The 72,089-nt window shown below is 46.0% G+C and overlaps 2 protein-coding genes across 8 annotated transcripts; both read right to left on the reverse strand.

Annotated features, from left to right (window-relative positions):
• Window positions 1-4,548: 4,548 nt before the first annotated feature.
• On the reverse strand, window positions 4,549-29,027 carry LOC144503453 (C-X-C chemokine receptor type 2-like). 6 transcript variants are annotated; one of them, XR_013499481.1, is made up of 3 exons: window positions 28,839-28,899; window positions 12,403-13,653; window positions 4,549-4,560 (listed from the first exon to the last, which is right to left on the reverse strand). XR_013499481.1 is itself a non-coding variant. In XM_078227782.1 (2 exons), the coding sequence occupies exon 2, from the start codon at window positions 13,649-13,651 to the stop codon at window positions 12,584-12,586; it is 1,068 nt and encodes a 355-aa protein (XP_078083908.1). In that variant the 5' UTR covers window positions 13,652-13,653; window positions 28,877-29,027; the 3' UTR covers window positions 10,968-12,583. The 6 variants fall into 6 exon arrangements, 5 of the variants coding, with proteins under 5 accessions (XP_078083908.1, XP_078083907.1, XP_078083906.1 ...); XM_078227782.1 differs by lacking the exon at window positions 4,549-4,560 and having other exon boundaries at window positions 10,968-13,653; window positions 28,877-29,027; XM_078227781.1 differs by lacking the exon at window positions 4,549-4,560 and having other exon boundaries at window positions 10,968-13,653; window positions 28,835-28,933.
• Window positions 28,839-57,183, reverse strand: LOC144503452 (C-X-C chemokine receptor type 2-like). 2 transcript variants are annotated; one of them, XM_078227778.1, is made up of 3 exons: window positions 57,035-57,183; window positions 42,471-42,839; window positions 28,839-32,140 (listed from the first exon to the last, which is right to left on the reverse strand). In XM_078227778.1, the coding sequence occupies exon 3, from the start codon at window positions 32,136-32,138 to the stop codon at window positions 31,035-31,037; it is 1,104 nt and encodes a 367-aa protein (XP_078083904.1). In that variant the 5' UTR covers window positions 32,139-32,140; window positions 42,471-42,839; window positions 57,035-57,183; the 3' UTR covers window positions 28,839-31,034. The 2 variants fall into 2 exon arrangements, with proteins under 2 accessions (XP_078083904.1, XP_078083905.1); XM_078227779.1 differs by lacking the exon at window positions 42,471-42,839 and having other exon boundaries at window positions 29,375-32,140; window positions 57,035-57,092.
• Window positions 57,184-72,089: the final 14,906 nt, after the last annotated feature.

A 72,089-nucleotide genomic window follows, 5' to 3' on the forward strand; every position in this document is an offset into this window, starting at 1 on the left:
AACATCTACTTCCTCCAGCCTATTAGCCTGTAACCCCTTCTCTTCCTCAAAAACATGGCCCCTCTCCTTGGTAAACACTGAAGAAAGGTATTCATTCATCACCTCGCCTATCTCTACTGACTCCATACACAAGTTCCCACTACTGTCCTTGACCGGCCCTAACCTCACCCTGATCATTCTTTTATTCCTCGCATAAGAGTAAAAAGCCTTGGGGTTTTCCTTGATCCGACCCGCCAAGGCTTGTCATGCCCCCTCCTAGCTCTCCTAAGCCCCTTTTTCAGCTCATTCCTTGCTAACTTGTAATCCTCAATCGAGCCATCTGAACCTTGTTTCCTCATCCCTACATAAGCTTCCCTCTTCCTTTTTACAAGACATTCCACCTCTTTTGTGAACCATGGTTCCCTCACTCGGCTATTTCCTCCCTGCCTGACAGGGACATACCTATCGAGGACAGACAGTATTTGTTCCTTGAAAAAGTTCCACTTTTCATTAGTGCCTTTCCCTGACAGTTTCTGTTCCCATCTTATGCCCCATAATTCTTGCCTAATCGCATCATAATTAACTCTCCCCCAATTATAAACCTTGCCCTGCCGTACGGCCCTATCCCTCTCCATTGCAATAACAAAAGACACCGAATTGTGGTCACTACCTCCAAAGTGCTCTTCTACAACCAAATCTAACACTTGGCTCGGTTCATTTCCCAGGAGCAAATCCAATGTGGCCCCACCTCTTGTCGGCCTATCCACATATTGTGTCAGGAAACCCTCCTGCACACACTGCACAAAAACTGCCCCATCCGAACTATTCGACCTACAAAGGTTCCAATCAATATTTGGAAAGTTCAAGTCCCCCATGACAACTACCCTGTGACCCCCACACCTGTCCATAATCTGCTCAGCAATTTCTTCCTCCACATCTCTATTACTATTTGGGGGCCTATAGTAAACTCCTAACAACGTGACCGCTCCTTTCCTATTTCTAACTTCAGCCCATATTACCTCAGTGTGCAGATCCCCCCCGAAGTGCCTTTCTGCAGCCGTTAAACTATACTCGATTAACAATGCTACTCCTCCACCTCTTTTACCAGCTTCCCTACACTTACTGAAACATCTATACCCCGGAACGTCCAACAACCATTCCTGTCCTTGTTCTACCCATGTCTCCGTAATGGCCACAACATCATAGTCCCAAGTACCATTCCACGCCCCAAGTTCATCTATCTTGTTCTGGACGCTCCTTGCATTGAAGTAGACACACTTCAACCGACCTTCCTGTCTACTGGTACCCACCCTTGACCTTGATACCTTCCCCAATACCTCACTACCCTCAACACTGACTTCCGGACTACAATTCCTTTTCCCACCCCCCTGACAAATTAGTTTAAACCCCCTGAAGAGCCGTAGCAAATTTCCCTCCCAGGATATTGGTGCCCGTTTGGTTCAGGTGCACCCCATCCTGTTTGTACAGGTCCCACCTTCCCCAGAATGTGTTCCAATTATCCACGTAGCTGAAACCCTCCCTCCTACACCATCCCTGCAACCACATGTTTAACTGCACTCTTTCCCTGTTCCTCAACTCGCTATCACGTGGCACCGGCAACGTACCAGAGATCACCACATGTTTTGTCTTGGCTCTCAGAATCTTAGAATCTTAGAAATCCTACAGCACAGAAAGAGGTCATTCAGTCCATCGAGTCTGCACCAACCACAATCCCACCCAGGCCCTACCCCCATGTCCCTACATATTTTACCCACTAATCCCTTTAACCTACGCATCCCAGGACACTAAGGGCAATTTTAGCATGGCCAATCAACCTAACCCGCACAACTTTGGACTGTGGGAGGAAACCGGAGCACCCGGAGGAAACCCACGCAGACACGAGGAGAATGTGCAAACTCCACACAGGCAGTGACCCAAGCCAGGAATCGAACCCAGGTCCCTGGAGCTGTGAAGCAGCAGTGCTAACCACTGTGCTACTGTGCCGCCCTCAGCTTCCAGCCCAGCTCCCTAAATTCCTGTTTTAAATCCCCGTCCCTTTTCCTACCTATGTCGTTGGTACCAATGTGTACCACGACTTGTGACTGTTCCCCCTCCCCCTTAAGAATCCGGAAAACACGGTCCGAGACGTCACGGACCCTGGCATCCAGTGGGCAACATACCATCCGTGAGTCTCTTTTGCTGCCACAGAACCTCCTATCTATCCCTCTAACTAACGAGTCCCCAATAACTATTGCCCTCCCGCTTTCCCTCTTACCCTTCAGAGCCACAGAGATGGACTCAGTGCTGGAGATCCTCTCACTGCAGCTCACCACTGGTATGTCGTCCCCCTCAACTGCATCCAAAGCGGAATACTTGTTGCTAAGGGGAACGACCACAGGGGATCCCTGCACTCTCTGCTTCCTCCCAGCCCCTCTCACTGTCACCCATCTATTTTCCTTTCCTGGAGTAACTATATCCATGAAGCTTCTGTCTGTGGCCACCTCTGCCTCCCGAATGATCCTAAGTTCATCCAACTCCAGCTTCAGTTCCCGAACACGGTTTTGGAGGAGCTGCAGATGGGTGCACTTCCCACAGGTGTAATCAGCAGGGACACTGACGGCGTCCCTCACCTCAAACATACTGCAAGAGGAACATTGCACTGCCTTCATACCCATCCCCCCGAGATACCTTGCCAATACTACTAGCAGATAGAGTTCCTCCAATGGAACAATGAACTATTTTCCCCCCCTTTTCCTCGGAATCCACTCGGGCTGAAGTTAAGATTTGCAATTGAAGAGACAACAAAACAAATTAAACTTACCCCGCCTCACCTTTTCTGCCTAAGCCCTTAGAGACAAACCCCTTACAACTCTCACTCTGCTCTCTGCTTACTCCACTGCCCGCTCAAAAGTGCGGCCTGCTTTTAAACCCACCAAAACCTTCCAGGCCTCTCCTGGGCCTACTTCCGGTTTCGGAAAAAACCTCCGAATTTAAACACAAAAATCACTGAAAAATAAATAAATAAATCAAGTGTAGAAACAAACTCTCTTACCCTCAGCCTGCTCCTGTGGAACAATCATTATTCTACCTCCATAACTCCTTCCTCCCCTGCTATATAAAGATAGAAAATAGGAGCAGGAGGAGACTACTCCATCCTTCGGGCGTATTCTGCCATTGATTATGATCATGGCTGATCATCCAACTCAGAGCCTGATCCCACCTTGCCCCCATATCCTTTGGTCTCCTTTTCCCAAAGTGCTATATCTGACGAAGGGTCATCTAGACTCGAAACATTGGCTATATTCTCTCTCCACAGATGCCGTCAGATCTGCTGAGATTTTCCAGCAGTTTTGTGTTGTTGTTGTGCTATATCTAACTGCTTCTTGAAAACATACAGGGTGTGACTTTCCTGCTCTGCTATGCTGGTCAAATAGCAGAGCAGGATGGGCGGGAGGCCAACAACGGGAATCATGTCCAGTGTCCCATCGGTCACAATCTTCCCGGGTCACTTTGATCAATGTCATTAGCCTCGCACCAGGGAACAGAGCAAGGCTGATTTTAATATTCATTCATTCATTTAAATCCATTTAGCGAGCCCGGGATGGTATTGTCCAGGTCCACTTAGCTTTCTGACCTTGCCACTGGAGATCCACACCAGCAGGGATCATAGCTGATCCCCCGCAATGGGGGCCCACTGTGATGGCCTCACTGGTGGGACCGGAGGCCATTGAGGTACCCTGGGAGGTCAGGGGCGTGAGGGGTGAGTGGGGGAACAGTGCCAGCTTGCCAGGCGCACTGGCACTGCCCACTGGCAATGACAAGGGGTGGTCTCACAGGACAGGGCCAGAAGGGGGCAGAGCCGGGGAGAGGTAAGAGGGGATAGAAGAGGGAAATTCTGCTTCGGGGGTGGGGGCTATCCTCTCCAGCGGGTTTAGGCTCTGCCCCAGCCCCCCTCCCCCCACTGGCGTGAATTGCCTAATGTCCGCTGTCTTTCACAGAGTGTTGTAAATTCATGAGCATCAGCTGTCTCAGCTACTTTCTGTGGGAGTGAATTCCACCATCTGACCATTCTCTCTGTCCTAAACAGTCTACCCTGTATCCTCAGACTGTGACCCCTAGTTCTGGACACCTCCACCAACAGGAACATCTAGTCCTGTTAGAATTTTATATGTTTCTATGAGACAGCACCCCCCTCCCCCCCCCCCCCCCCCGCCACCCCCCACGCACCCCCCCCAACCCCCATTCTTCTGAACTCCAGTGAATACAATCCTAACTGCCTCAATCTCTCCTCTTACGTCTGTGCTGCCATTCCTGAGGAATCAGTCTGCTAAACCTTCTCTGCGCTCCCTCTAGAGCAAGAACATCCTTCCTCATATAAGGAGACCAAAACTGCACACAATATTCCAGGTGTGGCTTCAGCAAAACCCTGTATAATTGCAGCACGACTTCCATACTCCTCTACTCGAACCCTCTCGCTATGATGGCCAAAATACCATTTGTCTTTTTTACTGCCTGCTGCACCTGCATGCTTACCTTCAGTGATTGGTGTATGAGGGCACCCAGGTCTTGTTACCCATTCCCCTCTCCTAATTTATGGGCATTCAGATAGTAATCTGCCTTCCTGTTTTTGCTACCAAAGTGGATAACCTCACATTTATCCACATTATACTGCATCTGCCATGCATTTGCCCACTCACTCAACTTGTCCAAATCACACTAAAGGATCTCTGTATACTCCTCACAGCTCACCGTCCTACCCAGCTTTGTGTCACGTGCAAATTTAGAGATATTACATTTAGTTCCCTCATCTAAATCATTAATATATACTGTGAATAGCTGGGATCCCAGCCCTGATCCCTGCGGCTACTGCCTACCATTTTGAAAAAGACCTGTTTATTCCTACTTTTTGTTACCGGTCTTCCAACCAGTTTTCTATCCATCTCAATACACTACCCTCAATCCCATGCACATTAATTTTATACACATTTTAATCTCTTAGTGGGACTTTGTCAAAAGCCTCTGAAAGTCCAAAGAAACCACATCCACTCGCTCCCCCTCATCAACTCTACTAGTTACATCTTTGAAGAATTCCAGTAGTTTATCAAGTATGATTTCCCTTTTTTAGATCCATGCTGACCATGTCTGATTCTGCACTGTTTTCCAAGTGCTCTGTTCTAACATCCTTGTTAATGGATTCTATAATATTCCCCACTATCGACGTCAGGCTGACTGGTCTATAATTCCGTGTTTTCTCTCTGCCTCCCTTTTTAAATGGTGGGGTTACATTAGACACCTTCCAATCCATAGGAACTGTTCCAGAGTCTATTGAATCTTGGGAGATGACCACCAATGCACCCACTACTTCACAGGACACTTCCTTAAGTACTCTGGGATGTAGATTATCAGGCCCTGGGGATTTACTGGCCTTCAATCCCTTCAATTTCCGCAGCACCATTTTTTCTACTAATACTGATTTCCTTCAGTTCCTCCCTCTCACTAAATCCTGTATTCCCTAACATTTCTGGTACCTTATTTATGTCCTCTTTTATGAGGACAGAACCAAAGTATGCATTCAGTTGGTCAGTTATTTCTTTGTTCTCCATTATAAATTCCCCTGTTTCTGACTGTAAGGGACCTACATTTGTCTTCACCAGTCGTTTACTCCTCACATACCTAGAGAAACTTTTACAGTCAGTTTTTATGTTGCCCTCAAGCTCACTCTCATACTCTATTTCCCCTTTCTTAATCAATCCCTTGGTACTCCTTTGCTGAATTCTAAACTTCTTCCAATCCTCAGGTTTGTTGTTTTCTTGGCCAGTTTGTGTGCCTTTCCCTTGGATGTAATACTGTCTTTAATTTCCCTTGTAAGTCATTGTTTAATCACCATTCCAGTTTTACTTAAAGTTAAAGTCACTAGTAAGGCTTACATTAACACTGCAATGAGGTTACTGTGAAATTCCTTTTGCGCCAGACAAGAATAAACAATTATTGCAGTTCACCCATAAGCATCTTGAATGTTTGCTGTTGTCTATCCACAGTCATCCCTTTAAGTTTGCCAATCCATCATAGCCAACTTGCGCCTCATATCATTGTAGTTTCCTTTATTAAAATTCAGGACCCTCGTCTCAGAATCAACTATGTCACTCTCCAGCTTGATGATAATTTCTATCATGTTATGATCACTCATCCCCAAGGGGCCTTGTACAGCTAGATTGTCAACGATTTCCTTCTCATTACACAGTACTCGGTCCAGAATGGCCTGCTCTCTGGTTGTTTCCTCAACGTAATGGTCCACAAAACCAAGCCAGACACACTCCAGGAATTCCTCCTGTATGGTATTGTGACTAATTTGATTTGCCCAATCTATGTGCAGATTAAAATCACCCATAATTACAGATGTTCCTTCATTGCATGCATCTCTAATTTCCTGTTTAATGTGATTGCCAACATCACCACTACAGTTTGGGGGTAGTAGTACAACCTCTAATATTTTGGCCCTTGGTGTTTCTTAGCTCTACCCATATAGATTCCACATTGTCAGAGCTAATATCCTTCCTCGGTATGGTATTAGTTTCTTCTTTAACCAGCAATGTAACTCCACCATCTTTACATTTTTGTCTGTCCTTCCTAAATGCTCAATACCCATGGATGTTCAGTTCCCATCCCTGGCCACTGTGCAGCCATGTCTCCATAATGCGAACCATATCATGCCCATTTACATCTATTTGCGTGATTAATTTATCCACTTTATTGCGAATGCTCTGCAAATTAAGGCACAAAGCCTGAAGGCTTGTCTTTTTAACATCCCCACTATTTTTCACTAAGGCACTGTTTGAATCTGGCCTTTGGTTTCTCTGCTAATTACTTTTCTTATTCTTCTTTTTGTCTTTGGTTTGATCCTTGATGCCCCCTCATCTTACTCCTTGAAAAGGTTCCCTCCCCCTGACATTTTAGTTTAAACCCTCCTCAACCACATTAGAAAATACTCCCCCCAGGACATCAGTCCCGGTCCTGCCCAAGTGTAACCTGTTTAGTTTGGACAGGTCCCACCTCCCCCAGAATCGGTCCCAATACCCCAGGAATCTGAAACCCTCCCCTCACACCATCGCTTCAACCACATATTCATCATATATATCCTGCTATTTCTACTCTGACTAGCACGTGGCACCGGTAGTAATCCTGAAATTACTACCTTTGAGGTCCAACTTCTCAACTTTCTTCCAAACTCCTGATATTCTGCTTTGAGAACCTCATCCCTTTTTTACCTGTCATTGGTACCGACGTATACCGTGACCACTGGCTCTTCACTCTCCCCCTTCCCTTCCAGAGTGTCCTGTCTCAACCCATCTGATGCTAAAACACTCATTTTTGCATTTGTTACCTTCAAATTTAAAAATCCAATGCCCTATTGGCTGATCTCGTGTCATTCATACATTGCAAACATAACGTAATTCAAATCTTTGCTAGCTGTGTACTGTATCCCACACCAATTCACATTCACTAATCAGCCCTGTTCTCATTAACCTTCACTGGCTATTCAAGGCCTCAAATTTAAAAATTTATCCTTGATATTAGATCCCTCTATGGTTTCATCCTTCCTTTTTCTGTAATGTTCTCCAGCCAAAGAGCCCTCCAAAGATTCAGTGCTTTTCCAGTTCTGGCCTCCTGTGCATTCCCCTTCCCTTCAAACCACAATTTATGGCCGTGCCATAAACAGCTGAGGCCATAAACCCGGGAATTTCCTGCTGAAACATTAGTCACCCGCTCTCCCATACCGCCTGCTCTCCCACCCCGCCCGCTCTCCCACCCCGCCCGCTCTCCCACCCCGCCCGCTCTCCCATCCCGCCTGCTCTCCCACCCCGCCCGCTCTCCCACCCCGCCCGCTCTCCCACCCCGCCCGCTCTCCCACCCCGCCCGCTCTCCCACCCCGCCCGCTCTCCCACCCCGCCCGCTCTCCCACCCCACCCACTCTCCCACCCCGCCCGCTCTCCCACCCCGCCCGCTCTCCCACCCCGCCCGCTCCCCCACCCCGCCCGCTCTCCCACCCCGCCCGCTCTCCCATCCCGCCCGCTCTCCCACCCCGCCCGCTCTCCCATCCCGCCCGCTCTCCCACCCCGCCCGCTCTCCCACCCCGCCCGCTCTCCCACCCCGCTCGCTCTCCCACCCCGCCCGCTCCCCCACCTCGCCCGCTCCCCCACCCCGCCCGCTCCCCCACCTCGCCCGCTCCCCCACCCCGTCCGCTCCCCCACCCCGCCCGCTCTCCCACCCCGCCCACTCTCCCACCCCGCCCGCTCCCCCACCCCACCCGTTCTCCCACCCCGCCCGCTCCCCCACCCCGCCCGCTCTCCCACCCCGCCCGCTCTCCCACCCCGCCCGCTCCCCCACCCCGCCCGCTCCCCCACCCCGCCCGCTCTCCCACCCCGCCCGCTCTCCCACCCCGCCTGCTCCCCACCCCGCCCGCTCTCCCACCCCGCCCGCTCTCCCACCCCGCCCACTCTCCCACCCCGCCCGCTTTCTCACCCCACCCGCTCTCCCACCCCGCCTGCTCTCCCACCCCGCCCGCTCTCTCACCCCATCCGCTCTCCCACCCCGCCCGCTCTCCCATCTTGCCCGCTCTCCCACCCCGCCCGCTCTCCCATCTTGCCCGCTCTCCCACCCCGCCCGCTCTCCCACCCCACTTGGTCTCCATCTCCACCTTTAAGACCATCCTTACAATATACTTTGTACGTTCTTTATTCATCGCCTCCTCACATGTCCTTCTCTGACTCTGAATCCATTTTTCTGATTATATTTCCATGAATCCCGATCAAACTTTTTTTATATTAAAGATGCTACCTAAATGCAAGGGAAGTCTTGTGGCTCAGTGGGTAGCAACGCTGCGTCTTGTTAGGGAACAGATCAAAACACCACGGTATATTATAAAGTTAACCCAATCTCCAACTATTTTTGATTTTGTGAGTATTACTGTGAGCTACTGTTTTGCTCCAGGTGTGATTCTACTGGCCCATGAAGAAGTTTTTATTCACACAAGCTTTATTTAGCAAATACAGTTTAATTATAATAAACAAAATTAGCATACCTTTTACTAATTGAAATACATGACAAGGTATAATTCTGAACTGCCAGCTATCTCTATTAGTTCTAATTAAGCAACATCCCCATAGACATAAACTCTCGTTCAGATTCAGTTAGCAAAACATACAGGTTTATGTGAGTTGCCAGTCCACCAGCCTTTTAACCCCTCTGGACAGAGGAAGAGAGAGAGAGAGACCTGTCTTCTGATTCTCAGATAGCAGCCTTCAGAGAAAGATCTGTCCTCAAACGGCAGAACTCCAGCGAGTAACCCGTCCTCAAATAGGAGAATTCCAAAGAGGGAGAGAGAAAAAACACCTCTTGCCTTTTGCAGACCTCTGGAGAGAGATTGCAATGTTCTATCATGTCCCAGACTTCAATTTCCAGAGAGAGGGAGAGAGAAAGAGCTGTTCCTTTCAAATTCAAATAGCAACTGCCTGCTTTCCTCTCAGTAAACCTAGTTCTACCCGTTCACATGACTTACTTCTTGTCAGTTGATCTAATTAAACAGTACTCTGAAACCCCAGGGGAAAATCCGAAAAATAACAAAAATGCATTTGCTCAGATTAAAACAAATACCCCATTAGCTCGGAGCAATTATTCTTCTGCATTTTCAGCATGTGGGCTGCTGTTTGGAGACAATCAGCACCAGAATCAGAGCTGACGTATAAAGTTTAAAAGTTTATTTATTAGTGTCACAAGTAAGGCTTACATTAGCACTGCAGTGAAGTTACTGTGAAAATCCCCTAGTCACTACACTTCGGCACCAGTTCGAGTAAACAGAGGGAGAATTTAGCACGGCCAATGCACCTAACCAGCAGGTCTTTCAGACTGTGGGAGGAAACCGGAGCACCCAGAAGAAACCCACGCAGACACGGGGAGAACGTGCAAACTCTGCACAGACAGTGACCCAAGCTGGGAATTGAACCTGTGCCCCTAGTGCTGTGAGGCAGCAATGCTAACCACTGTGCCACCATGCCACCCTTCACAAGAACCATGACACAAATACATTTTTTAAAGGCACATATTTTCACAGTTTGAACCGGAGGCCCTGAGTTCAAGAGCTTGATGGCCTCAGAAGCTGCATTCCTGACCAAACCATTTTATTACCAATTTGTAAATCCTTCCCATACAGCTATGGCAGGTGGTAAGAGTGGGAGTGGTTCCTGGTTGGCCATGCATGATGTAGAGTGCCAACTGTAGCTATAGCTTCTGGTAGCAGGCAAGCAACCTGTCCCAGGAGAAACTAACTATGAAAACATATATAGGCACATGCTTTGTCTGCCTCATGTATCACTACACAAGGAAAAGTGTCTAAGAACATAAGAAATAGGAGCAGGAGTAGGCCATCTAGCCCCTCAAGCCTGCTCCGCCATTCAATAAGATCATGGCTGATCTGATAGTGGGTTCAGTTCCACTTACCCGCCCGCTCCCCATAACCCTTAATTCCCTTAATGGTTAAAAATCTATCTGTGACTTAAACACATTTAATGAGGTAGTCTCTGCTGCTTCATTGGGCAGAGAATTCCAAAACTTCACTACCATCTGGGAGAAGAAGTTCCTCCTCAACTCTGTTCTAAATTGACTCCCCTGTATTTTGAGGCAATGCCCCCTAGTTCTTGTTTCCATTGTAAGTGAAAATAACCTCGCTGCCTCTACCCTGTCTAGCCCCTTCATTATCTTATATGTCTCTATAAGATATCCCCTCAACCTTCTAAACTCCAATGAGTACAGGCCCAGTCTACTCAATCTCTCCTCATAAGCTAACCCTCATAAGCTAAGCTATCTAGATACAAGCTATTGTTGTTGTATTTAACCATCTGGGTCTTAATCCAAAGATTCCTTAACCCCTAACTTAGAACTTATAACAGCAGTCCCAAAGTGTATACCGATGATAAAGGCAAGCTGAGAGAACACAGTTTTCATAAAATTTATTTGATTTGATAGACAATCCATTAGGTACAAATATGTCTCATAAAATTACTTACAGTTGATCAGTTTTTAAAAACTTATCAGCACATTATGAATAGCTGGTAGTATTTGGACAAAAATTAAATCTTCCACATTTAGAATGTGTTTGCCATGGAACTGACTCTGGTGCTTGTCCTATGAGTGTTCTTCCTTTACTCCTGCCAATTTCCTCAAGGGGTGAATCGCCATGGGGTAACATTACACCCATTGTCATACTCTGAATAATTCAAAGTGTAAATGTTGATGGACGTTTGATTGGCCATCATAAACAGGACAAATCAAAAGCCCAAAGTAATTCTCATCTGTCATCCATATGAGCGTCATGATGTGGAGATGCCGGCGTTGGACTGGAGTAAACACACCAGGTTAAAGTCCAACAGGTTTATTTGGTAGCAAAAGCCACTAGCTTTTGGAGCGCTGCTCCTTTGTCAGGTAAGTCACTGACTTACCTGACGTTGTGAGACTGGTGGTGTGAGACTTCTCACTGTGTTTATCCATATGAGCACCAGGCAAGAGTGTTCTCTTCCTGTCGCGAAACACTTCAGCGGTCACGGGCATTCAGCCTCTGATCTTCGGGTAAGCGTTCTCCAAGGCGGCCTTCACGACACAGGACAGCGCAGAGTCGCTGAGCAGAGACTGATAGCCAAGTTCCGCACACATGAGGACGGCCTCAACCGGGATCTTGGGTTCATGTCACACTATCTGTAACCCCCACAACTTGCCTGGACTTGCAAAATCTCACTAACTGTCCTGTCTGGAGACAATACACATCTCTTTAACCTGTGCTTAATACTCTCTCCACTCACATTGTCTGTACCTTTAAGACTTGATTACCTGTAAAGACTCGCATTCCAATCATTATTTTGTAAATTGTGTTTGTGTCTTTATATGCCCTGTTTGTGAACAGAACTCCCACTCACCTGACGAAGGGGCAGCGCTCCAAAAGCTAGTGGCTTTTGCTACCAAATAAACCTGTTGGACTTCAACCTGGTGTTGTGAGACTTCTTACTGTGTTTACCCCAGTCCAACGCCGGCATCGCCACATCATACCCCACTAGTTACAGCCTGCCAATGTAAGAATGAGCCATTTATTCCTACTCTCTGTTTTCTGCTTACTAACCAATTCTTAATCCATGCCAGTGTATTATGACATCCCATGTTCTTTAATTTTGCTAGCCAACCATCTGTCGGGGATTTTTTCAAAAGCCTTCTGAAAATCCACATCCCTTTATCAATTATTTGGCATCTTATAGAGTCATAGAGGTTTACAGCATAGAAAAAGACCCTTCGGCCCAACTTGTCCATGCCTCCCTTTTCTCTTATCCACTAAGCTAGTCCCAATTGCCCGCATTTGGCCTATATCCCTCTATACCCATTTACCCATGTAACTGTCTAAATGCTTTTTAAAAGACAAAATTGTACCCGCCTCTACTACTATCTCTGGCAGCTCGTTCCAGACACTCACCACCCTCTGTGTGAAAACATTGTCCCTCTGGACCCTTTTGTATCTCTCCCCTCTCACCTTAAACCTCTGCCTTTTAGTTTTAGACTATTGATTGGTTTAAGTGAGTCCAGGGTCAGAGGAGGATATAACAGACCTCCTCAACTTGGACTCTTTACTTTGTTTAATAATTCCTTTTGTAGCCAAGAGATTAATCACATTCCTCCTGAAATTTACCCCGATGAATGCATATAGGATTGGGTTAATGCAGCTGTGCAAAAATCCCAAGGTTTGAGTTGCAGACAGAGCTCTGTCAATATGATTCTGCCTGTCACAAGTTTCGTCAATGAGTTTGCTCCTCATTAGCATGTCGATGAGCACAGTAATATTGTATGGCAGCCAACAGATGAGAAAAGCCAGCACCACTGCTATGATGACTTTCATGGCTTCCTGTTTCCGGAATCCCTTTGTCTGACACAGTTTCCAGATCATCATACTGTAGCAGAAGATCATGACAGCCAGTGGGATGAGGAATCCAATTAACTTCCACCAAAACTTGGTGATTGCTTTCCATGTTTCAACTGATTCACCACTGAATATTTCCATACAGATTGTTATGCTGGACCTAGGTGGAGTATATATGCCTTTGTACATATTTGGTAAAGACAGAAGAATGGCCATGAACCAGACAGCAATACAGGCCAGCTTAGTTAAAAATAATTTCTTCCACATGTATGTCTGTGTAGAGTGGACAATGGACAGATAGCGATCGACACTGATGCAAGCCAGTAGCAGTATCCCACTGTAAAAGTTAACTTCCTGTAACAAGCTGATGATCTTACACATGGCATCACCAAACACCCAGCCAGATATGGCATCCACTGCCCAAAAAGGCAAAGTCACGGCAAAAAGCAGATCGGCCACTGCCAGATGAAGCAGGTAGATATCTGTGGATGATATCGTGCGTCGATTGTAAAGCATGACAATGATTACAACCATGTTCCCTGCTGTAGCAAAGAAACAAACCAGGCAATAGACAACAGCAATTGCTGTGTTGATCCAATTGTCAAGGATCACAGTGATACAGGGTTTTACGTTGGAATCAGCCAAATAGTAGTCTTCGTCAGTGTAATTTTCAAACAAATTGTCAAAGTCTATCTCATCGTTGATGCTGGCTTGGGTGGACATTTCTGAAAGATACAAAAATAAATCTGGAATTGAGATAAGCCAACATATAAATGAATTGCTGTCATCATGGCCTTATATCCTCGCTCGTTATAATAAAAATCAGGGGAATAGCAGAAGCTCTGACCACGATTATTTAATCCTTAACTATGCAATATATATCTATATATATATGTTTTGGGATTGGAGAATACAAAGTATAACACCTTTCTTCAATAACAGAGAAAGGAATTAACTTCATAGAATCCCACCTGATCTATACATCTTTGGATACTAAGGGGCAATTTAGCACAGCCAATCCACCGAACCTGCACATCTTTGCAGTGTGGGAGGAAACTGGAGCACCCGGAGGAAACCTGCACAGCTACCCAAGGCTGGAATCGAACTTGGGTCCCTGGTGCTGTGAACAGCAGTGTTAACCACGAAACAAGTTAGTCTTAGGGTGGCACAGTGGCACAGTGGTTAGCGCTGCTGCCTCACAGCGCCAAGGACCTGGGTTCAATTCTGGCCTCGGGTGACTGCGTGGAGGTTGCACATTCTCCCTGTGTCTGCGTGGGTTTCCTCCGGGTGCTCTGGTTTCCTCCCACACTCCAAAGATGTCCGGGTTAGTTTGATTGATCATGCTAAATTGGCCCTTAGTGGCAGGAGGATAAGCAAAGGTAAATATGTGGGGTTACGGGAATAGGGCCTGGGTGGGATTGTGGTCAGTGCAGACTTAATGGGCCGAATGGCCTCCTTCTGCACTGTAGGGATTCTATGTCTGATGGAAAACACTTTGAATATATAATTTGAAGTACTTTGAAGATTTTGAAAGACGTGTTGTTCATAAATAGCCAATGTGGACTTGTCCTATATCGGAGGATTTATGATATAGTAATTAACTGATTGGATAGATGAAGGAAGTGTACTATATGGATCTGAATTTAACCCTCCTTCCCTCCTCCTGGTGGCTTTTGAAGCAGGGGAAGCGTGAAATTGTATGGATAGGATTCCCTCCTACATGCCATTTGCTCTGACCCACTCATGATTTTATGGTAGGGCAGAACATAATAAGAACATAAGAAATAGGAGCAGGAGTAGGCCATCTAACCCCTCGAGCCTGCCCCGCCATTCAATAAGATCATGGCTGATTTGATAGTCGTTTAGCTCCACTTACCCACCCGCCCCCCATAACCCTTAATTCCCTTATTGATCAGAAATCTATCTACCTGTGACTTGAACATATTTAACGAGGTAGCCTCCACTGTTTCAATGGGCAGAGAATTCCAGAGATTCACTACCCTCTGAGAGAAAAAGTTCCTCCTCAACTCTGTCCTAAACTGACTCCCCCTTATTTTGAGGCAGTGTCCTCTCGTTCTTGTTTCCTTTCTAAGTGGAAAGAATCTCTCTGCCTCTACCCTGTCTCGCCCCTTCATTATCTTGTATGTCTCTATAAGATCTCCCCTCAGCCTTCTAAACTCCAATGAGTACAGGCCCAATCTACTCAATCTCTCCTCATAAGCTAACCCCCTCATCTCCGGTATCAACCTGGTGAACCTTCTCTGTACTCCCTCCAAGGCCAATACATCCTTCCGCAAATAAGGGGACCAAAATTGCACACAGTACTCCAGTTGCGGCCTCACCAGTACCCTGTACAGTTGCAGCAAGACCTCCCTGCTTTTATACTCCATCCCCTTCGCGATAAAGGCCAACATTCCATTTGCCTTCTTGATCACCTGCTGCACCTGCAAACTGAGTTTTTGCGATTCATGCACAAGGACCTCCAGGTCCCTCTGCACAGTAGCATGTTGTAATTTTTCAACATTTAAATAATAGTCCATTTTACTCTTATTCCTTCCAAAGTGGATAACCTCACACTTGTCAATGTTATACTCCATCTGCCAGATCCTTGCCCACTCACTTAACCTATCCAAATCTCTCTGCAGACTTTCCACATCCTCCACGCAATTCGCTTTCCCACTCATCTGTGTATCATCCGCAAACTTTGTTACCCTACACTCGGTCCCCTCCTCCAGATCGTCTATGTATATGGTAAACAGTTGAGGCCCCAGCACCGATCCTTGTGGCACGCCACGAGTCACCAACTGCCAACCAGAAAAGCACCCATTTATTCCAACTCTCTGCTTCCTGTTAGATAACCAATCCTCAATCCACCTAACACTTTACCCCCAACTCCGTGTACCCTAATCTACTGCAGCAACCTTTTGTGAGGCACCTTATCGAACGCCTTCTGGAAATCCAAAAACACCACATCCACCTGTTCCCCTCTGTCAACTGCACTCGTTACATGTTCATAGAAATCCAGTAAGTTCGTCAAACACGACTTTCCCTTCATGAATCCATGCTGCGTCTGCTTGATCGAACCATTTTTTTCCAGGTGTCCTGCTATTTCTTCTTTAATGATGGATTCCAGCAATTTCCCAACTACGGACGTTAAGCTAACCGGCCTGTAGTTACCTGCCTTTTGTCTACCTCCTTTGTTAAACAGTGGCGTCACATTAGCTGTTTTCCAATCAGCCGGCACTTCCCCAGAGTCCAGTGAATTTTGATAAATTACAACCAACGCATCCGCTATTACTTCTGCCATTTCTTTCAGTTCCCTGGGATGCATTCCATCCGGGCCCGGGGACATGACTACCTTTAGTCCCATTAGCCGACCAAGCACTACCTCTTTAGTAATAGTAATTGTTTTAAGGACCTCACCCCCTACAGTCCCACGACCATCAATTTTCGATAAGCTATTTGTGTCCTCTACCATGAAGACCGACACAAAAAACTTGTTTCAGGCCTCGGCCATTTCCTCATTTCCCATTATTAAATCCCCTTCTCGTCTTCTAAGGGTCCAACATTTACTTTAGCTACTCTTTTCCTTTTTATATATTTGTAAAAACTTTTACTATCAGTTTTTATATTTTGTGCTAGGCAGGACCTTGAATAGGAAGTTAGCTCTTGCCCCAATTGAGGGCCTTTAATGACCATTTAAGGGCCTTTTCCTGCCCAATATTAGTTTTCAGGCTGGTGGGAGGTGGGAGGCACTTAGGTTTATTTTTGGGAGAATCCGGCCATAGAAAGTAGCTTAAATCTATGTGAATGGCAGACAACCACTTCCTGATTCAACTGTTGGAAGCTTTATAACTTTGAAATTACAATCAGGTCAACCATTATCAGACGAGTGGTCTATTCCTGCTCCAAGTTTATATATATAGTCTTATGTTTGTAAGAACAGGAACCTCAGACTTCCATTTAATTACCATGGAAATTGGAGAATCATTTGAGGTGGCAGGAATTTCACATCTGTTGGGTTAACTGAGGCAACAATGGGCCCAAGGAAGATACAAGGAAAAAGTAGGACAGCTAAAGGCAATGGACTAATCAGAGGAATTGAGACACAGCAAACATGTCAGGAAATTGAGGTCATGGATCACAAAGATAAAACAAAATTAAAACAGTACAAGCTGGGTCAAAATCCTGGAATTTCCTCTCTAACGGCATTGTGGCTCAACCCACAGCATGTGGACTGCAGCGATTCAAGAAGGCAGCTCACCACCACCATGCAGGCAGGGTGAGGTTGCTAATCAAAGAGGGTCTGGTGGACTGAAGTGCATTTGTTTCAATGCAAGTGCAACAGGTAAGGCAGATGAACTTAGAGCTTGGATTTGGGCGGCACGGTAGCACAGTGGTTAGCACTGCTGCTTCACAGCTCCAGGGTCCCGGGTTCGATTCCCGGCTCGGGTCACTGTCTGTGTGGAGTTTGCACATTCTCCTCGTGTCTGCGTGGGTTTCCTCCGGGTGCTCCGGTTTCCTCCCACAGTCCAAAGATGTGCGGGTTAGGTTGATTGGCCAGGTTATAAAAATTGCCCCTTAGAGTCCTGGGATGTGTAGGTTAGAGGGATTAGCGGGTAAAATATGTGGGGGTAGGGCCTGGGTGGGATTGTGGTCGGTGCAGACTCGATGGGCCAAATGGCCTTCTTCTGCACTGTAGGGTTTCTTTCTACCTATCTATCTAGGAACTGCGATGTTGTTGCCATTACAGAGACTTGGTTAAGGGAAGGACAGGATTGGCAGCTTAACATTCCAGGATACAGATGTTTCAGGCGGGATAGAGGGGGATGTAAAAGGGTTGGGGGATTTGCACTACTGGTTAAGGAGAATATCACAGCTGTACTCCGGGAGGACACCTCGGAGGGCTCATACAGCGAGACAATATAGGTAGAGCTCAGGAATAGGAAAGGTGTAGTCACAATGTTAGGGGTTTACTATAGGCCACCCAACTGCCAGCGGGAGATAGAGGAACAGATATGCAGGCAGATTTGGGCAAGGTGTAAAAGTAACAGGTTGTTTTGGTGGGAGATTTTAACTTCCCTTATGTTGACAGGGACTCACTTAGTGCTAGGGGTATGGATGGGGCAGAGTTTGTAGGGAGCATCCAGGAGGGCTTCTTGAAACAGTATGTTGATAATCCAACTAGGGAAGGGGCCATACTGGATCTATTGGGGAATGAGCCCGGCCAGGTGGTCGATGTTTCAGTAGAGGAGCAGTTCGGGAACAGTTACCGCAATTCAGTAAGCTTTAAGGTACTGATGGATAAAGAGAAGTGTAGTCCTCAGGTTAAGGTGCTAAACTGGGGGAAGGCTAATTACAACAATATTAGACAGGAACTGAAGAATGTAGACTGGGGGCAGATGTTTGAGGGCAAATCAACATGTGGCATGTGGGAGGCTTTCAAGAATAGGTTGACAGGGATTCAGGACTGACACATTCCTGTAAGAATGAAGGATAAGTATGGCAAGTTTTGGGAACCTTGGATAATGAGAGATATTGTGAGCCTAATCAAAGAGAAAAAGGAAGCATTTGTCAAAGCTTGGAGGCTGGGAGCACACGAAGCAAGTGTGGAATACAAGGAAAGTAGAAAGAAACTTAAGCAAGGAGTAAGGAGGGCTAAAAGGGGTCGCGAAAAAGCATTGACCAGCAGGATTAAGGAAAATCCCAAGGCTTTTTATACATACATAAAGAGCAAGAGAGTAGCCAGGGAGAGGGTTGGCCCAATCAAGGACAAGGGAGGGAATCTATGCGTGGAGCCAGAGGAAATGGGCGAGGTATTAAATGAGTACTTTGCGTCAGTATTCACCAAAGAGAAGGACTTGGTGGATGATGAGTCTGGGAAAGGATGTGTAGATAGTTTGAGTCATGTTGAGATCAAAAAGGAGGAGGTATTGGGGTTCTTGAGGAACATTAAGGTAGACAAGTCCCCAGGGCCTGATGGGATTTACCCCAGAATACTGAGAGAGGCAAGGGAGGAAATTGCTGGGGCCTTGAGAGAAATCTTTATATTCTCACTGGCTACAGGGGAGGTCTCAGAGGATTGGAGAATAGCCAATGTTGTTCCATTGTTTAAGAAGGGTAGCAAGAATAATCCAGGTAATTACAGGCCTGTGAGCCTCACATCAGTGGTAGGGAAATTATTGGAGAGGGTTCTTCGAGACAGGATTTATTCCCACTTGGAAATAAGTGGACGTATTAGTGAGAGGCAACATGGTTCTGTGAAGGGGAGGTCGTGTCTCACAAACGTGATCGAGTTTTTTGAGGAAGTGACGAAGATGATTGATGAGGGTAGGGCAGTGGATGTTGTCTACATGGACTTCAGTAAGGCCTTTGACAAGGTCCCTCATGGCAGATTGGTGCAGAAGGTGAAGTCGCATGGGATCAGAGGTGAGCTGGCAAGGTGGATACAAAACTGGCTCGGTCAAAGAAGACAGGGTAGCAGTGGAAGGGTGTGTTTCTGAATGGAGGGCTGTGACAAGTGGCATTCCTCAGGGATCAGTGATGGGACCTTTGCTGTTTGTAATATATATAAATGATTTGGAGGAAAATGTAACTAGTTTGATTAGTAAGTTTGCGGATGACACAAAGGTTGGTGGATTTGCGGATAGCGATGAGGACCATCAGAGGATACAGCAGGATATAGATCAGTTGGAGACTTGGGCGGAGAGATGGCAGATGGAGTTTAATCCGAAGAAATGTGAGATAATGCATTTTGGAAGGTCTAATACAGGTCAGAAATATATAGTAAATTGCAGAACCCTTAAGAGTATTGATAGGCAAAGGGATCTGGGTGTACAGGTACACAGGTCACTGAAAGTGGCAATGCAGGTAGAGAAGGTAGCCAAGGAGGCATACAGCATGCTTGCCTTCATCGGCCGGGGCATTGAGTTTAAAAATTGGCAAGTCATGTTGCAGCTTTATAGAACCTTAGTTAGGCCGCACTTGGAATATTGTGTTCAATTCTGGTCGCCACACTACCAGAAGGATGTGGAGGCTTTGGAGAGGATACAGAAAAGATTTACCAGGATGTTGCCTGGTATGGAGGGCATTAGCTATGAGGAGAGGATGGAGAAACTTGGTTTATTCTCACTGGAACGATGGAGGTTGACGGGTGACCTGATAGAAGTCTACAAGATTATGAGAGGCATGGATGGAGTGGATAGTCAGAAGCTTTTTCCCAGAGTGGAAGAGTCAATTACTAGGGGGCACAGGTTTAAGGTACGAGGGGCAAGATTTAAAGGAGATGTACGAGGCAGATTTTTTACACAGAGAGTAGTCGATGCCTGGAACTCGTTGCCAGGGGAGGTAGTGGAAGCGGATACAGTAGTGACCTCTAAGGGGCATCTTGACAAATACATGAATAAGATGGGAATGGAGGGATATAGTCTCCAGAAGGGTAGGAGGTTTTAGTTAGGTCGGGCAGCATGGTCAGTGCAGGCTTGGAGGGCCGAAGGGCCTGTTCCTGTGCTGTAATTTTCTTTGTTCTTTGTTCTTTGTTCTCAAGGGCAACTAGGGATGGGCAATAAATACTGGCCAGCCAGCGACACCAATGTCCCACGAATGAATAAAAAAACTTATTTCAAGGGATAGGATAAAGTGAATCAACATCAGTCAGTGAGCGAGGTTATTTATTCATTGCAAGTTCATATCAAATCAGTTGAGATCAGGTATGTCCAACAATTTCCTCAACATGATTTGCACTGCTGTTGCACATTAGGCGGAAGATTCACTGAAGTTTCCTGTGTATGTTCCTGTGTAAGTTTCATTGCGTCTTGGAAGTGCAGCAGAGAGGGAGAGATTCGCGAGAGGAGTGCTGCGGGTAAGCGCTGTTATTTTTTAACTTACTTTTTCGCGGGTTTTTTCTTTAAAAATATCTAAACCCGGAAGTGGTCGCGCAGGGAGGTCTGGGAGAGAGAGATTTTTTTTTTTCCCCAATAAATTGGAACAGAGAGGAATCCCGATACTCTACACTTGTAGAGTATCCCACCCTCCCTCCTCCTCTAACCTAAAAAAAAAGACCCAGTGAGAGCAGGGCTTTGGAGAAAACAGGAGGAGGAAAGGTAAGTTTAAAATTTTCATTCACTTTTTTTTTCCCTGTGTGTTTAAAGGGGCAATTATGAGTGTGAGGCCAGTATGTTGTTCCCAATGTAGGATGTGGGAGGTCCTGGAGGCTCCTAGCCTCCCGGACGACCATATCTGTGCTGGGTGTGTTGAGCTGCGGTTCCTAAGGGAACATGTTAGGGAACTGGAATTGCAGCTCGAGGACCTTCGCCGGGTTAGGGATAGTGAGGAGGTCATTGACAGGAGCTATCGGCAGGTGGTCACACCGGGACCACGGGAGGAGGGTAACTGGGTAACAGTGAGGAAGGAGAAAGCTCGGTTGATGGTGAGCACCCCGGTGGATGTGCCCCTTAACAATAAGTACTCCTGTCTGAGTACTACTGGGGTGGACAGCCCACCTGGGGGAAGCAGCGGTGGCAGTGTCTCTGGAGCTGAGCCTGGCCCAGTAGTGCAAAAGGGTAAGGAAAGGAGGGTAGTGCTAATTGGGGACTCTACGGTGAGGGGGTCAGATAGGCGTTTTTGCGGACACAGACGGGACTCTCGGATGGTGGTTTGCCTCCCTGGTGCAGGGGTCCGGGATGTCTCTGGTCGAGTCCCAGAAATCCTGAAGGGGGAGGGAGAGGAGCCGAAGGTCGTGATGCATATAGGTACTGCTGACATAGGTAGGAAGAGGGAAGGGGTCATGAAAAGAGAATATAGGGAGTTAGGTAGACAGCTGAGAAAGAGGAATGCAAAGGTAGTAATCTCGGGATTGCTGCCTGTGCCGCGGGAGAGTGAGAACAGGAATCGGTGGAGAATGAATGCGTGGCTGAGGGACTGGAGCAAGGGACAAGGATTTGGGTACTTGGATCATTGGGACCTCTTTAGGGGCAGGTGTGACCTGTTTAAAAAAGACGGGTGGCACTTGAATCCCAGGGGGACCAATATCCTGGCGGGAAGGTTGGCTAAGGCTACTGGAGAGACTTTAAACTAGAAAGGTTGGGGGGAGGGAATCGAAATGAGGGGACTGAGAGCGAGGAGGTTAGCTCGCAAATAGATAAGGAATGTAGACAGGGTAAGAGGGAGGTTAGACGAGTGATGGAGAAGGGAAGTGCTCAGGCTGAAGGTCTGAGATGTGTCTATTTTAATGCCAGGAGTGTAGTGAATAAAGTGGATGAGCTTAGAGCGTGGATTGCTGCTTCGAATTGTGATGTGGTGGCCATTACGGAGACTTGGATGTCTCAGGGACAGGACTGGGTGCTTCAGGTGCCGGGTTTTAGATGTTTCAGGAAGGACAGGGAGGGAGGCAAGAGAGGGGGGGGAGTGGCACTGTTGATCAGGGATAGTGTCACGGCTGTAGAGAAGGTGGACGCCGTGGAGGGATTGACTACGGAGTCTCTGTGGGTGGAGGTTAGGAACAGGAAGGGGTCGGTAACTTTGCTGGGTGTTTTCTATAGGCCGCCCAATAGTAACAGAGATGTTGAGGAGCAGATGGGGAAACAGATCCTGGAGAGATGTAGGAATAACAGAGTTGTCGTGATGGGAGATTTTAATTTCCCAAACATAGATTGGAATATCCCTAGGGCTAGGGGTTTGGATGGAGAGGAGTTTGTTAGGTGTGTCCAGGAGAGTTTCCTGACACAGTATGTGGATAAGCCTACTAGAGGAGAGGCTGTACTTGATCTGGTGCTGGCTAATGAACCTGGGCAGGTGGAGGATCTCTCGGTGGGTGAGCATCTTGGGGATAGCGATCATAATTCTATCTCCTTCACGATAGCATTGGAAAGAGATAGGATCAGGCAGGCTAGGAAAGTGTTTCTCTGGAGTAAAGGGAAATACAGTGTCATCAGGGAGGAAATTAGACGGGTAAATTGGAAGGAGGCATTCTTGGGGAAAAGTACCGAAGGAAAGTGGAGGATTTTCAAGGAATGTTTGTCTGGAGCTCTGCATGACAACGTTCCGATGAGACAGGGGGGTGTTGGTAGGGTACGGGAACCGTGGTGCACGAAGGTTGTGATGAACCTGGTGAATAAGAAAAGAGAGGCGTACAGAAGGTTCAGAGAGCTAGGAGGTGTTAAGGATTTAGAGGAGTATACGGGATGTAGGAAGGAGCTTAAGAAGGAAATTAGGAGAGCGAGAAGGGGTCATGAGAAGGCCTTGGCGGGTAAGATTAAGGAGAATCCCAAGGCTTTCTACAAATATGTCAAGGGTAAAAGGATGAGATGTGAAGGCATAGGACCCTTAAAAGGTGAAGGGGGAAAAGTTTGTGCGGAACCGTTAGAAATGGCGGAGCTGCTTAATGAATACTTTACCTCGGTATTCACGGTGGAAAGGGATCTGGGTGGTTGTACTGCTGGTTTGCGGTGGACAGAAAGGATCGAGCATGTGGACATTAAGAAAGAGGATGTGTTGGAACTATTGAATGGCATCAAGGTTGGTAAGTCGCCGGGACCGGATGGGATGTACCCCAGGTTACTGTGGGAGGCGAGGGAGGAGATTGCGGAGCCTTTGGCGATGATCTTTGCATCGTCGATGGAGACAGGAGAGGTTCCGGAGGATTGGAGGATTGCAGATGTGGTCCCTATATTCAAGAAAGGGAACAGGGACAGCCCGGGAAATTACCGACCGGTGAGTCTAACCTCAGTGGTTGGTAAGTTGATGGAGAGGATCCTGAGAGACAGGATTTATGATCATCTAGAGAAGTTTAGTATGATCAAAAGTAGTCAGCACGGCTTTGTCAAGGGCAGGTCGTGCCTTACGAGCCTGGTTGAGTTCTTTGAAAATGTGACCAAACACATTGACGAAGGAAGAGCGGTGGATGTGGTCTATATGGACTTCAGCAAGGCGTTCGATAAGGTCCCCCATGCAAGACTTCTTGAGAAAGTGAGAGGGCATGGGATCCAAGGGGCTGTTGCCTTGTGGATCCAGAACTGGCTTGCCTGCAGAAGGCAGAGAGTGGCTGTGGAGGGGTCTTTCTCTGCATGGAGGTCAGTGACCAGTGGAGTGCCCCAGGGATCTGTTCTGGGACCCTTGCTGTTTGTCATTTTCATAAATGACCTGGATGAGGAAGTGGAGGGATGGGTTGGTAAGTTTGCTGACGACACCAAGGTAGGTGGTGTTGTGGATAGTTTGGAGGGATGTCAGAAGTTGCAGCGAGACATAGATAGAATGCAAGACTGGGCGGAGAAGTGGCAGATGGACTTCAACCCGGATAAGTGTGTGGTGATCCATTTTGGCAGATCCAATGGGATGAAGCAGCAGTATAATATGAAGGGTACCATTCTTAGCAGTGTAGAGGATCAGAAGGACCTTGGGGTCCGGGTCCATAGGACTCTTAAATCGGCCTCGCAGGTGGAGGATGCGGTCAAGAAGGCGTACGGCGTACTGGCCTTCATTAATCGAGGGATTGAGTTTAGGAGTCGGGAGATAATGCTGCAGCTTTATAGGACCCTGGTTAGACCCCACTTGGAGTACTGCGCGCAGTTCTGGTCACCTCATTACAGGAAAGATGTTGAAGCCATTGAAAGGGTGCAGAGGAGATTTACAAGGATGTTGCCTGGATTGGGGGGCATGCCTTATGAGGATAGGTTGAGGGAGCTTGGTCTCTTCTCCCTGGAGAGACGAAGGATGAGAGGTGACCTGATAGAGGTTTACAAGATGTTGAGAGGTCTGGATAGGGTAGACTCTCAGAGGCTATTTCCAAGGGCTGAAATGGTTGCTACGAGAGGACACAGGTTTAAGGTGCTGGGGGGTAGGTACAGAGGAGATGTCAGGGGTAAGTTTTTCACTCAGAGGGTGGTGGGTGAGTGGAATAGGCTGACGTCGGTGGTGGTGGAGGCAAACTCGTTGGGGTCTTTTAAGAGACTTCTGGATGAGTACATGGGATTTAATGGGATTGAGGGCTATAGATAGGCCTAGAGGTGGGGATGTGATCGGCGCAACTTGTGGGCCGAAGGGCCTGTTTGTGCTGTGGCTTTCTATGTTCTATGTTCTATGTTTATTTGCATCATTGATTGATATATTGATGAAAAACTTGTGGAAAACAAGTGGAAACAATTGGGCCTCGAGAAAATTTCTGTGCAATTTCTTTAAGAGTTGTTCCACTGCACTCTTCAACAGCAGGCTGAGAAACAAGCAATTAATTCAAAAACTGGCTCCCTCTTTCATTTTTCTCTGAATTTACCGCAATGCATGTCTCATCACAAGACCAAAAGACAAAGGAGCAGAATTAGGCCACTTGTCCATAGAACCATAGAAAATTACAGCTCAGAAACAGGCCTTTTGGCCCTTCCTGTCTGTGCCGAACCATTTTTTGCCTAGTCCCACTGACCTGCACTTGGACCATATCCCTCCACACCCCTCTCATCCATGAACCCATCCAAGTTTTTCTTAAATGTTAAATGTTAAAAGCATTTACCACTTTATTCCGCAGCTCATTCCACACTCCCACCACTCTCTGCGTGAAGAAGCCCTCCCTAATATTCCCTTTAAACTTTTCTCCTTTCACCCTTAACCCATGTCCTCTGGTTTTTTTCTCCCCTAGCCTCAGTGGAAAAAGCCTGCTTGCATTCACTCTATCTATACCCATCAAAATCTTATACACCTCTATCAAATCTCCCCTCATTCTTCTACGCTCCAGGGAATAAAGTCCCAACCTAGTCAATCTCTCTCTGTAACTCAGCTTCTCAAGTCCCAGCAACATCCTTGTGAACCTTCTCTGCACTCTTTCAATCTTATTTACATCCTTCCTGTAACTAGGTGACCAAAACTGTACATAATACTCTAAATTCGGCCTCACCAATGCCTTATATAACCTTACCATAACACTCCAACTTTTATACTCGATACTCCGATTTATGAAGGCCAATGTACCAAAGGCACTCTTTACGACCCTATCCACCTGTGACGTCACTTTTAGGGAATTCTGTACCTGTATTCCCAGACCCCTCTGTTCAACTGCACTCTTCAGAGTCCTACCATTTACCCTGTACGTTCTACTTTGGTTTGTCCTTCCAAAGTGCAATATCTCACACTTGTCTGCGTTCAATTCCATTTGCCATTTTTCAGCCCATTTTTCTAGTTGGTCCAAATCCCTCTGCAAGCTTTGAAAACCTTCCTCACTGTCCACGACACCTCCAATCTTTGTATCATCAGCAAATTTGCTGATCCAATTTACCACATTATCATCCAGATCATTGATATAGATGACAAACAACAATGGACCCAACACCGATCCCTGCGGTACACCACTAGCCACAGGCCTCCACTCAGAGAAGCAATCCTCCACAACCACTCTCTGGCTTCTTCCATTGAGCCAGCGTCTTATCCAATTTACTCCCTCCCCATGTATACCCAGCGACTGAACCTTCCTAACTAAACTCCTATGAGGGACCTTGTCAAAGGCCTTGCTGAAATCCAGGTAGACAACATCCATCGCCTTCCCTTCATCCACTTTCCTGGTAATCTCCTCGAAAAAAGCAGGGATGTCTTGATGCACCTGTACAGGGCATTGGTGAGGCCGCAGCTGGAATACTGTGTGCAGTATTGGTCCCCTTATATGAGGAAGGATATATTGGCATTGGAGGGAGTGCAGAGAAGGTTCACCAGGTTGATACCGGAGATGAGGGGTTTGGATTATGAGGAGAGGCTGAGGAGATTGGGTTTGTACTCGTTGGAGTTTAGAAGGATGAGGGGGGATCTTATGGAGACTTATAAGATAATGCGGGGGCTGGATAGGGTGGAGGCGGAGAGATTCTTTCCACTTAGTAAGGAAGTTAAAACTAGAGGACACAGCCTCAAAATAAAGGGGGGTCGGTTTAAGACAGAGTTGAGGAGGAACTTCTTCTCCCAGAGGGTGGTGAATCTCTGGAATTCTCTGCCCACTGAGGTGGTGGAGGCTACCTCGCTGAATATGTTTAAAGCGCGGATGGATGGATTCCTGAGCGGTAAGGGAATTAAGGGTTATGGGGATCAGGCGGGTAAGTGGTACTGATCCACGTCAGATCAGCCATGATCTTATTGAATGGCGGGGCAGGCTCGAGGGGCTAGATGGCCTACTCCTGCTCCTATTTCTTATGTTCTTATGTTCTTAAAAACTCTAATAGATTGGTCAAACATGACCTACCACGCACAAAGCCATGTTGACTCTCCCTAATAAGTCCCTGTCTATCCAAATATTTGTAGATCCTATCCCTTATCACACCTTCCAATAACTTGCCCACCACCGACGTCAAACTTACTGGCCTATAATTTCCCGGATTTCTTTTGGAACCTTTTTTAAACAACGGAACAACATGAGCCACCCTCCAATCATCCGGCACCTCCCCCATGAATACTGACATTTTAAATATGTCTGCCAGGGTCCCTGCAAGTTCAACACTAGCTTCCCTCAAGGTCCGTGGGAATACCCTGTCCGGTCCTGGGGATTTATCCACTCCGATTTGCCTCAAGACAGCAAGCACCTCCTCCCCTTTAATCTGTAAAGGTTCCATGACCTCCCTACCTGTTTGCCCTATTTCCGTAGACTCCATGCTCGTTTCCTCAGTCACTACGGATGCAAAAAAACCATTTAGTATCTCCCCCATCTCTTTTGGTTCCATACATGGTCTACCACTCTGGTCTTCAAGAGGACCAATTTTATCCCTCACTATCCTATTGCTCCTAACATACCTATAGAAGCTCTTTGGATTTTCCTTCACTCTGTCTGCAAAAGCAACCTCATGTCTTCTTTTAGCCCGGCTGATTTCCCTCTTGAGTAGCTTCTTGCACTTTTTATACTCCTCGAGCATCTGATCTGTTCCTTGCTGCCTGTACATTTCATACAACTCTCTCTTCCTCTTAATCGGTGTTACAATCTCCCTCGAGAACCAAGGTTCCTTATTCCTATTTACTTTACCTTTAATCCTGACAGGAACATACAAACTCTGCACTCTCAAAATTTCTCCTTTGAAGTCTCCCTTCAAGTCTGCTCCGCCAATCAATCATGGCTGATATTTTTCTCATCCCCATTCTCCTGTCTTTTCCCCATAACCTCTGATCCTCTTATTAATCAAGAACCTATCTATTTCTGACTTGAAGACACTCAATGACCTGGCCTCCACAGCCTTCTGCGGCAAAGAGTTCCACAGATTCACCACTCTCAGGCTGAAGAAGTTCCTCTTCATCTCTGTTTTAAAGGATCGTCCCTTCAGCCTGAGGTTGTGCCCTCTGGTTCCCGTTTTTCCTACTAATGGAAACATCCTCTCCACGCCCACTCAATTCAGGCCTCACAGTATCCTGTAAGTTTCAATAAGATCCCCCTCATCCTTCTAAACTCCAACGAGTACAGACCCAGAATTCTCAACTGTTCCACATGCAACACTATCATTATCTTGATAGCATTATGATCAGTCAAATGTCATGTGTACCCAGAGGACAGCAAGGGAAGGCTACAGTCAGACAAAAAGTGTAAAACCTCTCTAAGGAAAATTGCCAAGCATTGCTGGCAGGAATTGTAAACTCTCTAGTCTGCAATCCACCAAGCCAGCCTGTTACATCAATCAGAAACTGCTGGAGAGCCAAATCTGCAGTATTTTGCTTTTATGTAGGTATGTCAATCACACTGCCCAGAGGGAAGCGTCCTGCCACCAGACATGGAGAAAGGTGCCAAAAGAAGTCACACAAGTTGAACCCAAATATCAAGTTCACACACTCACCCTTTCAACAGTGGATTCTTCCACCCTCTTCACCCTTTTAAAGTCGCACTTACACAAATAAACATATTTTTGGAATACTGTATTGCTTCATGCCAAAATTGCAGTTTATTAAAAGTTAAATGTTACATACTCACGACCAAACATCAAGATCACAAAGGACAAAGTTACATACGTTACAACTCAACCTTCCAGATGATTCCCTTCCTTTCACGTGTTTTATATCTTTTGAATTACATTCGTTCACATGATCTTGATAAACCTTGTCGCAGTTTACACACCCATTATCTCAAAGTTCCTGGAGTTGAAGGCATATATCTCGAACTGATGTCCACGTTCTCACATTCAGGTGTTAGCTACAGATAACTTAGGCTCCAAATGTCAACAATTTGTGCACTAACCCAAAAAACATTCAGCTTGTGACCACCTGACAAACACGTCTTATAAAATGTATTCTGAGCCATACTTTCTAAACAAGCTATTGGTTAGAATACTGGCATAAAATGGAAACAAATATAAATGATTATTTTGCAAACACTTTTTTCAACAATTTCTCAAACTTAAAACCTAAGAAAACTATTTTTGTTGAGTGGCTCTAACACAGCAACTGGCACTATGGCTATTCAGTACATTTCAGAGCAATCACACATACATAAAATACAAAAACCTGCTTAAGGGCACATCCAACACCCTTTCCTTCACCACAGCAACTGTCCTGCGGATCTCCAAGATCTATCCTTCACACCCCCACACCTCTCATTTCTCCCATGTTATAGGCACCAATAGTGGGAACAAGATAAAGGAACTAAACTGCAAAGAAATTCCAGAATATAAAATCAGAGAAATATGGAAATATTTATTGTCATAGAGGGAGGGCATTAGATTATTAATAAAGGGGTACATAAATTACCCAAAAATAGATCAGGGAACAACAGCATAAGGGGAAAAGAGGTGGAGGAATCCTGAAATGTGTGCAGAAGATATTTCTTGACAAGTATGTATCCCTCCCATTGAAGGAGAAAGTAGTTATTTTTAATATCTTAATACAGTGGAGATTGGAGGCACGGTGGTCCAATAATTAGCATTGCTGTCTCACAGCGCCAGGGACCTGGGTTCAATTCCAGCCTTGGCTGGCTGTGTGGAGTTTGCATGTTCTCCCCACGACTGTGTGGGTTTTCTTCCCGTGCTCTGGTTTCCTCCCACAGTCCAAAGATGTTCAGGGTAGGTGGATTGGCCCAAGATTTGTGGGTTAGGGGATTAGTTAGCAGGATAAATACGTGGAGTTACAGGGATAGCACATGGATAAGATGCTCTGTCGGAGAGTTGGTGCAGAATCAATGGGCTGAATGGCCTCCTTCTGCTCTGTAGGTATTCTATGATCTTTTTATCGGAATGAAATGGGGCAAGTGGAGCATGTTGCATTGAGGAAATAGCAAATATATTACCACTAGGTGGGCGACATGGTGCCACAGTGGTTAGCACTCTTGCCTCACAGCTCCAGGGACCCGGGTTCGATTCCCAGTTTGGGTCACTGTCTGTGTGGAGTTTGCACGTTCTCCCTGTATCTGCCTGGGATTCCTCTGGGTGCTCCGGTTGCCTCCACAATCTGAAAGACGTGCTGGTTAGGTGCATTGACTCAAACAGGCACCGGTGTTTGGGGAATTTCACAGTAACTTCATTGCAGTGTTAACGTAAGCCTTACTTGTGACTAATAAATAAACTTTACTTTCACTTTACTAGGTTTAAAATAGTTATGAAAAATGCCAAGGAACAATCAAAGACAAAGATACTCAACTGGAAGAAGACTAAATGTAGTGAGTTGGATAAGGATTTGGTATAGGCTGATTTAAAACAGGAAATAGCAGATAAAACAGTAAATGAACAATGGGAGGGATTTAAAAAGCAGATAATTTGGGTGCAACTGAATTATTCTTTCAAAGAGGAAGCACAGACAAAATAGGCCAAAGGGCCTCATTCTGTGCCATGAAATTCCATGTTTCAGGGTAGAAACTGTTCAGCAAGTAACCCTGGTGAACAATTTGTGATGAATAATACAGAAATCAAAAGAATGTAATCAGAAGATAAACAAATAATACAGTGGAGATTGGTGTACAGCTCCTACAATGGAAAAACCTTGGCTTATTTCTGACCAGTTTGTATTGGATACAAACACAAAGAACCATTAGGGTAAAGCTACTTCATTCTGTTCATACCTAAGTGTTACACAGCACTGTTACTCAGTGATTTAGTTCTGCAACAGCTCTGTCCATTCATTTTTATTTATTTTGTTTGCAATCTTGCTAATTGATCAAAGTACTTCTGTTGCAAAGATTCTATATGGTGCTTGAAATCAGTCCCGATTCGGAAGAAGAGGACACAGATCTCTTAAAATGTGGCCTTCCACTTTGTTTAATGATTCCTCTTGTAGCCAAGAGTTTGAGCAGTTTGTTCCTGAATTTCACCCCGATGAATGCGTATAAGATCGGGTTGATGCAGCAATGCAGGAATCCCAAGCTTTGCGTTCCAAATAGAGCTCTGTCAATATGATTGCGCCTGTCACAAGTGTCAGCAATGAACCCACTCCTCATCAGTGTGTCGATGAACACAGTAATATTGTGTGGGAGCCAACAAATGAGAAAAGCCAGCACCACTGCTATGATCACCTTCATGGCTTTTTGCTTCTGGAATCCCTTCGTCTGACACAGTTGCTGAATTGTCATGCTGTAGCAGAAAATCATGAGAGCCAGTGGGATGAGGAACCCAATAATGTGCCGCATCAACCTGGTGGCTACTCTCCATGTTTCAGCCGATTCAGTACTGAATATCTCATAACACATCTTTCTATTGGAAGTGTGTGGCACGTATTCGCCTTTGTACAGAGTGGGTAATGATAGAATAATAGCCAGCACCCAAAGGGCAATACAAACTAACTTGATTAGAAATGGTCTCTTCTGTTTGTGAGTCTGTGTAGAGTAGACAATGGATAGATAACGATTGACACTGATACAAGCCAGTAGCAGAATCCCACTGTAAAAGTTAACTTCCTGTAACAAGCTGATGATCTTACACATGGCATCACCAAACACCCAGCCAGATATGGCATCCACTGCCCAAAAAGGCAAAGTCACTGCAAAAAGCAGATCGGCCACTGCCAGATGAAGCAGGTAGATATCTGTGAATATTATTGTGTGTCGATTGGAAAGTATGACAACCATTACAATCATGTTCCCTGTCACAGCGAGGAAACACACCAGGCTATAAACAACAGCCAGTGCCATGTTAATCCAATTGCCACCAATCGCAACGGTACAGGGGCTCGTGTCAACATCAAAGGAAGGATAATCTTCGGTGTAGTTGTAAAGGTAAGAATAATCTTCACTGGTGTCATTTCCAAACAAATCAAAATCATTTATGAACATCCTGATCAGCTCGTCCATTCCTGAAAGAAAAAAAATCAATTGAGAATAAAGCCAAGTTAAATATGAATTGTTTTGAAGAAATTCACAGCGGATATGTCAGTGAGGACTTATTGCAAACTCTTTAAATCCACAATCCTAAATATTGTTGGTGAGTATTTGGAAAGGAATGCAATGATCAAGTTTGGATTTGCCCTATTTGACTAATTAAATAGTCTCACAACACCAGGTTAAAGTCCAACAGGTTTATTTAGAAACACGAGTTTTCGGAGCACTGCTCTTTCATCAAGTAAGTGGAAAGGTAGGTTTCAGAAACATGGCATACATAGACAAAGACACAATTGCAAGATAATGGTTGGAACGCGAGTCTTTACAGGGTAATCAAGTCTTTACAGGTACAGTCAGTGTGAGTGGAGAGAGAGATAATCACAGGTTAAAGAGGTGTGAATTGTCTCAAGCCAGAACTGTTAGTAGGACTTTGCAAACCCAGGCCAAATGGTGGGGGTTACAGATAGAGTGACATGAACCCAAGATCCCGGCTGAGGCCGGATGATAGCCAAGTTCCACATGCATGGGTATAACCATAGGAGGATAGCTGATATAGCAACAGAGAAGCATCTACTACCATAACCACACCAAGGTGGAGAAAGCAGGCTCCCTCCCCCAAAAAGACAAGGCAGTGAAAAGGCTATTGTTAAAAATAACCCAAACAAAGAAGAACTGTTGCACTGAACTGCAGGTCTTGCCAAACCTGGAAATTTACCTGTGGATGGTAACTATGTGATGGATTTAGTTCAAAGATTATATAATTTTAGATGTTGTTTGAGAAAGGGGACATTTCTCAGTGTTCGGGAAATGTAGGTAGTTGGGAACAAGTGTTAATTTCATGAGATCATTGTTTATAGCCATTATTATAGCTAAGTTTACTATTGTAGTGTATTATAGTATTTCTTGTTCTGTGTTTTCTTTTATTAAATACTCTTTACAAGGTTGACTGGTTTGCATATCTTTTCTCACATTTACCGAATCAAAAATATACACCACTTAGAACCAGTGTTCCAAGTTACCCTTCTGGGTTTTGGGATACCCTCGCTTGTAACATCAGTGGGGTTCTTGACAGATTGAGGTAGGACCCAATGGATCTGTGCCAGCCACATGTTTCTTCTCATTATATATAAATTTTAATGTCTTGACGAATTTCATCCCAGTTTGCACCGTCCGTTATCGAGCGGTTTCCCCACTTTTCAGTCCATGTGGGTGTCATGTTTCAGGTCAAGTGAGACTCCAATGACAGCTCCAGTGACTCTTGCAGACTTTCCAATTACAGAGCAGTTTACTTCTTTTACCTAATGTGGTAACTGCAAGGATTGGCAACTACCAGTTAGTATATAACAAACTAACAGTTTATTTACAAGCAGATTAATACACAGAATACTTTCACAATGTTAACACTTACAGCACTCGGTACTTCCTAATGACCTTGTGCAAACCCCCTTCTTTGATCTCTGATGCTCTGTTGGGAGAGGGGGGTTGCTGCAGACCCAATGGGCCAAATGGCCTCTTTCTGCACTGCAAGGATTCTATAATTCAATGATCTCAAAGATCTCCAATTTAATCTCCTGGAGTCAATCACGCCCATTAAACTTGGTCCTTGGCCTGACATCACAATCAGTGTTGATCAGTGGACACCAGTAACTGTGCCAACTGCTGTCTGTAACTCACAGGGACTGTGGTCATTCCTACCTTTTTGGCTTCTACAGTATATGTAACTAGTCTTTGCTGCAGTCTTCATCAACCTCAGGGGCTGAACACCTTCTTTAAGTTACCGGTAAGTCCTCTCACTCACCACAGCAGCTGGCAGCCCTGTGTCTATCTTTTATTGTTATTCATTGTTATTCATTCATGGGACATGGGCATCGCTGGCTTATCCATCCCGAGTGGCCCAAGGGCAGTTAAGAGTCAACCACATTGTTGTGGCTCTTGAGTCACATGTAGGTCAGACCAGGTAAGGATGGCAGATAGAACATAGAACATGACAGCGCAGTACAGGCCCTTCGGCCCTCGATGTTGCGCCGACCTGTGAAACCAATCTAAAGCCCATCTAACCTACACTATTCCAATATCATCCATATGTTTATCCAATGACCATTTAAATGCCCTTAATGTTGGCGAGTCCACTACTGCTGCAGGCAGGGCATTCCATGCCCTTACTACTCTCTGAGTGAAGAACCTACCTCTAACATCTGTCCTATATCTATCACCCCTCAATTTAAAGCTATGTCCCCTCGTGTTAGCTATCACCATCTGAGGAAAAAGGCTCTCACTATCCACCCTGTCTAATCCTCTGATCATCTTGTATGCCTCTATTAAGTCACCTCTTAACCTTCTTCTCTCTAACGAAAACAACCTCAAGTCCTTCAGCCTTTCCTCATAAGACCTTCCCACCATACCAGGCAACATCCTGGTAAATCTCCTCTGCACCCTTTCCAATGCTTCCACATCCTTCCTAGAATGCGATGACCAGAACTGTACGCAATACTCCAAGTGCGGCTGCACCAGAGTTTCGTACAGCTGCAACATGACCTCCTGGCTCCGAAACTCAATCCCTCTACCAATAAAAGCTAACACTCCGTATGCCTTCTTAACAACCCTATCAACCTGGGTGCCAACTTTCAGGGATCTATGCATGTGGACACCCAGATCCCTCTGTTCATCCACACTACCAAGTATCTTACCATTAGCCCAGTACTCTGTAATCCTGTTACTCCTTCCAAAGTACATCACCTCACACTTTCCCGCATTGAACTCCATTTGCCACCTCTCAGCCCAGCCCTGCAGCTTATCTATGTCCCTCTGTAACCTGCAACATCCTTCTGCACTGTCCACAACTCCACCGACTTTAGTGTCATCTGCAAATTTATTAACCCATCCTTCTATGCCCTCATCCAGGTCAATTATAAAAATGACAAACAGCAGTGGCCCCAAAACAGATCCTTGTGGTACACCACTAGTAACTGAACGTGTGGAGGGCGTAGAAGGTCTGCAGAGAGATTTGGACAGGCTGAGTGAGTGGGCGAGGATCTGGCAGATGGAGTATAACGTTAACAAATGCGAGGTTATTCACTTTAGTAGAAATAATAGCAAATTGGATTATTATCTAAATGGAAAGAAATTACAACATGCTGCTGTGCAGAGGGACCTGGGGGTCCTTGTGCATGAGTCGCAAAAACCCAGTCTGCAGGTGCAACAGGTGATCAAGAAGGCAAATGGGATGTTGGCCTATATCGCAAGGGGGATAGAATATAAAAGCAGGGATGTCTTGCTGCATCTGTGCAGGGCATTGGTGAGGCCGCAGCTGGAATACTGTGTGCAGTATTGGTCCCCAATATATTTACGGAAGGATATATTGGCCTTGGAGGGAGTGCAGAGAAGGTTCACCAGGTTGATACCGGAGATGAGGGGTGTTGATTATGAGGAGAGACTGAGCAGATTGGGTTTGTACTCGTTGGAATTTAGAAGGCTGAGGGGGGATCTTATAGAGACCTATAAGATAATGAAGGGGCTGGATAGGGTAGAGGTGGAGAGATTCTTTCCACTTAGAAAGGAAACTAGAACTGGAGGGCACAGCCTCAAAATAAAGGGTGGTCAGTTTAGGACAGAGTTGAGGAGGAACTTCTTCTCTCAGAGGGTGGTGAATCTCTGGAATTCTCTGCCCACTGAAGTGGTGGAGGCTACCTCGTTGAATATGTTTAAATCACGGATAGATGGATTCCTGATTGGTAAGGGAATTAGGGGTTATAGGGATCAGGCGGGTAAGTGGAACTGATCCACTTCCGATCAGCCATGATCTTATCGAATGGCGGGGCAGGCTCGAGGGGCTAGATGGCCTACTCCTGCTCCTATTTCTTATGTTCTTATGTTCTTATGAACTCCAGGATGAACATTTCCCATCAACCACCACCCTCTGTCTTCTGACAGCTAGCCAATTCCTGATCCAAACCGCTAAATCACCCTCAATCCCATGCCTCCGTATCTTCTGCAATAGCTTACTGTGGGGAACCTTATCAAACGCTTTACTGAAATCCATATACACCACATCAACTGCTTTACCCTCATCCACCTCTTTGGTCACCTTCTCAAAGAACTCAATAAGGTTTGTGAGGCACGACCTACCCTTCACAAAACCATGTTGACTATCCCTAATCAAATTATTCCTTTCTAGATGATTATAAATCCTATCTCTTATAATCCTTTCCAATACTTTGCCCACAACAGAAGTAAGGCTCACCGGTCTATAATTACCAGCGTTGTCTCTGCTCCCCTTCTTGAACAAGGGGACAACATTTGCTATCCTCAGTCTTCTGGCACTATTCCTGTAGTCATGATGTGGAGATGCCGGCGTTGGACTGGGGTAAACACAGTAAGGAGTTTAACAACACCAGGTTAAAGTCCAACAGGTTTATTTGGTAGCAAAAGCCACACAAGCTTTCGGAGCTGCAAGCCCCTTCTTCAGGTGAGTGGGAATTCTGTTCACAAACAGAGCTTATAAAGACACAAACTCAATTTACAGAATAATGGTTGGAATGCGAATACTTACAACTAATCAAGTCTTTAAGAAACAAAACAGCATGAGTGGAGAGAGCATCAAGACAGGGGCTAAAAAGATGTGTATTGTCTCCAGACAAGACAGCCAGTGAAACTCTGCAGGTCCACGCAACTGTGGGAGTTACAAATAGTGTGACATGAACCCAATATCCCGGTTGAGGCCGTCCTCGTGTGTGCGGAACTTGGCTATCAGTTTCTGCTCAGCGACTCTGCGCCGTCGTGTAACATCCACCAGGTACACGGTACCTACTCTTGCAACTCGGCCAACGTTGTCTACCTGATACGCTGCAGGAAAGGATGTCCCGAGGCATGGTACATTGGGGAAACTATGCAGACGCTGCGACAACGGATGAATGAACACCGCTCGACAATCACCAGGGAAGACTGTTCTCTTCCTGTTGGGGAGCACTTCAGCGGTCACGGGCATTCGGCCTCTGATATTCGGGTAAGCGTTCTCCAAGGCAGGCTTCACGACACACGACGGCGCAGAGTCGCTGAGCAGAAACTGATAACCAAGTTCCGCACACACGAGGATGGCCTCAACCGGGATATTGGGTTCATGTCCCACTATTTGTAACCCCCACAGAGTTTCACTGGCTGTCTTGTCTGGTGACAATACACATCTTTTTAGCCTGTCTTGATGCTCTCTCCACTCATGCTGTTTTGTTTCTTAAAGACTTAATTAGTTGTAAGTATTCGCATTCCAACCATTATTCATGTAAATTGAGTTTGTGTCTTTATATGCCCTGTTTGTGAACAGAATTCCCACTCACCTGAAGAAGGGTCTTGCAGCTCCGAAAGCTTGTGTGGCTTTTGCTACCAAATAAACCTGTTGGACTTTAACCTGGTGTTGTTAAACTTCTTACTATTCCTGTAGACAATGACGACACAAAGATCAAAGCCAAAGGCTCTGCAATCTCCTCCCTAGTCTCCCAGAGAATCCTGGGACAAATCCCATCCGGCCCGCGGAACTTATCTATTTTCACACTTTCCAGAATTGCTAACACCTCCTCCTTATTAACCTCAATCCCGTCTAGTCCAATAACCTGTATCTCAGTATTCTCCTCGACAACATTGTCTTTTTCCTGCGTGAATACTGACAGAAAATATTCATTTAGCGCCTCTCCTATCTCTTCAGGCTCCACCCACAACTTCCCACTACTGTCCTTGACTGGCCCTAATCTTACCCTAGTCATTCTTTTACTCCTGACATACCTATAGAAAGCTTTAGGGTTTTCCTTGATCCTACCTGCCAAAGACTTCTCATGTCCCCTCCTGGCTCTTCTTAACTCTCTCTTTAGGTCCTTCCTGGCTAACTTGTAACACGGTAAGAAGTCTCACAACACCTGGTTAAAGTCCAACAGGTTTATTTGGTAGCAAATACCATAAGCTTTCGGAGCACTGCTCCTTCGTCGGATGGAGTGGAAATGTGCTCTCAAACAGTGCAAACAGACAAAATCAAGTTGCAGAATCAAGTTTGCTCCGAAAGCTTATGGTATTTGCTACCAAATAAACCTGTTGGACTTTAACTTGGTGTTCTGAGACTTCTTACCGTGTTCACCCCAGTCCAATGCCGGCATCTCCACATCATAACTTGTAACACTCAAGCGCCCTAACTGAGCCTTCATGTCTCATCTTTACATAAGTCTCCTTCTTCCTCTTCACAAGAGATTCAACTTCTTTAGTAAACCACGGTTCCCTCGCTCGACCACTTCCTCCCTGCCTGACAGGTACATACTTATCAAGGACACGCAGTAGCTGTTCCTTGAACAAGCTCCACATTTTGATTGTGCCCATCCCCTGCAGTTTCCTTCCCCAAACTATGCATCCTAAATCTCGCCTAATCGCATCATAATTTCCTTTCCCCCAGCTATAACTCTTGCCCTTTGGTATATACCTATCCCTTTCCATCGGTAAAGTAAACGTAACCGAATTGTGGTCACTGTCACCAAAGTGCTCACCTACCTCCAAATCTAACACCTGGTCTGGTTCATTACCTAGTACCAAATCCAGTGTGGCCTCGCCTCTTGTTGGCCTATCTACATACTGTGTCAGGAAACCCTCCTGCACACATTGGACAAAAACTGACCCCTCCGGTAAATATTTGTAAAGTTAAAGTCCCCCATAACAACTACCCTGTTACGTTCGCTCCTATCCAGAATCATCTTTGCAATCCTTTCCTCTACATCTCTGGAACTTTTCGGAGGCCTATAGAAAACTCCCAACAGGGTGACCTCTCCTTTCCTGTTTCTAACCTCAGCCCATTATTCCTCAGTAGACGAGTCCTCATCAAACGTCCTTTCTGCCACTGTAATACTGTCCTTGACAAACAATGCCACACCTCCCCTTCTTTTCCCACCTTCCCTGCTATTACTAAAACATCTAAACCCCGGAACCTGCAACAACCATTCCTGTCCCTGCTCTAACCATTTCCTTCCCTAAAGGACATTAGTGAACCTGATGGGTTTTTCCGACAATTGACAATGGTTTCATGATAGAAACATAGAAACATAGAAAACTACAGCACAAAACAGACCCTTCGGCCCCACAAGTTGTGCCGAACATATCCCTACCTTTTAGGCCTACCTATAACCCTCCATTCTATTAAGTCCCATGTACTCATCCAGGAGTCTCTTAAAAGACCCTATTGAGTTTGCCTCCACCACCACTGACGGCAGCCGATTCCACTCGCCCACCACCCTCTGTGTGAAAAACTTCCCCCTAACATTTCCCCTGTACCTACCCCCCCAGCACCTTAAACCTGTGTCCTCTCGTAGCAGACATTTCCACCCTGGGAAAAAGCCTCTGAGAGTCCACCCGATCTATACCTCTCAACATCTTATATACCTCTATTAGGTTTCCTCTCATTCTACGTCTCTCCAAGGAGTAAAGACTGAGCTCCCTCAGCCTATCCTCATAAGGCATGCCACTCAATCCAGGCAACATCCTTGTAAATCTCTTCTGCACCCTTTCAATCTTTTCCACATCCTTCCTGTAATGAGGCGACCAGAACTGAGCACAGTACTCCAAGTGGGGTCTGACGAGGGTCTTATATAGCTGCATCATTATCCCCGGACTCCTAAACTCAATCCCTCGATTGATAAAGGCCAGCACACCATACGCCTTCTTAACCACCTCCTCCACCTGCGGGGCCGATTTCAGAGTCCTGTGGACCCGGACCCCAAGGTCCTTCTGATCCTCTACCGTACTAAGAGTCTTTCCCTTTATATTGTACTCCTTCATCCCATTCGACCTGCCAAAATGGACCACTACGCATTTATCTGGGTTGAAGTCCATCTGCCACTTCTCCGCCCAGTCTTGCATATTATCTATGTCCCTCTGTAACTTCTGACATCCCTCCAGACTATCCACAACCCCACCAACCTTCGTGTCGTCGGCAAACTTACCAAGCCATCCCTCCACTTCCTCATCCAGGTCAGTTATGAAAATGACAAACAGCAAGGGTCCCAGAACAGATCCCTGGGGCACACCATTGGTGACCGACCTCCAATTAGAAAAAGACCCATCTATACACACTCTCTGCCTCCTTTGGGCAAGCCAGTTCTGGATCCACAGGGCAGCAGCCCCTTGGATCCCATGCCCTCTCACTTTTTCGAGTAGATTCAGTAGATTCTTAATTCCAGATTTTATTTTTATTGAATTCAAATTCCACCAGCTGCCGTGATGGGATTCGAACTCAGATCCGTCGAACATTAGTTGAGTTTCTGGATTCATGGCCTAGCAATAATAGCACAAGGCCGCTGTTTCTCCTAGAATCCCTACAGTGCAGACAGAGGCCATTCAACCTGGGTCCCTGGCTCTGTGAGGCAACAGTGCTAACCACTGTGCCATGGTGCCACCCATAGCTGTGCAGGACAGAGGTCTTGGACCAAGGTCTATGTGGCAGCCACCACGCTACCATTGTGACCTTGGTGCGTTGGCCTGTCAGTGCAATCATCTCAATCTGAAGACAGACTCCTCCATGGAGCCTTGCAATCTAAGGAATGCACCAGACATCCCTTCCTGATTTTCCTTGGCCTTGCCTCTGGAGCTCCAGCTACAGGCATGACAGAGTCTAGAGGTTTGTTATCTGACTCGGGCTCAGCAGATTCCAGTAATCCGATGAGTGCCGGCACCTGGGATGTCCCTGCCACCGCCTGCTGTGGATCAGGTCATAGAGTCATCGAGGTTTACAGCATGGAAACAGGCTCATCAGCCCAACTTGTCCATGCTGCCCCTTTTTTAACCCCTATGCTAGTTCCAATTGCCCACGCTTGACTCATATCCCTCCATACCCATCTTACCCATGTAACTGTCTCAACGCTTTTTAAAAGATAGAATTGTACCCACCTCTACCACTGCCTCTGGCAGCTTGTTCCAGACACTCACCATCCTCTGTGTGAAACAATTGCCCCTCTGGACCCTTTTGCATCTCTGCCCTCTCACCTTAAACCTATGCCCTCTAGTTTTAGTCTCCCCTACCTTTGGGAAAAGATATTGACTATCTAGCTGATCTATGCCCCTCATTATTTTATAGACCTCTATAAGATCATCCCTAAGCCTCCTACGCTCCAATGAAAAAAGTCCCAGTCTATCCAGCCTCTCCTTATGAAGGGGACGACTTTTATGCTTAATATCATGGACATTTTTACGCGTTTATACCGAATCTATTTTGCCCAGCAATGAATGATGGAAATATTGTCAGCAGCTCACAGCAATGCGATGACTCATGGAGAGGTTCCTTGCACCCTCTAATCACTACAGACAGTTTTAATCATTTTAGACTCCACGCAGGGAAACATAGACAATAGCTCAACTGGGGCGGCACGGTAGCACAGTGGTTAGCACTGCTGCTTCACAGCTCCAGGAACCTGGGTTCGATTCCCGGCTTGGGTCACTGTCTGTGTGGAGTTTTCACATTCTCCTCGTGTCTGCGTGGGTTTCCTCCGGGTGCTCCGGTTTCCTCCCACAGTCCAAAGATGTGCGGGTTAGGTTGATTGTCCATGCTAAAATTGCCCTTAGTGTCCTGGGATGCGTAGGTTAGAGGGATTAGCGGGTAAACGTGTAGGGATATAGGAGTAGGGCCTGGGTGGGATTGTGGTCGGTGCAGACTTGATGGGCCGAATGAGCCTGTTTCTGCATTGTAGGGTTTCTATGATTAGATTATACAAAGAGTTCAAATCACAAAGGGAACTCTCCAGAAAGAGATCGGCCCGGGGAAATAGGATCACTTCACCATTAGCCACAGATCAACCCCACCTATCTATACTGGCTTTTCAATACTTCGCTATTGTGTCACCGCTGTGTGTTAATTGCTGATTGTTTTAGCAGGTACTGATCGCGTAACTTGTAGTAAATGACAATAACCCACGTGGGTCCCATTCATGCTATCAGCAACCGCTTTGAATGAGCCCATTACCATACGCTTGGCGCGAAGTTCAAAACCCTATAAATTGTAAAGCGCACACTGGCCAGGGGAAGCAGTTGGCGAGCAGCTGTGTTCCCCCAGGCCTGTGGTTTGTTATTTTGGACAGGGAATAAAGCTTGTGTTGCCTTTTGTACTGTACTCATGTCTGCTTGTCTTTTATGCTGGTAGGAAGCAAAAACTTCCCCTTACACCTTATAACTCAAACCATCAAGTCCCGGTAGCATCCTAGTAAATGTTTTCTGCACTCTTTCTAGTTTAATAATATCCTTTCTATAATAGGGTGACCAGAACTGTACACAGTATTCCAAGTGTGGCCTTACCAATGTCTTGTACAATTTCAACAAAACGTCCCAACTCCTGAATTCAATGTTCTGACCAATGAAACCAAGCATGCCGAATGCCTTCTTCACCACTCTGTCCACCTGTGACTCCACTTTCAAGGAGCTATGAACCTGTACCCCTAGATCTCTTTGTTCTATAACTAGTGTGATGTGCTCACAGATTGTAACCCAGAGGTTGCCCTTGGACAAGGTCCCACTCAGGTGTGTGTCTCCCTGCCGGTGGAGGGTGTGGATGAGCAATGTGTTGGCTCTTCTAATTTGGGATGTGTGAATTCATGGTCCATGCTGCTCCCAGGGCTGGAGCAAGGACCTGGCTCGTGAACCCCCTCAGCTGTTTCCCAGATGTGCCTGAAAAAGTAAGGAAAGGTCATTAGTACATGTCAAGGACCTGAGAAACAGGAGACATCACTCACAGCATTGTAGTCTAATCAATGCTGCAGTGCTGCATCTTCACTGGCTGAGCTCTGCTGAATTCACCATCAGCACAGAACGGTCCACATTCCCCCCTCGCCGGCTGAATGGCTCTGCCCTCAAAATCCATGAGGACTTTCAGTTCTGGCATCCCTCATGGATCTCTCCCTCTTGGTGAATGCCATCTTGTCCCATGAAGACAGATGAAGAATAGGTAAGCAGGACGCATGCCAGGACAGATGATAAGGTAGGTGTGGACGGTGAGTAGGACCAGGGACATGATGAGGACATGACCCGCATGGGAAATGAAGATGTGTGTGGGAGATTTAGTGATGGTGTCCTTCGAGGTGGCATTGAAAGATTTGATTTTGATTTGATTTGATTGGATTTATCATTGTCACATGTATTAGTATACTGTTTCTTGCGCGCTATACAGACAAAGCATACTGTACATAGAGAAGGAAAGAAGAGAGTGCAGAATGCAGTGTTACAGTCATAGCTATGGTGTAGAGGAAGATCAACTTAATGCGAGGTAGGTCCAAGTAGGTGGAAGAGAGTATGTCTGGGTGTGTGGGGTCCTTGATTGTGCTGGCTGCTTTTCCAAGGCAGCGGGAAGTGTAGATAGACATTCTCAATGGATGGGAGGCTATTTTGTGTGATAGACTGGGCTTTGTTCACGACCCTTTGTAGTTTATTGCAGTCTTAGGTCAGAGCAGGAGCCATACCAAGCTGTGAACCAGAAAGAATGTTTTCTATGGTGCATCTGTAAAGGTTGGTGAGAGTTGTAGTGGACATGCCATATTTCCTTAACCTCCTGAGAAAATAGAACATAGAACATAGAACATTACAGCGCAGAACAGGCCCTTCGGCCCACGATGTTGCACCGACCAGTTAAAAAAAAAACTGTGACCCTCCAACCTAAACCAATTTCTTTTCGTCCATGAACCTATCTACGGATCTCTTAAACGCCCCCAAACTAGGCGCATTTACAACTGATGCTGGCAGGGCATTCCAATCCCTCACCACCCTCTGGGTAAAGAACCTACCCCTGACATCGGTTCTATAACTACCCCCCCTCAATTTAAAGCCATGCCCCCTCGTGCTGGATTTCTCCATCAGAGGAAAAAGGCTATCACTATCCACCCTATCTAAACCTCTAATCATCTTATATGTTTCAATAAGATCCCCTCTTAGCCGTCGCCTTTCCAGCGAAAACAATCCCAAATCCCTCAGCCTCTCCTCATAGGATCTCCCCTCCATACCAGGCAACATCCTGGTAAACCTCCTCTGCACCCTCTCCAAAGCCTCCACATCCTTCCTGTAATGTGGGGACCAGAACTGCACACAGTACTCCAAGTGCGGCCGCACCAGAGTTGTGTACAGTTGCAACATAACGCTACGACTCCTAAATTCAATCCCCCTACCAATAAACGCCAAGACACCATATGCCTTCTTAACAACCTTATCTACTTGATTCCCAACTTTCAGGGATCTATGCACACATACACCTAGATCCCTCTGCTCCTCCACACTATTCAAAGTCCTCCCGTTAGCCCTATACTCAACACATCTGTTATTCCTACCAAAGTGAATTACCTCACACTTCTCCGCATTAAACTCCATCCGCCACCTCTCGGCCCAACTTTGCAACCTGTCTAAGTCTTCCTGCAAACTACGACACCCTTCCTCACTGTCTACCACACCACCGACTTTGGTGTCATCAGCAAATTTGCTAATCCACCCAACTATACCCTCATCCAGATCATTAATAAATATTACAAACAGCAGTGGCCCCAAAACAGATCCCTGAGGTACACCACTTGTAACCGCACTCCATGATGAATATTTACTATCAACCACCACCCTCTGTTTCCTATCCGCTAGCCAATTCCTGATCCAATTTCCTAGATCACCCCCAATCCCATACATCTGCATTTTCTGCAGAAGCCTACCATGGTGAACCTTATCAAATAGAGACGTTAGTGGGCTTTCTTAACTATAGCTGGCATGGAGGGACAGGACAGGTGATCTGGACACCTAACAACTTGAAGCTCTCGACTATTTCTACTTCATCCCCCATTGATGTAGACAGGGACATGTTCTCCTTTACGCTTCCTGAAGTCGCTGACAATCTCCTTCATTTTGTTGACATTGAGGGAGAGATTATTGTTGCCGCACCAGTTCCCCAGATTCTCTATCTCATTCCTGTACTCTGTCTCGTTATTGTTTGAGATCCAACCCACCACAATGATGTCATCAGCAAACTTGAAAATCGAGTTGGAGGGGGATTTGGCCATATAGTCATAGGTGTAAGAGGAGTATAGTAGGGGGGGCTAAGGACACGGCCTTGTGGGGCACCAGTGTTGAGGATGATCGTGGAGGAGGTGTTGTTGTCAATCCTTACTGATTACGGTCTGTGGTTTAGGAAGTCTCGGATCCAGTCGCAGAGGGAGGAGCCGAGGCCCAGGCCATGGAGTTTGGAGATGAGTTTCATAGGAATAATGGTGTTGAAGGCTGAGCTGTAGTCAATAAATAGGAGTCTGACATAAGTGTCTTTGTTATCTAGGTGTTCCAGTGTTGAGCGCAGGGCCAGGGAGATGGCGTCTGCTGTGGACCTGTTGTGGTGACAGGCGATCTGTAGTGGATCCAGGCAACCTGGGAGGTAGGAATTGACTTGTGCCATGACGAACCTTTTGAAGCATTTCATAATGATGGATGTCAGAACCATCGGATGATAATTATTAAGGCACACTGCCTGGCTTTTCTTTGGTACCAGGATAATGGTCGTTTTCTTGAAGCAGGTAGGGACCTCAGATTGGTGGAAAGAGAGGTTGAAGATGTCTGCGAATACCCCCGCTAGCTGATGCGCACAGGATCTGAGTGGTCGTCTCCAGGTACCCCATCCGGGCCAGATGCTTTCCGTGGGTTGACTTTTGAGAAGGCTGCTCTGATGTCTGCGATGGTGACCTCGGATACAGGTTTGACCAATCATCGACACGGATGCCATCATCTCACGTGAGAACACCATCTACCAGGTACACGGTACCTACTCTTGCAACTCGGCCAACGTTGTCTACCTGATACGCTGCAGGAAAGGATGCCCCTGAGGCATGGTACATTGGGGAGACCATGCAGACGCTACGACAACGAATGAATGAACACCGCTCAACAATCACCAGGCAAGACTGTTCTCTTCCTGTTGGGGAGCACTTCAGCGGTCACGGGCATTCGGCCTCTGATCTTCGGGTGAGCGTTCTCCAAGGCGGCCTTCACGACACACAACAGCGCAGAGTCGCTGAGCAGAAACTGATAGCCAAGTTCCGCACACATGAGGACAGCCTAAACCGGGATGTTGGGTTTATGTCACACTATCAGTAACCCCCACAGCTTGCCTTCTGGACTTGCAGAATCTCACTGGCTGTCCTGTCTGGAGACAATACACATCTCTTTAACCTGTGCTTAATGCTCCCTCCACTCACATTGTCTGTATCTTTAAGACCTGGTTGGCTGTAGAGATTCGCATTCTAATCAGTATTCTGTAACTTGATTTTGTGTCTCTGTGCCCTGTTTGAGAGAAGCTTTCCACTCCATCTGACGAAGGAGCAGCGCTCCGAAAGCTAATGGCATTTGCTACCAAATAAACCTGTTGGACTTTAACCTGGTGTTGTTAAGACTCTTACTGTGTTTACCCCAGTCCAACGCCGGCATCTGCACATCATTTCTTGTATAGGTCAGGGTCAGACCTGGACTTCAGCAAGCAGTGGATATCCCTGTTTATCCACTGTTTCCAGTTGGGAAACACGCAGATTTGCTTCTTTGGCTTCTTTGGAATGATATTCCTGTGGCCATGTAATGGGTTTGTGAGTTTGTGAATTCAGCAAGAAGTCTCACAACACCAGGTTAAAGTCCAACAGGTTGATTTGGAATCATGAGCTTTCGGAGCACTGCCCCTTCGTCAGGTGAATTGTGAGTGATGAGAAGAGTGACTTATCCTAAAGTAATAGAGGACGTCATTCATTCTCTAGCAGCAGTGGATAACTATCCCTTTTTGCCGGGTGTTGGTGATGACCACTGCGGCCACCCTTGCTGCATTTGTCACCTTTGTCGCAGGCCTCCATCTCGAGCTTTGGTCGAGTACATCACATCACACCATCCAGGGAGGAGTGCTCAAGGGAGGAGTGCTAATTCTAAGTGCTGAATGTTTCCTGGCTCTGGCAGCCATGAATTTCCAGCAAATTCCAAAGAGCACCTGCTGTGTACAGGGGAGGCCTTTAAATATGGTGCCCAGATCACTGAAGCACTGAACTGATGGTGAACGGGAAAATCAGAGGCCACCTATCACTGATCCAGTGTCCAACCCATGGCTGTAACGTTCCTTCACCAAGTGCTGTACTATATGGGGGGAAAAGCCACAGTTGCCATCGGGGGGACTAAATGCCACTTCCCCACCCAAAATCAAACATTGCCAATTTCTGAGACAATTTCATCCAGGTTCCTAAGACCATAGAGCTATAACTAAATAAATAATATTGGCTTTAACAAGCTACGCTCTGAAGCAGTTTACTTTGGGAGAATGGATAATTCCCCAAAAACATTTAGACCCTGAATACACAACTGCGACCCTGCCAACAGAAAGATATGCAGAAAATATGAGGGCAAATGCCATCTTCCCAAGAAATGTAGAAGTTGAACAGAGAGGGAAGCCTGGCATAAAGGAAAGAGAACGGAAAGTAGCACAACTGAGACAAGTTGAAGAAGATGCAGAGAGTGAGGGCATAAATGACAATGCTGACATGTTTCCGGTCAATGGCAGTAATCACGAGAAAGTTCCGGTGATTGTTGTAGATTCGGGCAATGACATCAGTGTCATCTACAGAGCACTATGGGAGGAACTGAACACAAAGAAAATTAAGTGGATATCTCGGAAATTTGTCAAAAAGCCCTATCTAAAAGCTCACTCCAAAGTTTTGGATGCTTCATTGTGAATTTGCGAATTGAGGGTCAGAATGTAGAGGTAGAACTCATAGTGATTGAGGAGAATGCAGAACCTTTCCTGAGCTGAGAAACTGACTGAGCCTTGGAGATGCGACACATTCGATTGAAAGTGAATTCTCTGAATTCACAAAGTTTGCTCCACTGTTTCAAGGATATTACACAACCGTGAATTGGGATTAACCATTCATGAGAACGCGAGGCCTGTAGCTCGGTCTATATTCTGAACACCTTCTTGGTCGAGAAAGAGCGTTGAAGCAAAGTTCAAGGAATTAATTGACCAAGACATCATCTAGCTATTTGAAGGACCAACAATAAATAGTGATTTCTTGTACATATAACAGAGGAGGAGGTGCTGGAAGCCTTAAAGTGCACCAAGGTAGATAAATTCCCGGGACCTGATGAAATGTATCCCAGGACATTGTGGGAGGAAATTGCAAGACCCTAGCAGAGATATTTGAATCATTGCTAGTCACAGGTGAGGTGCCTGAAGATTGGAGAGTGGCAAATGTTGTGCCTTTGTTTAAGAAGGGCTGCAGGGAAAAGCCTGGGAACTACAAGCTGGTGAGGTTCACATCTGTAATGGGTAAGTTGTTAGAAGGTATTTTGAGAGGCAGGATCTGCAAGCATTTAGAGATGCAAGGACTGACTAGGGACAGTCAGCATGGCTTTGTGAATGGAAAATCATGTCTCACAAATTTAATTGAGTCTTTTGAAGCGGTAACCAAGAAGGTAGATGAGGGCAGTGCAGTTGATGTTGTCTACATGGACATTAGCAAGGCCTTTGACAAGATACCACATGGTAGGTTGTTGCTTAAGGTTAAATCTCACGGGATCCAGGGTGCCAAATGGATACAAAATTGGCTTGATGACAGAAGACAGAGAGTGGTTGTTTTTCAAACTGGAGGCCTGTGACCAGTGGTGTGCCTCAGGGATCAGTGCTGGGTGCACTGCTATTTGTCATTTTTATCAATGATTTGTATGAGAATTTAGTAGGCATGGTTAGTACGTTTGCAGATGACACCAAGATTGGTGGCACAGTGGACAGTGAAGAAAGTTATCTAGGATTGCAATGGGATCTCGATCAATTGGGCCAGTGGGCTGATGAATGGCAGATGGAGTTTAATTTAGATAAATGCGAGGTGATGCATTTTGGTAGATTGAACCAGGGCAGGACTTACTCAGTTAATGGTAGGGCGTTGGGGAGAGTTATAGAACAAAGAGATCATAGAAAATCATAGAAAAATCATAGAAACCCTACAGTGCAGAAGGAGGCCATTCGGCCCATCGAATCTGCACCAACCACAATCCCACCCAGATCTAGGGGTACAAGTTCATAGCTCCTTGAAAGTGGAGTCACAGATGGACAGGGTGGTGAAGAAGGCATTCGGCATAACAAAGAACAAAGAACAAAGAACAGTACAGCACAGGAAACAGGCCCTTCGGCCCTCCAAGCCTGTGCCGCTCCTTGGTCCAACTAGACCAATCGTTTGTATCCCTCCATTCCCAGGCTGCTCATGTGACTATCCAGGTAAGTCTTAAACGATGTCAGCGTGTCTGCCTCCACCACCCTACTTGGCAGCGCATTCCAGGCCCCCACCACCCTCTGTGTAAAAAACGTCCCTCTGATATCTGAGTTATACTTCGCCCCTCTCAGCTTGAGCCCGTGACCCCTCGTGATCGTCACCTCCGACCTGGGAAAAAGCTTCCCACTGTTCACCCTATCTATACCCTTCATAATCTTGTACACCTCTATTAGATCTCCCCTCATTCTCTGTCTTTCCAGGGAGAACAACCCCAGTTTACCCAATCTCTCCTCATAGCTAAGACCCTCCATACCAGGCAACATCCTGGTAAACCTTCTCTGCACTCTCTCTAACGCCTCCACGTCCTTCTGGTAGTGCGGCGACCAGAACTGGACGCAGTACTCCAAATGTGGCCTAACCAGCGTTCTATACAGCTGCATCATCAGACTCCAGCTTTTATACTCTATACCCCATCCTATAAAGGCAAGCATACCATATGCCTTCTTCACCACCTTCTCCACCTGTGTTGCCACCTTCAAGGATTTGTGGACTTGCACACCTAGGTCCCTTTGTGTTTCTATACTCCTGATGACTCTGCCATTTATTGTATAACTCCTCCCTACATTATTTCTTCCAAAATGCATGCTTGGTTTCATTGGTCAGAACATTGAATTCAGGAGTTGGGATGTCTTGTTGAAGTTGTTCAAGACATTGGTAATGCCACACTTGGAATACTGTGTACAGTTCTGGTCACCCTATTATAGAAAGGATATTATTAAACTAGAAAGAGTGCAGAAAGGATTTACTCGGATGCTACCGGGACTTGATGGTTTGAGTTATAAGGAGATACTGGACAGACTGGGACTTTTTTCTCTGGAGCGTAGGAGGCTGAGGGATGATCTTATAGAGGTCTATAAAATAATGAGGGGCATAGACAAGGTAGACAGTCAATATCTTTTCCCAAAGGTAGGGGAGACTAAAACTAGAGGGCATCGGTTTAAGGTGAGAGGGGAAAGATACAAAAAGGTCCAGAGGGGCAATTGTTTCACACAGAGGGTGGTGAGTGTCTGGAACGAGCTGCCAGAGGTAGTAGTAGATGCAGGTACAGTTTTGTCTTTTAAAAAGCATTTAGACAGTTACATGGGTAAGATGGATATAGAGGGATATGGGCCAAATGCAGTCAATTGGGACTAGTTTAGGATTAAAAAAGGGGCAGCATGGACAAGTTGGGCCGAAGGACCTGTTTCCATGCTGTAAACCTTTCTGATGCTCTGACTCTAACACCTTGGGTGAGCCTGTTTTGACCATGCCAAGACCAAATGCTGATGTCAGACTGTGTGTTGATATGTGAGAAATGAATGAAATTGCACAGAGAAAAGTTCAACCAATTCTCACTTTGGATGAAGGCTTCAAGAGTTGTCATCAAACAAGGTATTTTCTAAAAATGGGAATGCCACCTGAAGCTTCATCCTGATTCAAGGGAGGTGACAAATTCTGTCATTCATTGTGGACTTTACTTCTTTTCATTTATTCATGGATGCGGGCTTCACTGGCTCGGACAGCATTCATTGCCCATCTGTAAATGCCCTTAGAAGGTGGTGATGAGTTGCCTTCTTGAACTGCCCCATTCCATGATACAAGATTTGAGATCAATACGGCACCAGAGATTTGCCAACACAATATTCATAAAGTGAAACCACAGCATCTCACAAACAACCAATAACTTATTATTCAAGGAGGCAGTAGAGAGGAAGAACATGAGAGGTAGAGATTGGTATTGGTTAGATTGCAGTTAGTAAATGCAGAAAAGTACTTTCTGGGTCTTGCCAGAGATAACTTTCATTCGGCATAAACTGGGCCAGTGAGCCGAGGAATGACAAATGGAGCTCAATTCAGATAAATGCGAGGTGTTGCATTTTGGTAAGACAAACCAAGGCAGGATCTAACAGGAAGCAGAGAGTTGGGATAAATGGGTGCTTTTCTGGTTGGCAGTTGGTGACCAGTGGCGTGTCGCAGGGATCGGTGCTGGGGCCTCAATTGTTTACCATTTACATAGATGATCTGGAGGAGGGGACTGAATCTAGGGTATTCAAGTTTGCTGATGACATGAAGGTGAGTGGGAAAGCGAATTGCGTGGAGGACGCAGAAAGTCTGCAGAGAGATTTGGATAGGCTGAGCGAGTGGGCGAGGATCTGGCAGATGGAATATAACGTTAGCAAATGTGAGGTTATCCACTTTGGAAGAAATAATAGTAAATTGGAGTATTATTTAAATGGAGAAAAATTACATCATGCGACTGTGCAGAGGGACCTGGGGGTCCTTGTGCACGAATCGCAAAAACTCAGTCTGCAGGTGCAGCAGGTGATCAAGAAGGCGAATGGAATGTTGGCCTTTATCGCGAGGGGGATAGAATATAAAAGCAGGGAGGTCTTGCTGCAACTGTACAAGGCACTGGTGAGGCCGCAACTGGAACACTGTGTGCAGTTTTGGTCCCCTTATTTGCGAAAGGATATATTGGCCTTGGAGGGAGTGCAGAGAAGGTTCACCAGGTTGATACCAGAGATGAGGGGTGTAGCTTATGAGGAGAGATTAAACAGATTGGGTCTGTACTCGTTGGAGTTTAGAAGGATGAGGGGTGATCTTATAGAGACATATAAGATAATGAAGGGGCTGGATAGGGTAGAGGTGGAGAGATTCTTTCCACTTAGAAGGGAAACCAGAACTAGAGGGCACAGCCTCAAAATAAGGGGGGGGTGGTTCAGAACAGAGTTGAGGGGGAACTTCTTCTCTCAGAGGGTAGTGAATCTCTGGAATTCTCTGCCCATTGAAGTGGTGGAGGCTTCCTCGTTGAATATGTTTAAATCACGGGTAGATAGTTTTCTGATCGATAAGGGAATTAGGGGATATGGGGAGCAGGCGGGTAAGTGGAACTGATTCGCTTCAGATCAGCCATGATCTTGTTGAATGGCGGGGCAGGCTCGAAGGGCCAGATGGCCTACTCCTGCTCCTATTTCTTATGTTCTTATGTTCTTAGGACTTAGACAGTTAATGGTAGGGCCCTGGGGAGTGTTGTCAAACAGAGAGACCTCGGGGAGCAGGTACATAGTTCCTTGAAAGTGCCATCACAGGTAGATAGCGAGGCGAAGAAGACTTTTGGCACACTTGCCTTCAGCGGGCAGAGCATTGAGTACAGGAGTTCGGATGTTATGTTATGTTACAACTGTACAAGACATTGGTAAGGCCACATTTGGGGTACTGTGCGCAATTCTGGTCTCCCTGCTATAGGAAGGATGTTCTTAAACTGGAAAGGATGCAAAAAAGATTTACAAGGATGCTAGCGGGACTGGAACATTTGAATTATAAGGAGAGGCTGGATAGGCTGGGACTTTTTTCCCTGGAGCGTAGGAGGATGAGGGGTGACCTTATAGAAGTCTATAAAATCATGAGGGGCAGAGATAAGGTGAATACTCTAAGTCTTTTCCCCAGGGTAGGGGAGTTCAAAACTAGAGGGGTTAAGTTTAAGGTGAGTGGGGAAAGATTTAAAAGGAACATGAGGAGCAACTTTTTCACACAGAGGGTGGTGCATGTATGGAATGAGCTGCCAGAGGAAGTGGTAGAGGTGGATACAATTACAACATTTAAAAGACATTTGGACAGATAACATAAATGGGAAAAGTTTAGAGGGATATGGGCAAAATGCAGGCAAATGGGACTAGTTCAGTTTAGGAAACCTGGTCAGCATGAACGAGTTGGGCCGAAGGGCCTGCTTCCGTGCTGCATATCCCTATGACTCTATGATTATAACTCATAAGCAGCAGAATCAATCCATATGAAGACAGGATAAGGCAATAGCAGAGGCATCTGAAACACAAAATTCCAACAAACCTTTCTGGGACTTGTGAACTATTGTACAATGCACATCCCAAACCTCAGAACCCTGGCTGAACCATTGAGGATGTTAAGATCCAGGCCAGAAACTCAAAGGTGTTTTATGAAGGTAGCCTGGACCCTAAGTTTTTAGATTTGAATTTGCCACGGGTGAGATGTTTCACTCTCTCTGTGCTGAAAGTTCCGGGACTGTGAAACCTCAGAGATTTAATCCAACATTCAAAGCAACAATTCACAGCAGGCGTTAAAAAGCTGCAAACCTAGCATCACCTGAGCATACTTGCTTTCCGTGTCAAGTCTAGAGAAGGGTGTCTGACTATGGGATGGTTTTTGACTTGGAACAATATAGATAGTTAGCTGTTAAGGTTTATGTTATGTTACGTTTAAATCTTGTGATTGGTAAAAGAACAAAAAACAAAGAAAATTACAGCACAGGAACAGGCCCTTCGGCCCTCCAAGCCTGCACCGACCATGCTGCCCATCTGAAACAAAGCCTCCTACCCTTCCGGGGACCATACCCCTCTATTCCCATCCTATTCAAGTATTTGTCCAAGACGCCCCTTATAAGCCACTATCATATCTGCTTCCACTACCTCCCCCAGCAGCGAGTTCCAGGCACCCACCACCCTCTGTGTAAAAAACTTGCCTCATACATCTCCTTTAAACCTTGTCCCTCACACCTTAAACCTGTGCCCCCTAGTAATTGACTCTTCCACCCTGGGAAAAAGTTATGCTAATTCTTTTTATTATATGTTAATTGTGTTTTTAAATAAGCTTTGTTTGATAAAAGTGGGTCACTTGAATCATACCTGGAGTGAAACACCTTCTGATCATCAAGAATTAGGGGGCATAAGTTGGGAACAGAAACTGTCAGAGAAAGGAACTAATGAAAAGTGGAATTTTTTCAAGGAACAAATACTGGATGTCCTTGATAGGTATGTTCCTGTCAGGCAGGGAGGAAATGGCCGAGTGAGGGAACCATGGTTCACAAAAGAGGTGGAATGTCTTGTGAAAAGGAAGAGGGAAGCTTATGTCGGGATGAGGAAATAAGGTTCAGATGGCTCGATTGAGGGTTACAAGTTAGCAAGGAATGAGCTGAAAAAGGGGCTTAGGAGAGCTAGGAGGGGACATGAGAAGTCCTTGGCGGGTCGGATCAAGGAAAACCCCAAGGCTTTTTACTCTTATGTGAGGAATAAAAGAATGACCAGGGTGAGGTTAGGGCCGGTCAAGGACAGTAGTGGGAACTTGTGTATGGAGTCAGTAGAGATAGGCGAGGTGATGAATGAATACTTTTCTTCAGTGTTCACCAAGGAGAGGGGCCATGTTTTTGAGGAAGAGAAGGTGTTACAGGCTAATAGGCTGGAGGAAATAGATGTTCGGAGGGAGGATGTCTTGGCAGTTTTGAATAAACTGAAGGTCGATAAGTCCCCTGGGCCTGATGAAATGTATCCTAGGATTCTTTGGGAGGCAAGGGATGAGATTGCAGAGCCTTTGGCGTTGATCTTTGGGTCCTCGCTGTCCACGGGGATGGTGCCAGAGGACTGGAGAATGGCGAATGTTGTTCCTCTGTTTAAGAAAGGGAATAGAAATGACCCTGGTAATTATAGACCGGTTAGTCTTACTTCGGTGGTTGGTAAATTGATGGAAAGGGTCCTTAGGGATGGGATTTACGACCATTTAGAAAGATGCGGATTAATCCGAGATAGTCAGCACGGATTCGTGAAGGGCAAGTCGTGCCTCACAAATTTGATAGAATTTTTTGAGGAGGTAACTAAGTGTGTTGATGAAGGTAGGGCAGTTGATGTCATATACATGGATTTTAGTAAGGCGTTTGATAAGGTCCCCCATGGTCGGCTTATGATGAAAGTGAGGAGGTGTGGGATAGAGGGAAAGTTGGCCGATTGGATAGGCAACTGGCTGTCTGACCGAAGACAGAGGGTGGTGGTCGATGGAAAATTTTCGGATTGGAGGCAGGTTGCTAGCAGTGTGCCGCAGGGATCAGTGCTTGGTCCTCTGCTCTTTGTGATTTTTATTAATGACTTAGAGGAGGGGGCTGAAGGGTGGATCAGTAAATTTGCTGATGACACCAAGATTGGTGGAGTAGTGGATGAGGTGGAGGGCTGTTGTAGGCTGCAAAGAGACATAGATAGGATGCAAAGCTGGGCTGAAAAATGGCAAATGGAGTTTAACCCTGATAAATGTGAGGTGATTCATTTTGGTAGGACAAATTTAAATGTGGATTACAGGGTCAAAGGTAGGGTTCTGAAGACTGTGGAGGAACAGAGAGATCTTGGGGTCCATATCCACAGATCTCTAAAGGTTGCCACTCAAGTGGATAGAGCTGTGAAGAAGGCCTGTAGTGTGTTAGCTTTTATTAACAGGGGGTTGGAGTTTAAGAGCCGTGGGGTTATGCTGCAACTGTACAGGACCTTGGTGAGACCACATTTGGAATATTGTGTGCAGTTCTGGTCACCTCACTATAGGAAGGATGTGGAAGCGCTGGAAGGAGTGCAGAGGAGATTTACCAGGATGCTGCCTGGTTTGGAGGGTAGGTCATATGAGGAAAGGTTGAGGGAGCTAGGGCTATTCTCTCTGGAGCGGAGGAGGCTGAGGGGAGACTTAATAGAGGTGTATAAAATGATGAAGGGGATAGATAGAGTGAACGTTCAAAGACTATTTCCTCGGGTGGATGGAGCTATTACAAGGGGGCATAACTATAGGGTTCGTGGTGGGAGATACAGGACGGATATCAGAGGTAGGTTCTTTACGCAGAGAGTGGTTGGGGTGTGGAATGGACTGCCTGCAGTGATAGTGGAGTCAGACACTTTAGAAACATTTAAGCGGTTATTGGATAGGCACATGGAGCACACCAGGATGATAGGGAGTGGGATAGCTTGATCTTGGTTTCAGATAAAGTTCGGCACAACATCGTGGGCCGAAGGGCCTGTTCTGTGCTGTACTGTTCTATGTTCTATCCATGCCAATTCAAATTCAGCTCCTATTTATTGACTGCAGCTCAGCCTTCAACAAGGCTGTGTCCTCAGCCCCCTACTATGCTCCTTATACACTTATCACGGTGTGGCCAAATTCCCATTCAACTCGATTTTCAAGTTTGCTTGTAACACCACCATAGTGGGTCAGATCTCAAACAATGACGAGACAGAGTCCAGGAATAAGATAGAGAATCTGCTGAACTGGTGCAATGACAATAATCTCTCCCTCAATGTGGCCTATACAACTAACCTGCACACCTTGAGGCACTAAAGGACAGTTGAGCATGGCCAATTCACGTAACCTGCACATCTTTGGAGCGTGGTAGGAAAGTGGAGCACCCAGACAAAACCTATGCAGACTCAGGGGGAACATGCAAACTCCACATGGACAACCACCCAAGGCCAGAATCGAACCCCGGACCCTGGCGCTGTGAGACAGCAGTGTTAACCACTGTGCCGCTGTGCCAGACATTGTAATGAAATATTTATTCTCAGGATCTGTGTGCAGTGCCAGGCAATATCAATCATCAAGCAAACAAAATCCATTTTCTTCCCTTGTTTCTCTTCCCAAAATTTATTTCCCTCTATTTAGTTTTATTGATCTCCTGGCTGTAACTAATCTTAGAATGATTGATGTCAGAAAAGTACGTATCATAAATAATTACAGTAACTGACTAACATATATTGTGTAAATAATACAGAACATGTCTGTGAATAATTAAAATCAACATACCTTCACAAAGGTGATTGGAGTTTCTTTGTAAGTTGATAAAAATGATTTTCTTGGCTATCTAATGTGCCAGACACAAGAAGGACTCACTCACAGGATTCTACAATGTTTAGTAACATGAGCTGCACCAGAGAAAAGGCTGTCCAGTGTGTGGTTTGGCCTGACAAACAACAATATATGTTCTGTAACTTGAGAAGCATGTTGCAAGGCATTAAGAAATTTAAAGGAGAAAATGCAGAATACGCACAAAAAGTGACTCAAGCATGCTGGAGAAAATCCCACAGCTTACAGACAGTCGCTCCATGAGTAAATATTACACACCACACCAGCAAAGTTAGCTTGCGAACAGAAATTGCAACATTACTGTAGTTTGTTCAATCTGTGGAACTCTTTGCCGCAGAAGGCTGTAGAGGGCCAGGTCATTGAGTGTCTTTAAGACAGAGATAGATAGGTTCATGATTAATAAGGGGATCAGGGGTTGTGGGGAAAAGGCAGGAGAATGGGGATGAGAAAAATATCAGCCATGATTGAATGGCGGAGCAGACTCGATGGGCCGAGTGGCCTAATTCTGCTCCTAGGTCTTATGGTTTTATGGTCTTAAAGTTTTGAAAATTGTCATTTGAAAAAGAAATACATCAATTCAACAGTTTTCAGGATTAAAAAGGGGAGTACTGGGAAGACAGCAAAAAATATATATTGAGCAGTCTCGAGTCACTCATGTCTGCAAGAGAAATGGTGGGTCAACCAGAATCCATGGGTACTTTCAATGAAGAAAAGGAATCATGAAGTTATAGTCAGCACGGATTTGTGAAGGGCAAGTCGTGACTCACAAATTTGATTGAATTTTTTGAGGAGGTAACTAAGTGTGTTGATGAAGGTAGAGCAGTTGATGTCATATACATGGATTTTAGTAAGGCATTTGATAAGGTCCCCCATGGTCGGCTTATGATGAAAGTGAGGAGGTGTGGGATAGAGGGAAAGTTGGCCGATTGGATAGGTAACTGGCTATCTGATCGAAGACAGAGGGTGGTGGTGGATGGAAAATTTTCGGACTGGAGGCAGGTTGCTAGCGGAGTGCCGCAGAGATCAGTGCTTGGTCCTCTGCTCTTTGTGATTTTTATTAATGACTTAGAGGAGGGGGCTGGAGGGTGGATCAGTAAATTTGCTGATGACACCAAGATTGGTGGAGTAGTGGATGAGGTGGAGGGCTGTTGTAGGCTGCAAAGAGACATAGATAGGATGCAAAGCTGAGCTGAAAAATGGCAAATGGAGTTTAACCCTGATAAATGTGAGGTGATTCATTTTGGTAGGACTAATTTCAATGTGGATTACAGGGTCAAAGGTAGGGTTCTGAAGACTGTGGAGGAACAGAGAGATCTTGGGGTCCATATCCACAGATCTCTAAAGGTTGCCACTCAAGTGGATAGAGCTATGAAGAAGGCCTACAGTGTGTTAGCTTTTATTAACAGGGGGTTGGAGTTTAAGAGCCGTGGGGTTATGCTGCAACTGTACAGGACCTTGGTGAGACCACATTTGGAATATTGTGTGCAGTTCTGGTCACCTCACTATAAGAAGGATGTGGAAGCGCTGGAAAGAGTGCAGAGGAGATTTACCAGGATGCTGCCTGGTTTGGAGGGTAGGTCTTATGAGGAAAGGTTGAGGGAGCTAGGGCTGTTCTCTCTGGAGCGGAGGAGGCTGAGGGGATAGATAGAGTGAACATTCAAAGACTATTTCCTCGGGTGGATGGAGCTATTACAAGGGGGCATAACTATAGGGTTCATGGTGGGAGATATAGGAAGGATATCAGAGGTAGGTTCTTTACGCAGAGAGTGGTTGGGGTGTGGAATGGCCTGCCTGCAGTGATAGTGGAGTCAGACACTTTAGGAACATTTAAGCGGTTATTGGATAGGCACATGGAGCACACCAGGATGATAGGGAGTGGGATAGCTTGATCTTGGTTTCAGATAAAGCTCGGCACAACATCGTGGGCCGAATGGCCTGTTCTGTGCTGTACTGTTCTATGTTCTATGTTCTTGTGTTGGGCATTTTCAGAACCTTGTACAAGCAAATGAATTTGCAAACGGGTTACCAGCTTTCCGCCATACAATTGGAAATAAAACTTTCAATTTGCTCCAGTACTTGGTTCAACCAACAAAGTCAGGAACCAAAGCTTACAATGACTGGAAAAAAACCTTGAAGAACATTACTCTCCAAAAACACTGATCATCACAAAACAGTTCAGGTTTCACTAAAGGAATCAAGTGGAAGGCAAAAGCCCTTCTTGATTTGTGGCAACCTTAAAAAGGCCGGTACAACATTGTGAGTTTGGTGAGTCATCAGAAGATACTGGGGGTGATTCTCCTGGCCCGCTGCGCTGCCATGGCTTCCGCAGGTCTCCCACACTAAGATTTCCAGCAATTTACATTTCATTACCGGGCCTGGGACTGAAGTCTCCAGGCCCGCTAGCAACTCCCCCTCCTACCAGGAGTGGTTCACTGCAGCAGGATTTACTCCTGCACCCCACTAACAGAGAACAGGCGACCTGATCCTGCTGGAGGGAAGAGAGGCCATTTTGGCCCACCTAGGAAGTCAGGGGTAAGGTAGGGTGCCCCATGGGCAGTGCCAGCCCGGCACCCTGGCACTTCCTAATGGAAAAACTGGCACTGCCCACTGGGCATCTGGCACTGCCCATCAGACAAGAGATGGGTGGGGCCTATGGCCTCCGCAGCGATCGTGCACCTGGGATGACTGGGAGAGGGAGGGAAGAAATGACTGGGGCTGGCCATCTGGGTGGAGGTGGTGGGGACGGGGCTGTCAGGAGGGAGTGGGGGGCAGGGGGTCAGAAGATAGGCACTGCCCTGCGGGGAGGAATTGGGAGTTCAGGGCTGGCCAGGTGGGGGGGTTGGGGAGACGGGCTGGCCGGTGGGATTGGAAGGGGACATTGGTGCTTGCCGATCTCCGGGCTGACAGATTGGCACATGTGTAGTGGCCCACTCAGCACGATGCTGTCGGCCTCTCAGGAGGGAATAAGCCCTGCCCACAGATTTCCAGAGTGAATCTCACTAGGGCAGTCTGTGATGCAAGGAGTGTCGGAGATTCATTCTGCAAATCACTCTCAAAAAACTCAGGGGAATTTACTCCCATTTTCCTGCACATTGGGAACTTAGAATTTTTGGGGGAGAATTCTGGCCACTATTCGAGATCGTCCAGTTTGTGTCTCCAAAATGAAGCTGTCCAAAGAAGATTGCTCACTAAATGTGCTTTGACTTTAAAGACAGCAGTAGAAATCGCAGCATTGATGGAACTGGCTGCTGAAGAGGCTTCACAATTTGGTGCAAGAATGAAGATTCACAAGTTAGGAACTGCCCATAAGTCAGAAAAGCAACAAGCATATCACAGATGTGCTAAAATGGGCCATTCAGCAAGTGAATGCTGGAGCAAGAATTGTCAATGCAAGAATTGTTGGAAAACCTGTTGGGTTAAACCAGCTTCCCTAAGAAGAATATTCAGAAGAAGAATCTGGGTACCTTCAAGCAGAAAAACAAGTTGCATTCTACAAAATGAAGATACAACATGGAACAAAAGATTTGATTTGATTTGATTTGATTTATTATTCCCAAATGTATTGGGATACAATGAAAGGTATAGTTTCTTGCACACTATACAGACCAAGCATACTCTATGGATATGTGAAGAGAAAGAGGTTGGTGAAGACAAATGTAGGTCCCCTACAGACAGAAACGGGGAAATGTATAATAGGGGACAAAGAAATGGCCGAGCAACTGAATACATACTTTGGTTCTGTCTTCACAAAAGAGGACACAAATCAAATGCCAGAAATGTTGGAGAATGCAAGATTTAGTGAGAGGGAAGAACTGAGGGAGTTGGGGTGTGGAATGGACTGCCTGCAGTGATAGTGGAGTCAGACACTTTAGAAACATTTAAGCGGTTATTGGATAGGCACATGGAGCACACCAGGATGGTAGGGAGTGGGATAGCTTGATCTTGGTTTCAGATAAAGCTCGGCACAACATCGTGGGCCGAAGGGCCTGTTCTGTGCTGTACTGTTCTATGTTCTATGTTCTAGTAGAGAAATGGTGCTGGGAAAATTGATGGCATTGAAGGTGGATAAATCCCCAGGGCCTGATAATCTACATCCCAGAGTACTTAAGGAAGTGGCCCTTGGAATAGTTGATGCATTTGTGGTCATCTTTTAGGATTCTATAGATTCAGGAACAGTCTCTGCAGATTGGAGGGTAGCTAGTGTCACTCAAATATTCAAAAGGAAAGGTAGAGAGAAACAGGGAATTATAGATCAGTAAGCCAAACATTGGTAGTGGAGAAAAGTCTCAAATCCATTATCAAGGACTTTATAGCGGAGCATTTAGAAAGCAGTGGCAGGATCAGACAGAGTCAGCATGGATTTATGAAGGGGAAATCATGCTTGACAAATCTGTTGGAAATCTTAGAAGATGTAACTAGTAGAGTTGACAAGGGGGAACCAATCGATGTGGTATATTTGGACTTTCAGAAAGCGTTTGACAAAGTCCCACACAAAAGATTATCGTGCAAGATTAAAGCCCATGGGATTGGGGGAAGTGTATTGAGATGGATAGAAAACTGGTTGGCAGAGAGGAAACGAAGAGCAGGAATTAATGGGTGCTTTCCAAATTAGCAGGCAGTAGCTAGTGGGGTGCCACAGGGATCCCAGCTATTCACAATATATATGATTTGGATGAGGGAACAAAATGTAATATCTCAAAGTTTGCAGATGATAGCAAGTTGGGTGGGAGAGTGAATTGTGACAAGGCTGCAGAGATCCTTCAGAATGATCTGGACAGGTTGGGTGGGTGGGCTAATCAATGGCAGATGCAGTATAACTTGGATAAAATGTGAAGTTATTCACTTTGGAAGCAAAAACAAGAAGGGCAGATTACTACCTGAATGGTTGTAAATTGGAAGAAGGGAGTGTGCAGCGGGACCTGGGTGTCCTTGTGCACCAGTCACTGAAGGTAAGCATGCAGGTGCAGCAGGCGGTAAAGAAGGCTAATGGCATGTTGGCCTTCATTGCGAGAGGTTTCGAGTACAGGAGCAGGGATGTGTTGTTGCAATTATACAGGGCCTTGGTGAGGCCACACCTAGAGTATTGTGTGAAGTTTTGGTCTCCTTTTCTGAGGAAGGATGTTCTTGCTCTCGAGGGAGTGCAGCGAAGGTTTACCAGACTGATTCCGGGGATGGCGGGACTGATGTATGAGGAGAGATTGACTGGGTTAGGATTGTTTTCGCTGGAGTTCAGACGAATGAGGGGGAATCTCATAGAGATTTATAAAATTCAACAGGACTAGACAGAGTAGATGCAGGGAGGATATTCCCGATGGTGGGGGAGTCCAGAACCAGGGGTCACAGTCTGAAGTTTCAGGGTAGACCATTTAGGATGGGGGTGTGGAGAAATTTCTTCACCCAAAGAGTGGTGAGCCTGTGGAATTCATTACCACAGGAAGTAGTTGATGCCAAAACATTAAATGTATTCAAGAGGCAGCTGGATATTGCACTTGGGGCGAATGGGATCAAAGGTTATGGGGAGAAAGAAGGATTAGGCTGTTGAGTTGGACGATCAGCCATGATCGTGACGAATGGTGGAGCAGACTTGAAGGGCCGAATGGCCTCCTCCTGCTCCTATCTTCTATGTTTCTATGTTCAAAGGAAAGGAGAGAGTGCAGAATGTAGTGTTACAGTCATAACTAGGGTGTAGAGAAAGATCAACTTACTATATGATAGGTCCATTTAGCCTGATGGCAGCAGGGAAGAAGCTGTTTTTGAGTCAGTTGGTACATGATCTCAGACTTTTGTATTTTTTTCCCGACAGAAGAAGATGGAAGAGAGAGGCTTGCACTTGAACAAAGAACAAAGACATAGAACAAAGAAAAGTACCGCACAGGAACAGGCTCTTCAGCCCTCCAAGCCTGTGTCGATCATGATGCCCTAACTAAAGACAACCTTTTGCTCTTACTCTGTCCGGATCCCTCTATTCCCTTCCTACTCATGTACCCATCCAGATACCTCTTAAGTGTTGCTAATGTGCCTGCTTCCACCACCTCCTCTGGCAGCGCGTTCCAGGCACCCATCACTGTCTGCGTGAAAAATATCCCCCTCACATCTCCCTTAAACTTTCTCCTCTCATCTTGAACCTGTGCCCCCTTGCTTCCACTTCCACCCTGGGAAAAAGCCTTTGACTACTCACCCTGTCTATGCCACTTATAATTTTGTAGACCTCTGTCTTTCCAGTGAAAACAATCCCAGTTTATTCAACCTTTCCTCATAGCCAACATTCTCCAGACCAGGCAACATCCTGGTGAATCTTCTTTGCACTCTCTCCAAAACTTCCACGTGTTGGAGTTTAAGAGCCGTGGGGTTATGCTGCAACTGTACAGGACCTTGGTGAGACCACATTTGGAATATTGTGTGCAGTTCTGGTCACCTCACTATAGGAAGGATGTGGAAGTGCTGGAAAGAGTGCAGACGAGATTTACCAGGATGCTGCCTGGTTTGGAGGGTAGGTCTTATGAGGAAAGGTTGAGGGAGCTAGGGCTGTTCTCTCTGGAGCGGAGGAGGCTGAGGGGAGACTTAATAGAGGTTTATAAAATGATGAAGGGGATAGAAAGAGTGAACGTTCAAAGACTATTTCCTCGGGTGGATGGAGCTATTACAAGGGGGCATAACTATAGGGTTCGTGGTGGGAGATACAGGAAGGATATCAGAGGTAGGTTCTTTCCGCAGAGAGTGGTTGGGGTGTGGAATGGACTGCCTGAAGTGATAGTGGAGTCAGACACTTTAGGAACATTTAAGCGGTTATTGGATAGGCACATGGTGCACACCAGGATGATAGGGAGTGGGATAGCTTGATCTTGGTTTCAGATAAAGCTCGGCACAACATCGTGGGCCGAAGGGCCTGTTCTGTGCTGTACTGTTCTATGTTCTATGTGTGGTGATCAGAACTGCACACAATACTCCAAACACAGCCTAACCAAGGGTTTATATAGCTGCAACATGATTTCCCAACTCCTGTACTCAGTGCCCTAGCTATTGAAGGCAAGCATGCTATATGCCTTCTTAAAAACCTTGGCCACCGGTGTTGCCACTTTTAAGGAACTGTGGACCTGCACGCCCAGATCCCTCTGTATGTTAATGTGCCTGAGGGTTCTGCCATTTACAGTATAATTCACACCTAAATTTGATCCTCCAAAATGTCTCACATTTGGCCAGATTAAACTCCAACTGCCATTTCTGTGGATGTACTGTGATGATAGAACATCATATATATATCGCTATATATGTTATATTAATGTCTAAGGGAACTGTTTACGGATTCAGCTCTATTCTGCAGGCAGTTGGTGCGTCTGGAAAACATTTAGCTCAGACGCTGGGAGAGCAGGCCATGTATTGTTTACTTAGGGTAGAGCTAATGAATTTTTGTTCATGGATGAAGATTTCCCAGGGCTTTTGATTAAAGAAATAAAAGGTGTGTTGAGGTACGCAGGGCCATGTGGTGGTGTGGTTAATGGGAAGAGCTAGGTCTGTCTGTAGCAAAGAAACAGTTTTTCAGTTTCAGCTGGGAATTGCTTGAAGACAGAGGTTTTCTGCAAGTTACTGAAACTCTCTCTCTCTCAAAGCTTCAAGACAAACTGCTCATTATAAAAAAAATGTTTATTTATTCGTCACAAGTCAGCTTACATTAACACTGCAATTAAGTTACTGTGAAAATCCACTAGTCACCACACTCCGGCGCCTGTTCGGGTACACTGAGGGACAATTTAGCACAGCCAATCCACCTAACCAGCACATCTTTGGACTGTGGGAGGAAACCGGAACACCCGGCGGAAACCCACGCAAATACGGGGAGAACATGCAAACGCCACACAGACAGTGACCCAAACCAGGAATCGAATCTGGGTCGCTGATTCTGTGAGGCAGCAGTGCTAACCACTGTGCTACCATGTATATCTATAACTGCTAACTGTACTTAAGATGTAAGAGGAATGTTGCTTATTTGGAACCGAAACCATAATAAGTTAGAAATTAAAGTTTTTTTGTTTCATTTTTTAAGCATTGTTTAACTGTTAATAGCTAAACTGGTTCATTTGTTAGAGGTGTATTTAGACAGTGTTATTGAATAAAGTTTGGTTTATTATAAAAGATCCCTAATTTGCCAGTAGAATTACTTCTCGAGAGAAGCACCCAATCTTCACATTCATGGCAAAATAGAAAATTGTTGGGATCTGGCCTGGCTTCATAAACACCTTGGGATTTCTGATCTGATATCCTAACACCCTGTCAATCAAGCTAATCAAAACTCAGATGACTCTGCATGACTCTTAGTCTAAAATCCCAGGGAAACTTAAATAAACAAAAGGCTTGTTAACTGTACAAAATAACACATTCCGAGCTAAAATCAGCTACTTTCCTGCATTCTCATCATTGGTGCTGCATGTTTCCCCAGACAAGTTGACTCTTGTAACAAAATGCTGCCTCTTAAAGCAGCCCTACCTTAAATATAAAATACAGCATAATGGCACAATATCATCACACTTCTAAACCCACAACCTCGAACTAGGGCAGCAGATACATGGGAACACCACTCACCATCCAGACCTGGAAATATATTACCATTCCTATTGTCGGATCGAAATCCTGGCATTCCCTCGCTAATATCACCGTGAGTGTACCTACACCACATAAACTGCCACAGTTCAAGAAGGGAGCTCATCGTCACTTTCTCAAGGGTAATGAGGTGTGGAAAATAAGTGTTGGTCTAACCAGCAATGCTCACATTGCAAGATCAAAATAAATAAAAGTAGATTTATGTGCAGCATAAACCTTGGCATGGGCCTTTTTGTCAAAATGACCAGTTTCAGTGCTGTAAGTAATGGAAATAATATAAATTCTACTTGCAATACAATGGAATGGATAATGTTATGGTTCAGGTGAGAAACTCCAAAGTGTGTTATGGAACCTGCCTGGATCTTAAGTTTTGCATCTTGAATTTGGCTATGATAAGCATGGTAGGTTTCAGTTCAGGTATGATTCAAATAACCCACTAGGGAGCTTTTATCAAGCAAAGTTTATTTAAAGATATAGTTAACATGTATAGTAAGATTATAAGAAATAACTTTTATCAATTATAAACAACACCAAAACAACACAATAATTTATAACCCTTAATTAATACAGAAGCTGTCCCAATCAAACCAATCCCATAAACAAGACCCTTCAAACAGGTTTAATACAGCATAGACTAATGCTCATGTGATACTGGAACTGAGTCCTTTGGATGAAGTCTGCAGTTCTCGGCATAGACTCAGAACAGTTTTAGTCAGAACAGCTTCGGAACAGCTTCCCAAATCACCAGGGACTCCAGGCAAGCCACCAACAGCAGATTCCCCCCTTCAGAAAGGCAAGACCTTGCTTTCAGATCACCAGCAGAATTTCCAAAACAACAGGGAGAGAGAGAAACACTTCTTTTCAGCTTATTGTCCCTTCTAAAACTTAATCCTGCAGCTCAGAACTGAACATGAAAGAGCTCCTGTCACCTCACCTGCTAAACAGTTTTACTCCTAACAATGTCTCCTAACTAGTCTCCAGGGAGCAGTCAGAGGGCAGAGCAGAGCAGCACAGTGAGTATAAAGTTAACTTACCTCAGGGATCCGTGGCCTAGTCACCAGGGAGCTTTCGAAGGGTGGAGTAGAGCAGCACGGTGAGTATAAAACTAACTTACCTCAGGGATCTGTGGCCTAATGTCTGGGGAGCAGTCGAAGGGCGGAGCGGCAGCAACATGATGAGTATTAAAGTAAATTATTGCGGATTCTGGAATCTGAAACCAAAAGAGAAAATGCTGGAAAATCTCAGCAGGTCTGGCAGCATCTGAAAGGAGAGAAAAGAGCCGACGTTTCAAGACCGGATGACACTTTGTCAAAGCTTTGGCAAAGGGTCGTCTGGACTCGAAACATCAGCTCTTTTCTTTCCTTACAGATGCTGCCAGACCCGCTGAGATTTTCCAGCATTTTCTCGTATGGTGAGTATAAAGCTAACTTCCTGAAAAGTGACATCACAGGAAAGCTGTGACCTGATTGGCTGGTAGGCAATCTGTGCTAAATTTGAAAAAGAACACTGCAAAACTAATTAATAAATTAATTAACGAAGTAGAGATGGCTGGACAGGTGATGTGCCATAGCTGTATGATGTGGGAGCTGGCAGATCCCATTGTGAACTGCAGTGACCACATCTGCATCAAGTGTTGATTGCTCGAAGAACTTCGGTTCAGAATCGATGAGCTGGAGCCTGAGCTTCAGACGCTGCGGCACATCTGGGAGGGGCAGAGTTACCTGGACGCTTTGTTTCAGGAAGCGGGCACACCCGCTAGATTAAGTACCTCAAATTTGGCCAGTGGTCAGGGACAGCAGGCTGTGACTACAAGTGAGGCAGGTAGGGGGATCCTAAATTCAGGAACAGAGGAGCCTCAGCTCTTGACCTTGTCCAACAGGTATGAGGTTCTTGCTCCCTGTGTGGATGAGGAAGAAGGCTGTAGGGAGGATGGGATAGCCGACCACTGCACCGTGGTACAGAAGGCCATTCAGGAGGGGGAAGCAAAAAGACAAGTGGTAGTTGTAGGAGACTCTATAATTAGGGGGATTGATAGCATCCTTTGTGAGGCCTGCATGGTGTGTTGCCTGCCTGGTGCCAGGGTGAGGGACGCCTCTGACTGGCTTGAAAGGATATTGGAGTGGGAGGGGGAGGATCCAGTTGTTGTGATCCACGTTGGGACAAACAACATAGGCAAGACGAGGAAAGAGGACCTTGTTTGGGGATTATCAGGCATTAGAACTAAATTAAAGAACAGGTCCTCAAGGATAATAATCTCTGGATTACTACCTGGGCCATGTGTGAATTGACATAGGGATGAGAAAATTAGGGAAGTGAACATGTGGCTAAAGAAATGGAGCAGGAAAGAGGAATTCTATTTCATGGGGCATTGGTATCAGTATTGGAACAGGAGGGATCTGTACCGTTGAGATGGTCTTCACCTGAACCAATCTGGGACCAGAGTTCTAGCGGAAAGGATAAATAGGATGGTCACAAGGACTTTAAACTAGCAAGTGGGGGGAAGGGAAGTATAATGGTGAATAAGAGGCAAAGCAGCAGGTTAGCATGTGGGGAGAAGCTTTCACTACATGGAAAATTACAAAAAAGTTAAAATTAAAATTACCATGGATTCTGGGACTGTTCCCGCAGATTGGAAAGCAGCAAATGTGACGCCACTGTTTAAAAAAGAAGGTAGACAAAAGGCGGGTAACTATGGGCCGGTTAGCTTAACTTTTGTAGTAGGGAAAACGTTTGAATCTATCACCAAGGAAGAATGAGTGAGACATCTGGATAAAAATTGTCCCACTGGGAAAACACAGCATGGGTTCATGAAGGCAGGTCGTGGTCAACTAATTTAGTGGAATTCGTTGAGGACATTACGAGCGCGGTGGACAATGATGACAGAAAGCAAAGAGTGGGAAAAAATGAGTGCTTTTTCTGGTTGACGACCAGTGACTAGTGGTGTGCCTCAGGGATCAGTGTTGGGACAATAATTGTTTACAATTTGCATAGATGATTTGGAGTTGGGGACCAGTGTAGTGTGTCAAAATTCGCAGATGACACTAAGGTGAGTAGTAGAGCAAATTGTGCAGAGGACACTGAACATCTGCAAAGGGATATAGATGGTTTAACTGAGTGGGCAAGGGTCTGGCAGATGGAGTACAATGTTGGTAAATATGAGGTCATCCATTTTGGTAGGAATAACAGCAAAATGGACTATTATTTAAATAGTAAAAATTGCAGCATGTTGCTGTGCAGAGGGACCTGGGTGTCCTTGTGCAAGAATCACAAGGAGTTGGTTTGCAGGTGCAGCAGGTAATTAAGAAGGCAAATGGAATTTTGACCTCCATTGCGAGAGGGATGGAGTTTAAAAACAGGGAGGTTATATTGCAACTGTATAAGATGCTGGTGAGGCTACACCTGGAATACTGTGTATAGTTTTGGTCTCCTTACTTGAGAAAGGATATACTGGCACTGGCGGGGATGTAGAGGAGATTCACGAGGTTGATTCTAGAGTTGAGAGGGCTGGCTTATGAGGACAGACGAAGGCGACTGGGAGTATACGCATTGGAATTTAGAAGAATGAGGGGGGAATCTCAGAGAAAATTATGAAGGGAATAGATAAGATAGAAGTAGGGAGGCAATGGAGTGAGTGGGAAGCAGAGTGTGAGCTGTAAGAGCTTTGGCTCACAGGGCTTCGGGGAAAGGGCGAGCAGGGGTGAGTTTTTAATTATTTACTTTTCTCTGTGTACCTTGGTATAAAGGGTCAAATATGAGTGTGAAGCCAGTGTGTTGTTCCCAGTGTAGGCTGTGGGAGGTCCTGGAGGCGCCTGGCCTCCCGGACATCCACATCTGTGAGGGGTGTGTTGAGCTGCGGTTCCTGAGGGACCATGTAACGGAGCTGGAGCTGCAGCTCGAGGATCTTAGGCTGTTAAGGGAGAATGAGGAGGTGATAGACAAGAGCTATCATCAGGTGGTCACACCAGGGCCACGGGTGGAGGCCAAGTGGGTGATGGCCAGGAAGGGTAAAGCTCGGGTGATTGAGAGCACCCCGGTGGATGTGCCCCTACACAACAAGTACTCCTGCCTGAGTACTGCTGGGGGGGACAGCCCACCTGGGGGAAGCAGCAGTGGCCGTGTCTCCGGAGTGGAGTCCGGCCCTGTAACTCAGAGGGCTAAGGAAAAGAGGAGGAAGGCAGTGTTAATTGGGAACTCGACAGTAAGGGGGTCGGACAGGCGTTTTTGCAGAGGCAGGCGGGAGTCTCGGATGGTGGTCTGCCTCCCTGGGGCCGGGATCTGGGATGTCTCTGGTCAAGTCCCAGAAATCCTGAGGGGGGAGGGAGAGGAGCCGGAGGTAGCGGTACATATTGGTACCGCTGATGTGGGAAGGAAGGGGGAAGGGGGTCATGAAAAGAGAGTATAGGGAATTAGGGAGACAGCTGAGAAGGAGGAAAGCAAAGGTAGTAATCTTAGGATTGCTGCCTGTGCCACGGGAAGGTGAGGGCAGGAATGGAGTGAGGTGGAGGATGAATGTGTGGCTGAGGGACTGGTGCAGGGGGCAGGGATTCAGGTTCCTGGATCATTGGGACCTCTTTAGGGGCAGGTGTGACCTGTACACAAAAAACAGGTGGCACTTAAATCCCAGGGGGACCAATATCCTGCCGGGAAGGTTGGCTAAGGCTACTGGGGAGAGTTTAAACTAGATAGGTTGGGGGGAGGGGATCGAAACGAGGTGACTGGGAGCGAGGAAGTTAGCTCGCAAACAGAGAAGGGATATAGACAGTGCAAGAGGGAGGATGGACGGGGGATAGAGAAGGGGAGAGCTCAGACCAAAGGATTGAGATGTGTTTACTTTAATGCCAGGAGTATAGTGAATAAAGGGGATGAGCTCAGAGCGTGGATCGATGCCTGGAAGTGTGATGTGGTGGCCATTACGGAGACTTGGATGCCTCAGGGACAGGACTGGATACTACAGGTGCCGGAATTCAGATGTTTCAGGAAGGACAGGGAAGGAGGCAAGAGAGGGGGTGGAGTGGCACTGCTGATCAGGGATAGTGTCACAGCTGTAGAGAAGGTGTATGCTGTGGAGGGATTGTCTACAGAGTCTCTGTGGGTGGAAGTTCGGAGTGGGAAGGGGTCGATCACTTTGCTGGGAGTTTTCTATAGGCCGCCCAATAGTAACAGGGAGGTGGAGGAGCAGATAGGGAAACAGATCCTGGAGAGTTGCAATAATAGCACAGTTGTTGTGATGGGAAACTTTAATTTCCCAAACATAGATTGGAATATCCCGAGGGTAAGGGGATTGGATGGGGAGGAGTTCGTTAGGTGTGTTCAGGAGGGTTTCCTGACACAGCATGTAGACAAGCCTACAAGAGGAGAGGCTGTACTTGATCTGATACTGACCAATGAACCTGGACAGGTGTCAGATCTCTCAGTGGGAGAGCATCTTGGGGATAGTGATCATAACTCTATCTCCTTTATGCTTGCATTGGAAAAAGAGAGGATCAGGCAAGCTAGGAAAGCGTTTATATGGAGTATGGGGAAATATGAAGACATAAGGCAGCAAATTAGAGGAGTAAATTGGAAGGAGGTATTCTCGGGGAAATGTACTGAAGAGAGGTGGCAGTTTTTCAAGGAATGTCTGTCTAGAGTTCTACAGGACAACGTTCCAAGCAGACAGGGAGGAGTTGGTAGGTTAAAGGAGCTGTGTTGCATGAAAGCTGTGCGGGACCCAGTCGAGAAGAAAAGGAAAGCATGCAAAAGGTTCAGAGAGCTTGGCGAAGACAGGGATCTTGATGAGATTTCGGCTTGTAGGAAGGGATTAAAGAAGGAAATTAGGAGAGCCAGAAGGGGTCACGAGAAGGCCATGGCAGGTAGGATTAAGGAAAACCCTAAGGCGTTCTATAAATATGTGAGAGTAAAAGGATGAGACGTGAAGGAATAGGGCCTATAAAAGGTGAAGGCGGGAAAATCTGACGGAACCAGTAGAAATGGCAGAGGTGCTTAAGGAGTATTTTGCCTCGGTTTTCACAGAGGAGAAGGACCTGGGTGGATGTACTACGGGCTTGCGGTGGACTGAAAAGATTGAGTATGTGGACTTTAAGAAAGAGGTTGTGCTGGAATCTTTGAATGGCATCAAGATAGATAAGTCGCCGGGTCCGGATGGGATGTACCCCAGGTTACTGTGGGAGGCGAGGGAAGAGATTGCAGAGCCTCTGGCGATGATCTTTGCGTCGTCGATGGAGACGGGAGAGGTGCCGGAGGATTGGAGGATTGCGGATGTGGTTCCTATTTTCAAGAAGGGGAATAGGGATAGCCCAGGAAATTAGCGACCGGTGAGTCTAACCTCAGTGGTTGGTAAGCTGATGGAGAAGATCCTGAGGGACAAGATTTATGAGCATTTGGAGAGGTTTAGTATGCT

The sequence above is a fragment of the Mustelus asterias genome, chromosome 14 (genome assembly GCF_964213995.1).
Source record: "Mustelus asterias chromosome 14, sMusAst1.hap1.1, whole genome shotgun sequence".
Taxonomy (NCBI): domain Eukaryota; kingdom Metazoa; phylum Chordata; class Chondrichthyes; order Carcharhiniformes; family Triakidae; genus Mustelus; species Mustelus asterias.

Coding starts and splice junctions, on each gene's coding strand:
- LOC144503452 (XM_078227778.1), bottom strand. CDS start 32,138: ATGGACGAGCTGATCAGGATGTTCATAAATGATTTTGATTTGTTTGGA.